Source organism: Adiantum capillus-veneris, chromosome 16 (assembly GCF_014529385.1).
Source record: "Adiantum capillus-veneris isolate H3 chromosome 16, ASM1452938v2, whole genome shotgun sequence".
Lineage (NCBI taxonomy): Eukaryota > Viridiplantae > Streptophyta > Polypodiopsida > Polypodiales > Pteridaceae > Adiantum > Adiantum capillus-veneris.
Genome location: NC_140946.1, coordinates 148,652,073 through 148,724,161, shown reverse-complemented (window position 1 = coordinate 148,724,161; position 72,089 = coordinate 148,652,073). Strand labels below are relative to the sequence as shown.

Here is a 72,089-nt window from a genome sequence, read left to right as displayed (position 1 = left end):
TTTCTCGAGCGGCAAGATTTCTTAAAGACAATGCTATGCAATGGTGGAGTTCAATCGCGACACAACCGCATGCTCCAAGGACCTGGCAAGCTTTCAAGACAGTTTTTGCGCGTAGTTACATGACTTCAATGTTTGAAGTCCGGATTTTGGCAGAGTGGGGCAACTTGAAAATGCTTGCCACCGAAACCATGGACGAATATAACCAAAGGTTTCTAGACGTGTACCTTCCTGTGTCCTTTTTTAGATATGTTCCCTTGGAGGCCCAATGCGAGCGATACACCATTGGACTACCATCACCATTGCAAGAATATTGTCTATCCAAGCAAGTCTCTACCATGCAAGAACTTATGGACCATGCTGCGGTCGGCTACAAACTGATGAAGGGAAAGCTAGAGTTTACCACAGAAGAATCTCTGGCCGCTAACCACAACTCTCGGCAACAACGAACAAATTTTCGAGAGTCTCGTGAAAGTCAACCACAAAGGCCTCGTTTGACACCTCAACAATGAGACACCTTACTACAAGAAGGCCGATGTTTTGGATGCTGTCAAACAGGACATAACTATTTTGGTTGTCCCCAACGCACTGATAGACCTGCGAAGCTGACTCCCGCGTCGACGGTCGACAGAAACCCAAGACCATCTCCAGCCAAATGAGCTAAACCGGCCATTGGATTAGTACCTGACATCTATGGCATACGCCTTGAAAGTACAAATGAATTGTGTCGAGCATATGGCAAAGTCAACGGTTTGAAAGTCCTAATTTTCTTTGACCCAGGAGCTACAGAGAACTTTATCCATCCACAATTCTTGAAGCAGATGGACTTTGATTATGATGCAGAGGGTGGAGAAATTGAAGCTGAGCTAGCCAAAGGGCAAACTCAGAAACTGGTACCACTCATTGGTGCTCTTCCAGTGACTATCCAAGATTATCATGGAAAAGCCGATTTCCACATTATGAAGTTGGGCAATTGTGAGTTCTATTAGGCATGCCTTGGCATGACAAGAATGATGCGACTCTCCAAGTTCGGAACCGAACCATCACCGTGATGCAAAAGGCCAAGCTAGTCATCCTCAAAGTTCGGTTGTCCGAACAAAACCCTAAATGAACTCTCTAGTTGTTCTATAGTTAGATACTTTTGAGCTTTGTTTGAGAAAGTATTGTTTGAAGCTTTGTTTGAAATTTGTTTGAAATGGATGGTATCTATTTTGAACCTGTCTTGGTGCCGATTTGAATTGTTTGACTCTGGTTTGATACTGGTTTCAATGATTGGTGATTTTACTCCCGGGTGGAGAAGTGAGAAATGATGTTTGAGAATGCTTGTTCATACTCATGGCCTGGACCCTTGTGGTTATTTGCGGGGGGAGTATTGAATGTTTGAAAAGTGCTTTTTTTTTTTTATTCATGGCCCGGACCCTTGTGGTTATTTACGGAGGGAGTATTGTTATTGTTACTCATGGCCCGGACCTGGATGGTTATGCGGGAGGAGTATTAAGAAGTCTGAGTAGTGGTTACTCTCAACACCTCCAAACAATGCAAGCTGCGGTCTGGGGGGCGTTTGGTTGTCAAAAGGCCTCTATATCTCATGGCCCGGACCTTGTTAGGTTATGCGGGAGGAGTGATGAGGGAGTCGTTGAACAGCTCATGGCCCGGACCTGGATGGTTATTTGCGGGGGGAGTGTTCATCGGCGGCTTTATGTTTCTATGTCTTGTAACATGCATATGTGAGCATTTGTGCTGCATTGTGATGTGCCAACCACTGAATATTCCTAATTGGATGAGATTGCCTAGGTATGTAATTTTAGTGCATCAAGACACCCGTGGAAGATCAGTACGGTCTGGGTGTGATGGCTAATTTTACTACGCCAGAATATCAAGAGTCCCAATCTGGAAAAAGGAGAAGCTAACTCCTTGATCAAAAAAGCCGAAAGGAGAAGTTAACTCCTTGATCAAAAGAGCAGAAAGGAGAAGCTAACTCCTTAATAAAAAGAGCACATTGATTGTCCCTCGGAATGACCCTCGGAAATTTTTGAGCTAACTTGAGTTGTTTTGCAGATATGTTGTAATCACGGACGATTGCTCTCTTTCAAGAAGGGGAGATGTAACAAACTGCTGACGTGTCAAAGCCTAAAGAATGGAAACCCTAACCCTAAAACCTGCAAACCCTAATTCTGAAAACCCTAACCCTAAAACTGCAAAAATCCTAACCCTAAGGGCAACGTGGCACATTTCCGAAAATTGCACTGGTATGATGACATGGCAGCCTGTACGGATTTCCGCGTTTTGCGTTGGCTGATGACGTGGCAGGCTGTACGGATTTCCGTGATTTACGATGGCAGCTTTTTAGCTTTGCTTTTGGACCAGAAGCTTTTAAGTTTAAAGGCTTTTTACTGTAACTGCTTTTCAGGCCAAGGGCCTTTAAATATGAGGCTAGGGCTCATTCTCTAGCATGCTTTAGTACGAAGGTGCAGAGCCTCGAGTACCGGCTTGTACTGTGTTGATGCAATATAAAGAAATACCGAAAGGGGCGCCAAGGTTTGGGGCCAATACTCTCTGGGGTGGAATTCCGCCACTCTCTCTCTCTCTCTCTCTCTCTCTCTCTCTCTCTCTCTCTCTCTCTCTCTCTCTCTCTCTCCCTCTCTCAGTTCTATTGTTATTGAAGTGCTAAAAGTCTGTTCAGTCTGTTCTTTTCTATTGGCACGTGGAGCCCGTGTTGTGACACTTTCAGGTACCATGTGCCCACAATTACCAGCCGTTCTGCTTTTCAGTGGTCAGTGCGACTGATCCCAAGTGTGTTGTACCAGACTGTAAATGGGAGATACCCCATATAGCAAGATGTTGGGCACTTATGATCATCAGTATTACCATCGAGATCCATCAAGGGAATTTTCCAGTGCATAAAACCTATTTTCCCTATTTTTGACATTTTTCACTTATTTATTAAGTGACTTTTGTTGGAAACTAGGTAGGGCAATTTTGCTAAGATAATATATAAGCAAACCAGAGTTAGCACTTCCTAGAAGAGGAGGCAGCAGGAGCATTGCTCAACAGGCCCACTCTCAACAAGAACAAGAACCTAGCAGCCTAGCGTTTTCCCCTTTGTAGGCCAGCGTTTTCAGCCCCTGCAATTTGCGTTTTCAGCCAGCCTAATCAGCGTTTTCCCAGCCCTGCAATAGGTGATTCTGCATCAGCAAATTACAGCCTCATCTAGCATTTTTGAACCAGCAGCTTCAGCGTTTTGAACCAGCAGAAATCAGCGACAAAACCGCATCAAAACCAGCATTTTCAGTCAACAGCATTAGCGTTTTTGCAACAGCAGCGAGTCAGCATTCAAGCACTCAAATTTCAGCATTAGCCTCGTCCTCGTCGTCCACACCGTCGACATCGACATCACAGCATTAGACTCATTGCATCAGCCCTTGTATCAAATTGTGCAATCAATAGTAGACCACTCTCGCCATCGAGAGTGGGGCCTTCGGAGGAGGGTTTACAACTTTCCGGTGTCGTATTCTCTTCTCTCTCTATCTCTCAGTCTCAGCACCTTCACGCACAGTGTCTATTCACTTTGTTTGTGATCACTTGCACTCTCTCATTAAAGCACGGAAGGCTCTCCCTTCCGTAAGAACAAGGAACCTTGAGCAGTTCGGAGCACTCATCTTGAGCAAAGTTCATCATTCATTCCGTTGCACCTTACATGGGGAGACTCTCCGAGTGAGTAAACAAAGTATGTACAATGAGGGCTAAAACACAAGATGGGAGGAGGAAAAAGCCACACTGTTGGCCGGTAGTGCCATCTCGGCACACCCTGGACCATGGTGAAGAAGGGCCCTGGGCGCCAGAGTCGCATAAAAGCCTCTCTACGTTCCCTCATGCGGTCCGAGCTGCCTTGTAGTCTCTCAAATTGACCCCTGAGAGTGTGAATCAGCTCGAGCCAAAAGTCACGAACATTCTCTACCAGTGAGACAGGGCGAGCCTCGAAGATGCGGAAGTAGTGGGCCCACCAGATGAACCAGAGTGTCAGGCCACAGACGAGCTCCCAACACACCTCTCTCTCATTGAACCACTTCTGGGGGGTAAGCTCTGTCATAAGCTCGAGCGTAGGTCGAACCCCCTGGATCACTATCATCCTCCTGGTGGAAGCCAATGGTATCCACTTTTTAAATCAATTCTGTTGAAGCAAGGGGATGTGAAGTCTGTCGAGAATATCATCGATCCTTGGGGTAGTGAACCAGTTCTTGATGGTGATTTTATTGAGAGCTCTATAATCAATGCACATTCTATGAGATCCATCTTTCTTTAGTACTAGCAAAACCGGAGAACAGTAAGGTGACGTGCTAGATTGGATGAGACCCTTTTCTAGAAGTTCTTTTACTTGGTTCATTAATTTTTCATTCTGACCTCGGCTAACTCGATAAGGTGGCCGGTTCAGTGGTGTACTTCCAAGAATCAAATCAATTGTATGGTCCTCAGGATGAGGTGGAGGTAACTCACCTAGTAGGCCTTCAGAGAAGCAATCAACCTGTGTGTGCAGAAATTTTTGTTGTTCCTTATCCAATTCAAACATATTGGTTCGTTGTTCATCATTCAGCTCTTTCAAGTAGATCGAGTAAACGAAAAGACTTCATTTCATTAATTTGGAAATGGCCAAAGCCAATACAATAGGGACGGACTTGCCCTTCAATTTTACATCAAGCACAATTTTCTTGCCCTTCTCATTCGTCAAAGTCGCTTTCTTAGCCCGATAATCAACCACGACGTTGTTCTTGTGGTGCCAAGGGAAACCTAGGAGGACGTCACACCCTTCCAAAGGCATGATGTAAAAGTCCTCGTGCCCTAAATACCCTTGACAATGCAAATGAAGTCTGCCAATGACAGGTCCCGTCCGGGTGCCGCTAGAACTGCCTCCACCCGTGGCCCCATTCTGTCGAGCGTAATTCCAAGTCGAGCCGCCAATTTAGGTGAACTGAAGTTGGCCTTGGCTCCTCCGTTGAAGAATATGAGGGCTTCCTACTCTCTTACTTTGCCCCATCCGCGGCTATCAGGTGTAGCGGAAGTGTTTAACTCGGATCTAGTACTCCGCGCACACACAAGGGACACTTTACTTCACTTGAAAAACTCAACTGACTAAAAGAAAGAGAGAGACACGATAGCGAGAGAGAAAAGAGACGACATTGAATGTCGGGTCCCAAACCCTCAAGGGCCCCCTTGCTCTGTTGCCAGAGCAAGTACTTTCTTTATTCTTGCACAATGCTCATACAATGATGCTAAATGCTGAGCTGCTGATGTTAATGGGTACTGATGTTGGGTACTGGTACTGATGCTAGTGATGTTGGGTATTGATGGGTACTGAGGTACTGAGAGGTTCTATGTCGATGACCATGATGTTGACGACAAGGTACTGATGGATCTATGTCAACGACGAGGTACTGATGGATCCGTGTCGACAACGAGGTACTGATGGATGTGTGTCGACGACGAGGTTCTGTGGGTCGACGACGACGACGTGACGACGAGGAGGTGGTATGCAACTATGACCGGCTTGGTCATGCACGTCCTTCTAGAGGCTCACATAGGTGCTAGGCGCAATCCTAAACTAATGACTCATGCTAGACTATAGCAAAAGCATGTCCACGTAGCGCAAGTGAAGTGCGCACGTGACATCCCCCCTGTTAAAGGTGAGGCACAACTGCCGAACTTCTATCTTGGGATTCTTTCTGTACTTCTAATGGTAGTTGCTTCTCATTCTTATGGATACATAACCAATGAAAACTCCTCCAAACTCGTGGGTACTGTGGACGTAAGTTTGTTGCGATGTAGACACCGACCAACAAAGTTGCTGGGTAGGCTTACTACTGTCGCAGAATACCAGCCTTGATGCTGACTCTGCCTTGCCAGCAAGTACTACCACTAAATGTCGGGTCCCAAACCCTCAAGGTCCCACTTGCTCTGTTGCCAGAGCAAGTACTTTCTTTATTCTTGCACAATGCTCATACAATGATGCTAAATGCTGCAACAGAGCAAGTACTTTCTTTATTCTTGCACAATGCTCATACAATGATGCTAAATGCTGAGCTGCTGATGTTAATGGGTACTGATGTTGGGTACTAGTACTGATGCTAGTGATGCTGGGTACTGATGGGTATTGAGGTATTGAGAGGTCTATGTCGATGACGATGATGTTGACGACAAGGTACTAATGGATCTATGTCGACGACGAGGTACTGATGGATTCATGTCGACGACGAGGTGCTGATGGATGTGTATCGACGACGATGATGTCAACGACGAGGTTCTGTTGGTCTATGTCGACAACGACGACGAGGTGGTATGCAACTATAACCGGCTTGGACATGCACGTCCTTCTAGAGGCTCACATAGGTGCCAGGCTCAATCCTAAGCTAATGACTCATGCTAGACTATAGCAAAAGCATGTCCACGTAGCGCAAGTGAAGTGCGCACACGTGACATCCCCCTGTTAAAGGTGAGGCACAACTGCCGAACTTCTATCTTGGAATTCTTTCTGTACTTCTGATGGTGGCTGCTTCTCATGCTTATGGATGTATAACCAATGAAAACTCCTCCAAACTCGTGGGTATTGTGGATGTAGGTCTCGTTGCGATGTAGACACCGACCAACCGAGTTGCTAGATAGGCTTACTATTGTCGCAGAATACCAGCCTTGATGCTGACTTTGCCTTGCAAGCAAGTACTACCACTGAATGTCGAGTCCCAAACCCTCAAGGGCCCCCTTGCTCTATTGCCAGAGCAAGTACTTTCTTTATTCTTGCACAATGCTCATACAATGATGCTTAATGCTGAGCTGATGTTAATGGGTACTGATACTGGGTACTGATACTGATGCTAGTGATGCTGGGTACTGATGGGTACTGAGGTATTGAGAGGTTCTATGTGGATGACGATAATGTTGACGACAAGGTACTGATGGATCTATGTCGACGACGAGGTACTAATAGATCCGTGTCGACGACGAGGTACTGATGGATGTGTGGCGACGACGATGATGTCGACGACGAGGTTCTGTGGGTCTATGTCGACGACGATGACGTGACGACGACGAGGTGGTGTGCAACTATGACCAACTTGGACATGCATGTCCTTCTAGAGGCTCCCATAGGTGCTAGGCTCAATCCTAAGCTAATGACTCATGCTAGACTATAGCAAAAGCATGTCCACGTAGCGCAAGTGAAGTGTGCACGTGACATCCCCCCCTGTTAAAGGTGAGGCACAACTGCCGAACTTCTATCTTGAAATTCTTTCTGTACTTCTTATGGTGGCTGCTTCTAATGCTTATGGATGCATAACCAATGAAAACTCCTCCAAACTCGTGGGTACTGTGGATGTAGGTCCCGTTGCGATGTAGACACCGACCAACCAAGTTGCTAGGTAGGCTTACTACTGTCACAGAATACCAGCCTTGATGCTGACTCTGCCTTGCGAGCAAGTACTACCACTTGAATAGTATAGTCGTGCAAACACTACATGTCACCAGCGTGTGACTACTATCTATCCTTTTTGTTGATTTCTTTCTTATTATCTATTTACTTTCACTTTTTGGAAACACCCTCGGGAAATCTAACTGCCCTGCATTGCATAGCTAGTGTGGAACTATCCAGAGGGAGTCCAGGCCTGAGGGCAAGAGAGCACTAAGGTTGGACAAGGACTATGGTTAGCCAAGTGGGGTCATTGACTAGCCAAAGTGGAATCCTTTGCTACAGAGGCTACATTTCAGTTCTGGATGTGGCCGCAGTGTACAAAGAGGGTCGGATGACCTAGAAAGATACAATGGCAGCATCTCCTAAAATTTAGGGAACTGCTATTTTGGGACCTGAAAATGTCTTCACGTCATTACGTGCAGTTTGACATGGGGATCATTTTGTTACTCTGTGGCCAAGTCAACAGAGGCTGCAGGTGAGATATTTTTAGACCCGAGGGTCTAAAGCGGGAAAATGCACAAATGAGTGACACTTGGCACTTTGAGGCCAGTTTACTACTTATAGAGAAGGCAAAAACGTGATTTATAGTGGGGAGGCTCATTTTGCAACTCTCTGTCACAGGTTAAGAGCTATGGAGTGCTTGCTTTCCCTCTTATGCACAGTGCGGTGCCAGGAGTGATGCCCTGCACGCTACGCACTGCCCTCTCTCTTCCCTTTGGCAGTATGTTATGCCCCTCTAGTGGGCTCTTCATTTGACCAATGTACAGTTGTGTGGGTTCATGCGCGATTGCCGAGGCAAGAGCCTCTTGCACAGGTATTGGATTAGCTAGCGGCTAATCCCCCCGCAGGTACAGGTGAATTCGGAGAGGTTTCACGCCAGAAATCTCGTCCGATTCAAAGGGCAAGTAGCCCTACAGGTGCGGGAGCTCGAGGACTTGCTAAGGATGCGACCGGCACGCGAAACGGAGCCCGAAACAGTAAATTACAGCCTGCTGTGTATTTTTGCAGGTTTAGGGTTTTGGCCCTAAACGGACCCTAATACCCCCAGGAGGTTCGGGGACGCAAGGGGACCGCTGTACAGGTGATCTGGCGCATTTTCAGGGCTGAAAACAGAGAATTCAGCGTGCTGCAGATTCTCGCCAAGTTTTGCAAAGTGCCCGTATGCGTCGGGAAAGTCGATCAATGCGTGGGAATATTGATTGTGAAGGGTTCTAGTACAGTTATGCTACCGAAATCGAGCTGGAACAGTGGAAATTCAGCCGAGTTTGTGCGGGGCAGCTTGTAGGAACCACAGCGTTTATACCCTCTTTTGAACAATAAAGAAATACCGAAAGGGGCGCCTAAGTTAGGGGCCAATCTGGTGTCCGTCTACTCATACAGGTTCAATCTAGCAGCCTGTATCCCTCTCCCCTTTGTTGTGTCTTGAAAGTACAGGTAAAATAGACGACTAATAATGGGTGAAAGCTAAATCAAGGTTTAAAGTAAAGTCTACCGCCCTTTTTGGATTGAACAGGCCGGTTTCATGGTTCCATCGACGGGACTAAATCACTTTTTCCCATAGAAGTGAGCCTTGGTCAGTTTTGGGCTTGAAGACACAGGGGATCATAGACCAGACACAGGGAATTGCAATTATGGCTGACAGACCAGATGATGTGACTGAAGAGGTTTCCTCTTCACAGGGTCAACAGACACATGAAGTGGGTGAGTCCTCAAGACCACCACAGACTGATGATGATATATTCAGGACCCAGTTGGCTACTGCTGTGGCTATGTTCACACAAGTAATGCAGAATCCGAGGTTTTTAGCCTTTCTGCAACCTCCGGTTCCGTCTCAGCAAGTTGGGTCACTGGATCATATTCAAAAGCCTGTTAAGGCTCGAACACAGGTGATTCATACCGCACAGTCAATGGAAACACATGTACACTTGACGGAGAACATGCAGTCTCCACAACGTATGCCTAAGGTGCAAGAACAGGTGGCTGAGATGCCAGTTTTTCAAGCTGTACCAATTCAGCCCGCCACCTTTCAACCGCCTATAGCTGGTTCTAATGGGCAGGGAAGCAACCTACAGGCTATGCAACAGGTCTTCCCACCATCTTCAGTACACCCTGGCTATTTTGGAGGTGGATCGGTATTTCAGAGCATGGCTGGTCATGCACCTGGAAATCAGTTTTATACGCCAGGAACAGTGTTTGCGGGTGCTCAAACGATGATGCCTAACCCCATGTACAGTGTCATGGGTATGCAACTAGGGTTTCAAAGCACTCAGGGACAATTTGGGATGCCACAAGCAAATTTTGGTATGGCTGGAATTACAAATCAGCAGCCAAATATGGCATTTCCAGGTCAAGTTAATAGCGGCCAAGGAACACAGATGAACCTTAATAGTGTTCCCATGTTTCAGTCACTTCCATATGACAATTTAACGCCGCTGGAGAGGCCAACTCCGTACAAAGAAGGTGGCAAAGGAGTGTCATTCACGACCTTTACAGGGTTTGATGACAGGAAGAAGGCTCTCTCATTCCTCCAGCAATTTGACAAGGCCTATGCAGGGGGAAACTTTACAGAGGCTTCAAAGGTCCGCAAGGCAGCCACTTTCTTGACAGGGAATGCGGGACAATGGTGGACGACTTTATTGCTTCAAGGGCAAGCTCCGTCCACATGGATTTACTTCAAGCAGATTTTTGCAGCAGCATGGTTATCTGATGACTTTGAAGCAGATGTCATGACAGAATGGCACCAACTTAATGCTGCCACTTGCAGAAATCTGGATGATTACAATCGGAAGTTTTGGAAAGCTCTACTTCCAGTAACTTCCTATAGGTTTGTGCCATTGACAGAACAGATTGAAAAATACTGTTGTGGCCTACCCAAAGGATTGAGAAAATACTGCACGAAGACAAAAGTCACTACTTTGACGCAGCTCATCGAGGTAGCAAACACTGGCAATGGTTTGCTCAAGGGAGAAGATTGTGAATTTAACACTGGCGTCAAGGTAGGATCAGGCAAGAAAAATTCAGCCAAGAAGCACGTTCCCAATGAGGCTCCTAAAGGGACTCAGGAGTCGGCCAACGCAGGGAAAGACAAAGCTACAACTAAATCAGAAAAAGGACCAGCAAAGAAATGGAAAAGACGTTTTCCTCGCAAGTCAGAAGAGCAAAAGAAGGTCCTGAGGACAGAGAACAAATGCTTTATATGTGAGCAGCCTGGCCACATTGCTTACAATTGTCCTACAAAGAAAAGGCCAACTGATTCTGATGACAAGGAAGACAAGAAAGGAAAGAAGCCCATGGCTGGTCTAGTGCCAGATATGGTGGGCGACAAGCCAAATTCAGATGCAAGTGAGCTTTGCAGAGCATGGGGAAAGGTCAGGGATCAAACAGTGCTTATCTTCTTTGATCCAGGTGCCAAAGCCAACTTCATTTCCCCAGAATTGGCTTCAAAGTTGGGAATCAGACCTGAAGAGATAGGGTATACAGCAGAGGCAGGTTTGGCATGTCCTGGCCATACAGAGGCTGTGACACCCATCATTGGAAAGTTGCGTCTACATATCCAGTCCTATGTAGATGCTGAAGAATTTTACATCATGCCACTGGACGGATGTGATGTGTTGTTAGGTATTCCTTGGTTATTTCGTGTACAGGGAATCATGGATGCCTACAACAAAAAGATCACTGTACAGAGCAGGGGAAAGACTCATATTCTGGATGTAAAGCTTAAAGGGGAGTCTATTCCTACTATATCAGCTTCTGCTATTACTTCTGTAATGAAAAAGCATCTTTCTGCGTACTTGGTTTTTGCACGTGAAGTGTCAGATTGTGATGAATCAAATTTATCTGTGCTAGATAAAGAAAGGTCAATGTTTTTACAACAGTATAGTGACTGTTTTTCCGATTCATTACCGTCTCAATTACCGCCAGAGAGACCCGAGGACCATGCGATAGATTTGGTGCCAGGCAGTAGCCCACCAAATAAGCCTCCGTACAGGGTTAGTGCGGCTCAGCAGAAAGAGATAATGGGCCAAGTACAGGAGTTGTTAGAAAAGGGGCTGATTCAGCCCAGTTCATCTCCATTCTGTTCTCCAGTGTTGCTGGTGCAAAAAAAGGATGGCTCATGGCGTATGTGCATCGACTACCGTGCACTGAACAAGAATACCATCAAGAATAGGTTCCCTATACCTAGAATTGATGATATTATGGACAAATTAGAAGGAGCAGCTCTGTTTAGCAGGATAGATCTAAAGAGTGGGTACCATCAGATCCGCATTAGATCAGAGGATGTGCACAAGACTGCTTTTAGAACGACGTTTGGCCTTTACGAATTTTTAGTGATGCCCTTTGGTCTCACAAATGCTCCTGCTACGTTCAATAGGATGATGGACAGAATTTTCCGTCCACACCAGCAGTTTGTTGGTACATTCTTTGATGACATGATAGTCTACTCAAAGAATGAAGAGGAGCATAGGCATCACTTGGCCATTGTGTTCAAAGAGCTACGCAGTCATAGGTTGCTCATCAATGCAAAGAAAAGTGAGTTTTTTCTGGAAGAGATTCACTTTCTGGGACACATTGTCTCAAAGGATGGTGTCAGAATGGATCCTGCAAAAGTTGAAGCGATCAAGTCATGGCCAAATTTGAAGACGGTGCATGATATCCGAAGCTTTTTGGGACTATGCTCCTATTACAGAAGGTTTATCCGAAATTTCGCTGAGATTGCTTCACCTTTACATGCTCTTCAAAAGAAGGCAGTCACCTTTAGATGGACACAGAAAGAGATTTCAGCTTTTAATCTCTTAAAGGAAAAGATGACTTCAGATCCAGTCATTGTGTTGCCAGATCTTAGGAAGTCATTTGTGGTCCAGTGTGACGCCTGCGGTAGTAGCATTGGTGCAGTGCTAATGCAAGATAGCAGGGTAGTAGCCTATGAGAGCAGAATTTTGCAAGGGCCAGAGATGACCATGCAGGTCTATGAGAAAGAGTTACTGGCTGTGATTCATGCGCTCTTAAGTTGGAAACACTACCTGCTAGGTGCAGATTTTGTTGTCCAAACGGACCATCAGACCTTGCGATACTTCTTGACACAGACAAAGTTATCTGAGAAGCATATGCTAAGTGGATGGAAGAAGGTGCACTTGCAGAGTCACCAACTGTGTTATCACTTTACCTGGAAGCCTTCGGTTTGCAACCTACCTTGACCCCTTGAGTTTCAAAGCTAAATGGATTGTCAGTGTGACAATGGCTTCTGAAACAAATGATGTACATGGTATTTAAAGTGAGCTCAAATCAAATACCTGTTACATGAATGTTAGAGCTGTACAGATTGTCAGTTTGGCAATTGCTCTTATGGAATGTCCAAAAGTTTGGTTAGTGCTATAGAAGTGAGTATTTCTTGTCAATTTGTCAAGGATACAGTGATTGCTTCTATTAAAGAGTACATGTGTAACTGCATTCTTAAACTGTCGGTTTGGGTATGCTCGAAAGTGTTACGGGATCCAACGTGTACTATAAGACAATGGCAACATGTGCAGCTACCATTTTGTCATTGGAACGTTAGTGACTCAAAGCAATGGCAGAGTGCGAAGCTACCACTATGTCATTGGGACAGGGTTCACACGCAAGCAATACATGAGTCGACGAGGTGTTGAATACACCAGGGTTGACAATGAGCATGTATGTGTCGTATATGTGTTGACAGGTGTTGAATACATCAGTGTTGACAGTAAGCATGTACGACATAGATGCAAACGAGGACGTTTGAGATTTCAAGAGGGGAGTATGTCACCAGCGTGTGACTACTATCTATCCTTTTTGTTGATTTCTTTCTTATTATCTATTTACTTTCACTTTTTGGAAACACCCTCGGGAAATCTAACTGCCCTGCATTGCATAGCTAGTGTGGAACTATCCAGAGGGAGTCCAGGCCTGAGGGCAAGAGAGCACTAAGGTTGGACAAGGACTATGGTTAGCCAAGTGGGGTCATTGACTAGCCAAAGTGGAATCCTTTGCTACAGAGGCTACATTTCAGTTCTGGATGTGGCCGCAGTGTACAAAGAGGGTCGGATGACCTAGAAAGATACAATGGCAGCATCTCCTAAAATTTAGGGAACTGCTATTTTGGGACCTGAAAATGTCTTCACGTCATTACGTGCAGTTTGACATGGGGATCATTTTGTTACTCTGTGGCCAAGTCAACAGAGGCTGCAGGTGAGATATTTTTAGACCCGAGGGTCTAAAGCGGGAAAATGCACAAATGAGTGACACTTGGCACTTTGAGGCCAGTTTACTACTTATAGAGAAGGCAAAAACGTGATTTATAGTGGGGAGGCTCATTTTGCAACTCTCTGTCACAGGTTAAGAGCTATGGAGTGCTTGCTTTCCCTCTTATGCACAGTGCGGTGCCAGGAGTGATGCCCTGCACGCTACGCACTGCCCTCTCTCTTCCCTTTGGCAGTATGTTATGCCCCTCTAGTGGGCTCTTCATTTGACCAATGTACAGTTGTGTGGGTTCATGCGCGATTGCCGAGGCAAGAGCCTCTTGCACAGGTATTGGATTAGCTAGCGGCTAATCCCCCCGCAGGTACAGGTGAATTCGGAGAGGTTTCACGCCAGAAATCTCGTCCGATTCAAAGGGCAAGTAGCCCTACAGGTGCGGGAGCTCGAGGACTTGCTAAGGATGCGACCGGCACGCGAAACGGAGCCCGAAACAGTAAATTACAGCCTGCTGTGTATTTTTGCAGGTTTAGGGTTTTGGCCCTAAACGGACCCTAATACCCCCAGGAGGTTCGGGGACGCAAGGGGACCGCTGTACAGGTGATCTGGCGCATTTTCAGGGCTGAAAACAGAGAATTCAGCGTGCTGCAGATTCTCGCCAAGTTTTGCAAAGTGCCCGTATGCGTCGGGAAAGTCGATCAATGCGTGGGAATATTGATTGTGAAGGGTTCTAGTACAGTTATGCTACCGAAATCGAGCTGGAACAGTGGAAATTCAGCCGAGTTTGTGCGGGGCAGCTTGTAGGAACCACAGCGTTTATACCCTCTTTTGAACAATAAAGAAATACCGAAAGGGGCGCCTAAGTTAGGGGCCAATCTGGTGTCCGTCTACTCATACAGGTTCAATCTAGCAGCCTGTATCCCTCTCCCCTTTGTTGTGTCTTGAAAGTACAGGTAAAATAGACGACTAATAATGGGTGAAAGCTAAATCAAGGTTTAAAGTAAAGTCTACCGCCCTTTTTGGATTGAACAGGCCGGTTTCACTACAGGTGAAGCTGAAAGGTAAGGATGCTCGAAGGTAATTCCATGGGTTTCTTGTTAACGGAAGTGGATGCACGCTACATGCGAATGTGAATGCCGAAGAGGGTTAGGGATCCCGTCTCCAACTCCTTCCATATTCGCATAAGAGGCAAGTAGATCCTGGTACTCAAGGTCTGTATTTTCGTGTATCCAATGTCGGTCTTCCTTCAAAGACATGGCAATGAAGATGGGAGCTAATAAGTCCATGATCGGGATTGAAAATTGTTTCAGGGGAAAAACCAGGAGAGGTTCTTTGGGTTCTTTGGTTCTTGAGTTCTTGAGGTTCTTGGGATACTTGGGGTTCTTGAGGTTGTTGCGCTTCTTGGTTGTTCTGGGGTTCTTCCCTTGAGTTCGTGAAGCAAAAGCACACATAGAGCTTTGATATCAATGTCACGTACAGTGGAAGGATTTATGGATTTAGCTCCGATCTAGTACTCCGCACAAACACAAGGGACACTTTACTTCACTTAAAAAACTTAACTGAAAGAAAGAGAGAGACATGAGAGAGAGAGAGAGAGAGAGAGAGAGAGAGAGAGAGAGAAAAGAGACGACACCGAATGTCGGGTCCCAAACCCTCAAGGGCCCCCTTGCTCTGTTGCTAGAGCAAGTACTTTCTTTATTCTTGCACAATGCTCATACAATGATGCTAAATGTTAAGAGTTGTTGATGCTAATGGCTATTGATGTACTAGTATTGATGTTGGGTATTGAGGTACTGAGAGGTTCTATGTCGATGACGATGATGTCAATGACAACGTACTGTTGGAGTCTATGTCGACAACGATGATGTCGACGACAAGGTACTGATGGATTCGTGTCGATGACGATGACGTCGACGACAAGGTACTGATGGATCCGTGTCGACGACGATGATGTCGACGACAAGGTACTGATGGATCTGTGTCAACGACGATGATGTCGACGATGAGGTTCTGTGGGTCTATGTCGATGACGATGACGCGACGACGAGGAGGAGGTTCTTGATGGGCATGTGGATCTGTGTCGATGACGATGATGACGATGACGGTAATAGCGACGAGGTTCTTGACAGGTCTGTGGATCCTTATGCCAAGCCAAGGCACAAGGGGTACTAGGTGCTGCGGTACTGTGTCGACGACAACGCCGAGGCTGCGGCTGAATGCCGGAATTTGCTAGTGGTGTCGATGGTAAGGGGTCTACAACCACGAAGAGGCTAGAGCTAGAATCTGCAAGTGCTTCAAAGCTGAAAACGCTGGCTGTTCATACAATCTAGTACCAGCCCTGCTTTCATCTTTCCTTTTCTGCAATGTTCTTCGGCTGCTCTGGAGCTCTCTGGCTTATCTTCTGATTGTCCTCGCTGTGCCTTTTTGGGGCACCTTGTAGAGATGTGTCCTTGTTCTTCGCAGTCAAAACACTTCCCCTCTGTGAGGTAGTCTGATCTTTATTCCTCGGTCAATCAGGGTCACGTCTCCTTTTTCTGAAACGTCCTTCTTTTTCTATTATCATTTGTCCTTGGTGTCCAAACTTGATCAGTGGGGTAAGTCAGGTTACCCAAATGCATAGCAAATGCCTGCTTACCATCTCCCATTAATTGTTGTATGGACTCGGACTTCTGCTCAAGGCAGTAATCTCGGATCTCTTTGGGAAGTCCACAGCAAAACCGCTTATTTTGCTGCTTAAAAGTGACCTTCTTAAAAGAAGAGGCCGGTAGAGAAGCATCCCAAAATCTCTCACAATAAGCATCCATTCCTACCGACCTCTTCATTTAAGGTCACTTTTGAAGAACAGATTGAGCAGTTGTTAGGTGCAGCGGAATGATTGTTTGCGCTTTGCTCAAGATGAGAGCTCCGAACTCTGCTCAAGGTTCCTTTTGTTCTTATGGCAGGGAGAGCCTTCCGTTCTTAATGAGAGAATGCTATGATCACAAACAAAGTTAATGGACACTATGCGTGCAAGTGAATGAGACTGAGAGATAGAGAGAGAAGAGAGATACGACACCAAAGACGTTGTAAAACCCTCCTCCGAAGGCCCCACTCTTGTCGGCGAGAGTGGTCTACTATTGATTGCACAATCTGGTACAATGGTGATGCATGAGACTGATGCAAGTCTAGGCTATGTCAACGATGACGACGGGGATGACGAAGTCGACCTAAGGGCTGAAATCTGCAATCTTTCTACTGTTGTCCAAAAACGCTATGGGCTGAAATCTGCTAATGTTTTATCTGCTGAATTCTGACTCTATGTTGATGACGATGTCGATGGCGACAATGCGACGACGACGCGCTGAAAACACAAATGCTGAAATCTGCGTTTTCCGGGCTGAAACTGTAAACCTTGCGGAAACTGGCCGTGCGGCGAGGAACTGCTGCGGGAAGGTGAGATCTGCGAGGTTCGGGACTTGATCTGTGGGTAATAACTGCTGAAAACTGAAAATGCTGATGATCCTTGACTTTCCGTCGTGATGATCTGCAAAAACGCTGGGGTTGTGCTGCAAATCAAAAACGCTAGGGGCTGAAATTGGTCTTTTTGTCGCCGTGGTTCTGCAAATGCAAAAACGCTAGGCTGATCTGCTGTGTAGCGATGGCGCTGGGGCTGATCTGCTGTGCACCAACACGCCAGGACTGATCTGATCCCAAAACGCTAGCTTTAGGCTTCTGCTCCAAAAACGATAGGTCTCTTGGGGGGTTCTACTGAGAAGTTTTCTTTTGAGCATGGAGCTCCTGCTGCCTCTTCTGCCATTTAGTGCTAACTTGGGTTTGCTTATATATTTTCTTAGCAAAATTGCCCTACCTACTTTTGTTGGGAAGTCACTTAAATTAATAAGTGAAAAATGTCAAAAATAGGGAAAATAGGCTAAATGCATTGGAAAATTCCCCGGATGGAATCTGATCGATTCTGCTGGGAATACTGATGATCATGTTGTGTGCAACCAGAGGATATGCATCTACACTAAGTGACTGGGCATGCACGGTCTACGAATAGACTCACAAAAGTGCCAGATCACTTCTAATCTAGACTGGCTGAACTGACTGAACCCTGGTCATGCTGTAGCTTGTCCACGGACACATAGGGTTGGATGTGTCACGTGACATCCCCTCGTTTTCAAAGTGAGGTACCCGTACCGAACTCTATGGCGTCGAGGGAGATCGCCAATAGCATCCGGAATCCTGGAAGGGACTCTTCGCCGGCCACTCTGATGTGTGGGTCGTGCGGTACTTGAACTTCATAAAGGTCTACAACGCTTGCTTCTTTGGGCCGCGCCGAAAGCGACAGAAAGTCTTCTGTGGCTCCTTCGATGCTTCAACTTCGTCTAGAGTCGTGCTTCTTTCTTCTTCAAGAATCTCCATGGCTGAAAATTCCTGAAACCATTTCCAACACAAAACCATGAACATACCCATTCTATGTAAAGTGAGTGGAAAAAATCTTGTCTTCCTCAAAGACTGTGCATGCAATGTAGATGAACAAAGAGACGGAGGGCCAAACCGTTCACCACATACACGCAAACAATGAGATCGAATCTTTCTCTTTTGATCCAGAGCAATCAACTATGGCAATTCACAATGGAAATGCCCATGCTTGATGCTCATACTTTCATGTGCTCTTTCTACAACTGTGTCATGCCAAGGAAGAGACATGGAATGTGACTTCCTTGAATGCATACTTTTCAGCTTTTCATGAAAAATCCGCATACATTCGTGCTCATTCATGAGTGAAACGTGCTCAACATACAATATGTCATGCCTAGTAAAAGGGATCACATAAAGACGCTGACTAAAATACAGGAAACGATCACGAATGAAACACTCGAACAATGCGTGCGTATCAATCATGCGAACACATTATACTTCCTGTAATGGTTCTTTGAACCTAGGCAAGAGAGCCAAGATCGGTTCTTCCTAAATGATCGAATCGTCCTATGGGGGTTCTTTGGACCTCAACTCGAAAGCCAAGATCGGTTCTTCGTGATTGATCGAATCTACAACGAGATTAGCTTCGCTAGAAAAAGCATCCACTAACACATCATCCTAATGAACAATCCCATCATCTTCATGCAAATCATCATGCTTGTGAGAAATCACATCTTGATCATCATGCTTGTCATGGTCATCCACATCATCATGCTCATCATTATCATTCAAATCATCATGCAAATCATTGTGCTTATCATTGTCGTTCAAAACATCATGCAAGTCATTGTCAATCAAATCATCATCATGCTTCACACAATCATGCAAATCCTGTGTGTCATGCTTTGGAGAAGTAGAGACTAAGAGAGTCTCCTTTTCCTGATCTTGTGAGAACTGCGCCTGCACAATAGAAAAGAGTCGCAAGAACTCTTTCATGTGTTGGTCGCTCTTTTCTTTTCGTGCTTTGATCTCGCGATCAAATTCTGCTTGTCTTGCTTTGTTCTCGCGATCTATGGCTGCCACTCTTTCTGTGTATTGACGCTCTATGGCTGCCATCTTTTCTTCGTGGTCACGCTCTATTTCTGCTTTTCGGTCTAACTTCTTGTTCATAAACAACTGCGGTAACTCCTCCATAGGAGCTAGTGCAATCTTTGATGTAGATGAGGAAGGGGGAGGGTCGGAAAAACCTCCTGGTGGGGAAAATTCTTCTTCGCCTCTCTCATGCTCATCACCTCTAAGCGAAGTATCCATTCCGCTTCGAGTGATGACCATTCTGAAGTCGTGGGTTCTTATGGGTTCTTGAGTTCTTAAGTTCACGAGGAACTTGGGTTCTTGGGGGTCTTGGGTCTTGGGTTCTTGAGGTTCTTGAGGTTTTCTTTCGCTTGCAAACTGTGTTTGAGAAGGATCTTCTCTTCACCCGAGTTCTACTCCTTTCCGCGGGCACACCCCTTGGTGGCCTTGCGCTCACACCAAGGTTGCTTTTTTCCACCTCACGTCGATTGGCCGGCCGCTAAGTGCACGGTCCGCTCTCAATGAGTGAAAAGAGACACAAGGGGAGGTTGGACAAGCCCTTCTTTCTTGGGATTCCTATCACTCTTCAAAAACACGATTAGGAATCGACACACCCAAGCGAACTTGGGTTCGTGCGACCGCAACAAGCAAAAAAAATTCTTGTGATTCTTGTGGTTCTTTCCTTGAGTGATACAGAACACTACCAAAGCTCTGATACCATTGCCAGGTGCAGCGGAATGATTGTTTACGCTTTGCTCAAGATGAGTGCTCCGAACTGTGCTCAAGGTTCCTTTTGTTCTTATGGCAGGGAGAGCCTTCCGTTCTTAATGAGAGAATGCTATGATCACAAACAAAGTTAATGGACACTATGCGTGCAAGTGAATGAGACTGAGAGATAGAGAGAGAAGAGAGATACGACACCAGAGACGTTGTAAAACCCTCCTCCAAAGGCCCCACTCTCGTCGGCGAGAGTGGTCTACTATTGATTGCACAATTTGGTACAATGGTGATGCATGAGACTGATGGAAGTCTAAGCTATGTCGACGATGACGACGGGGATGACGAAGTCGACCTAAGGGCTGAAATATGCAATCTTTCTACTGTTGTCCAAAAACGCTATGGGCTGAAATCTGCTAATCTTTTATCTGCTGAGAATTCTGACTCTATGTCGATGGCGACGATGCGACGACGACGCGCTGAAAACGCAGATGCTGAAATCTGCGTTTTCCGGGCTGAAACTGTAAACCTTGCGGAAACTGACCGTGCGACGAGGAACTGTTGCGGGAAGGTGAGATCTGCGAGGTTCGGGACTTGATCTGCGGGTACTAACTGCTGAAAACTGAAAACACTGATGGTCCTTGACTTTCCGTCGCGATGATCTGCAAAAACGCTGGGGTTGTGCTGCAAATCAAAACGCTAGGGGCTGAAATTGGTCTTTCTGTCGCCGTGGTTCTGCAAATGCAAAAACGTTAGGGTGATCTGCTGTGTAGCGATGGCGCCGGGGCTGATCTGCTGTGCACCAACACGCCAGGACTGATCTGATCCCAAAACGCTAGCTTTAGGCTTCTGCTCCAAAAACGCTAGGTCTCCTCGGGGGTTCTGCTGAGAAGTTGCCTATTGAGCGTGGAGCTCCTGCTGCCTCTTTTGCCATTTAGTGCTAACTTGGGTTTGCTTATAAATTTTCTTAGCAAAATTGCCCTACCTACTTTTGTTGGGAAGTCACTTAAATTAATAAGTGAAAAATGTCAAAAATAGGGAAAATAGGCTAAATGCACTGGAAAATTCCCCGGATGGAATCTGATCAATTCTGTTGGGAATATTGATGATCATGCTGTGTGCAACCAGAGGATATGCAGCTACACTAAGTGACTGGGCATGCACTGTCTACGAATAGTCACAAAAGTGCCAGATCACTTCTAATCTAGACTGACTGAACTGACTGAACCCTGGTCATGCTATAGCTTGTCCACGGACACATAGGGTTGGATGTGTCACGTGACATCAGTTTTGCTACGAACTCCCTGAAGAGATCCAAGACTACTGCCTTGAGCAAAAGTCCAAGTCCATACAACAACTGATGGGACATGCTAAGCGGGGATTCTCGATACATTCAGGTAACTTGACCTACCCCACTGATGAAGTTTTGATACAAAGGACTGGACAGAACTCCACAAACGACAATAGAAAGAAGAACTCTCAAAAAAAGAAAGATGCACGACCCCGATTGACAGTGGAACAGAGAGCTGACTATCTCAAAGAGGGGAAGTGTTTTGGTTGCGGGGAACAAGGACACATTTCCGCAAAGTGCCCCAAAAAGGCACAACGAGGACAAACTGAAGAAAGGCCTGAGAGTTCTTGGAACCTCTTTATCGAAGTGTATGAAAGATGTCTTAGTTTTCCTTCAATCTAAAGAAGCAGAAAATGGATTACAAAAGCCTTAATCATTTGCCATGATCTAACAAAGTCAACCATTGATCCAGTAAAACCATTTTCAGTAGCTATATCCTTACGCGAGATCTGCCAAACTCTGGCACTTGTTCACTGCCTTTCCCTCTGCGAATTCTAGACAAGAATATTCCATAATCATCTGCTTCAAAGTGTGCTTTGTGCTCTTGATGTCATTGTCCCACAAAATGCACTGCAGAAAACAAAAAAGACATGAGTATTCAACCTAGCCTTTGGAAGTTAAGACAGCAGCTTCCCTTCACAAAAATAACAGCACACATTGAGTCCAAAAAGTTTCCTTAGTCGACAGTGGTTGAGGAGATTACGGGCGGGGGGAGGGGGGGCGCGGGCAAACACCCAGGTTTCATTTGTAAACCATTTCTTATCTTTGGGCTAGATATTGACAGACTACCCCTCTTTCAATACACTTTATTCGCTCCCAATTTTTGGCTATCACATGCTAATTCCTGAGATCGTGTAAATAGCAGCAAACGCAAGGAAGACATAGGTAGACTTATCACACCTATTACCCACAAAGATGCAGCACTACCAAGACCACTTCTTGCACCTTACAGATCAGCATACTACCATACATTTCACACATGTGTTGGAGTCTATCTTAAGGTATCATATTACGGAGGGCTTACTCCGCACGGACCCCTGCACCCCTCTATCCAAATTTACTACGGAGCTTACCACCTTCCTGCAACCCTTCCCTCTCAACACCACACGCACCCGACCTTGCCAACATCTATATAGGCGCCTCTGAGAGATGGTACGATGATGACCTCTGAGAGTAGAGATTGTTGGGCCAGATATCTCACCACCAGGCTAGACAAGAAATGTGCAGTCTTACTAGACGTAAGAGGCATGCCTATGAGGAGGCACACATGGGACCTCTTCCATATGCTTGTGAATAGAGAGTCTGGCATAGCCTGACATGGACTCTGAAAGCAGCACCCCCCACCCCCAAAACACCCATAGAAAATCCTACAGAATAGCATACCTATGCAAAAGGAACACATCAGCTACCAGACCAACCTTTTTTTTTCCATTACCTGGATTACCAGAAGACAATGACAGTTGTACATTGTTATATACCTTCAGATCTCGGGTTTGTACATTGTATCATTTTCTTTTAGTTACGTGGATACTCGGGGGACACTGACAGTCTATATATATTGCTATGCCTCATTGGCCCACTTCGCCCTCCTTTGTATGTGTGTGTGTGCCAGCAGGCACACGCATGCACGCGCGCAAGTATGTGGGAGCATAAAGAAACAAGTACACAAAGTCATAGACAAGTCTACGGAATCTGAACAAGCATAAGCTATCCTTTCTTTACCTTCCTTAGATATTCTCGCTTCACATCCTCCCAATTGGATTTCCCACCTTTTTGAAAGATTGAAACATTCCAACAAGCTCCCCGTGCAGTCATTGCAGAAGCAGCACCTAAATAAATCACGAGATAAGGTCAAGAGCACACATAGTTTTGCTTACAAACAAGCTTAAGGTTCATAGAATTGTGTGAATAACACAACAAAGAAAAAATCAACCAATTTCCTTAGGCTACATGTGTGCTACAGTAAACACGTAATGCTCAGCAGCAGCATAGCGTACAGCGGATGTTTCATAAGATAAAGAATAGAAGACTTGTTATTTTAGCCTAGAGTCTAGTCTTTACGAGACAAACATGAGGGACAAGAGCTTACTAGGATAAAGGGCTGAAAATGCTAGAGCCCAAACACGGCCAAAAAGCAGCCCACAATGTTCAAAAAAGGTCATTTTGGCCGGTCAACAGAGGCCCCAACGTTGACCTGAAAACTGTCCACTGAACAAAACGCACTAGTGCATGAAACAGAACAAAGCATACAAGTTGTCCCGTATGTCGAACATGAACAACCCAGGCTCAGCTTGATGTATCATGATCCCCACCCCTCTAAACTTCGAACCTCATTCTTGGTGTGCATTTTGAAAGACCAAACTCGTGCTAGTTCCTAGGTTGCGAAATAAAACCTTTGCAAAAATGATATTGCAATGAAAACCCGGTGGCCCAGAAACCAGAAGAGTTCCCAGTGAAAGTGTGAACATCATTTGCAATTGTTCTTGTCAAAGGTTGAAGTTTATTTTTGACATTAATCTCATAAAATTCTCAGAAGTCTCTAACATTTGTATCACAGTAGACACCAACAAGGAAGTTTGAAAGATGTATTTTGCACATGCTAAATAAGGTTATGGTGATTCCTTTTCATTATTTGGAGTGACTGTCACAAACTGCTAACGTGTCAAGCCACTGAAGACCTAACAGGTTAGGACTCCCCGAGCCTAACCTTAGCCACCCTATAGATCTCGACCGAGGGGCCTAAACCCTAGCAGAAGAAGGAGTCTTTAACAACTTATAGACCCTCGCCAAGTGGCCCAAGCATTGAAATGGGGTTAAAATCCTAACCCCAGCAGACTTACGGGGACCCAATCCGACGAGGCCTAGAGTAAAGCACCCGCACACACACAAATTAACCATGCATACCCACACTCTGATGTGTGGGTCGTACGGTACTTGAACTTCATACAGGTCAGCAACGCTTGCTTCTTTGGGCCGCGCCGAAAGCGACACAAAGTCTTCTATGGCGCCTTCAATGCTTCAACTTTGTCGAGAGTCATGCTTCTTTCTTCTTCAAGAATCTCCATGGCTAAAAATTCCTAAACCCATTTCCAACACAAAACCATGAACACACCTATTCCATGTAAAGTGACTGGAAAAAATCTTGTCTTAGTCAAAGACTGTGCATGCAATGTAGACGAACAAAGAGACGGAGTGCGAACCCGTTCACCATACACACGCAAACAATGAGATCGAATCTTTGTCTTTTGATCTAAATCAATCAACTATGACAATTCACGACGGAAATGTCCATGCTTGGTGATCATACTTTCATGTGCTACTGTGTCGTGCCAAGGAAGAGACATGGAATGTGACTTCTGTGAATGCATACTTTCTACGAGGTTCGGGACTTGATCTGCGATGTCTAAGGGCTGAAAACTGAAAACGCTGATGCTTCTTGGTGTTCCGTCGCGGTAAATCTGCAAAACGTTGGGGCTGATCTGCAAATCAAAAACGCTAGGGCTGAAAATGGTTCTGCTGTCTCCGGATGTTCTGCAAATGCAAAACGCTAGGCTGATCTGCTGTGTCGTGATGACGCCGGAATTTGCAAGTGCAAAAACGCTGGCTGATCTGGTCCAAAAACGCTAGGTGGTTGCTGTGGAGCAAAAACGCTAGGCCTCTTTGGTTCTGCTGAGAAGTTGCCTGTTGAGCAAGGTGCTCCTGCTACCTCTTCTGCCAGAAAATGCTAGCGCTAGGTTTGCTTATATACAAGCTTAGTAAAATTGCCCTACCTACTTTCCAACAAAAGTCACTTATAAATAATAAGTGAAAAATGTCAAAAATAGGGAAAATAGGTTTAATGCACTGGAAAATTCCCCTAATGGATTCTAATGGGAATGCTTATGATCATGCCGTGTGCAACCGGAGGATATGCATCTAATCTAAATGACTGGTCATGCACGGTCTACGAACAGACTCACAAAAGTGCTAGATCACTTCTTATTCTAGACTGACTTGATTGAACTCCGGTCATGATGTAGCTTGTCCATGGACACATAGGGTTGGATGTGTCACGTGACACTCAGATGCCCCAAGTGATACCTCCCTCCTCCTCCGGCACCAGAAAGTACGAGAGCTTCCAATCGGCAACCTTCCCAACCATGTGTTTCCATCGCACCACCACCGCCACCAGGCTACAATGGTTGGAGCCCATATGAATACCCTTATTATCCGTACCTGGGATACGCGGATTTCAAAGATGGCGGCAGGATAGTCAAATTTTTCACATTTTCTGGGATGAAAGATTGAAAGAAAGCATTGCAGTTCCTACTACAATTCGACAACATCTATGCTTTGGGGAACTATACAGAAGAATCCAAGATCACTCAAACAGCGGGATTTCTTAAATATAATGCCATGCAAAGGTGGAGTTTAATCGCGATGCAACCGCATGCTCCAAGGACTTGGCAAGCATTCAACAAAATATTTGCATGTAGTTATATGACTTCTCTTTTTGAAGTTCGAATCTTGGTAGAATGGGGCAACTTGAAATGCTTGCCACAGCGACCAATGGACGACTATAACCAAAGGTTTCTCGATAGCATTGGACGAAGAGTCGCAACCATAGAGCGAAGGGGTGTGACCAGTCGTCGAAGGAGTGTGGCTTTTGGCGAAGAGGCACGTCTCTTGAGTGAAGGGTCGTGACCATCCAAGTGTAGGGGTTCTCCTTGGCATGGCACTTTGCATATCTGCAACTAGGAGTAGATGTACTACTGTAACATAGTCACAATCGTGACATTCACTCCCACTTGAAATGAGAGCCTCGGTTAAAGGAATGACTTCTGATGTTGATAAAACTCTGGAAAAGCATTAAATCTTCGAAAATCTTCCGTCTTTGAGTTATCTGAAACCTTTGTCTTGAACCTTTGCTTCTTGCGAAACCTTTTTAATTTGACTGCTAAATCCCATGTCTTTGCATTGTTCAAAGACTTTTTAGAGGAATCTGGCATAGTCAGGTTGAGCTACAACAAGAAATTGATCTTCAAAATCCTTCATACGATGTAAGATTTCTGGTTTAAAATCTTCGAATAACTGCAAAATATTTGGCAAAGAGGAAATCTTCTCAAGGCATTCTTCAGAGAGGGAAACTTTATCTTTACGAATCACTGGAGAGGATTTTGGATTGAGACTGTAATCGTCTTCCAATAATGAATCCCAAAATTCTTCAAAATGGTCTTCAAAAACTGTCACTTCATGACTTGCAATTGACATATCATCATCTAACAAAGAATCAAAGAAAGCATAGTCGTCTTCAGACTCGGAATCTGCAATCATATCCTTATCTTTGTCTGGTAACGAAGTATCACTTGGAAAAACTTCTTACTTGAAATCATCTTTGTCTTCATCAATTGGTTCGAGAGAAGTTAATGAATTCAAAAATTCATCAATAATAGTTTCTGCATCTGCATTGGAAATCATATCCGTTTCATAATCCACTGTATCATGTCGTTTGACTTGTACACATGAGGCTTGAATCACTCGTTCCGTATGATAAAGCCCGTGAAAATCAGTTCACGTCCATCTTTGAACAAGTTGATAGTATGTCCTCGAAAGCTAATAGCTGCATCATATTGGAATAACCAATGCTGACCAAGAACATGTCGTAGTAAGATAAAGGCATGACCTCAAAATCCACTTAATCTACATAATTTTGAATACCGAACTGCAATTGTCGAACTGTCTCATCACAAGTTAAAATTGATCCTTCTGCTATTCCACATCATATAAGTGAGATGTCTTTTGAGTTGGCAAACCAAGCTGTCGAACTATCTAAGTGTTGATGAAGTTATTAGAGCATCCGCTGTCCACCAAATCATTGATGGAACGACCACTGAGAGTTCCAAGAAGGCTTAGAACTTGCTTTAAGAGAGGCTCCAAAATTGAAGAATCACATTGAGCATGCTTCATAAGAATCCTCTGAGACACGAATTGTATTGACCACCCACAGATTTTCCTTTATCTTGAGCAGAAGCTTGTTATTCAGAATTTGATGATGCTTCCGCACTGAATTTTCTTTTCAAATTAGACAGATTTGGTCTCTTCGGACATTGATACCATCTATGGTCACCACCGCAAATTGTACATAATCCATCCTTCGTCGAAGAAGCATTTGAGAAAGAGCCTTGCTAAATATTGGAACGCCGATCTTGAGAAAAATCACGTCCTTTACAACGATCAAGTGGAGGAACATTTGAAGAAGATCTGCTTTGAGATTGTCTATCTTGAGAATAGAACCTTGAAGTTGAATAAGGCTCCATTGCTTGTTGTCTGAACTGAGATTGTTGTTGTTGACTTTGGCTATAGCTTTCTCTACGATCGCACTGTGAAAAGTGAGCGCTATTTGAAGATCTGTCACCAAGGAAAAAATTCCGTGTAGGGCGTTGATTATCGCCAAGACGCTCCACATAGGCAATTGCAGCATCCAAGGTGGTAGGGTTGTATTTGTGCACATTGTCCTTCAGGGTTTTTGGTTCAAGCCCATCAATGAAACGGTGCACTTTATCAGAGGTGTAGCAGACTTGGACACTCCAAGTCAAGATCTACTGCGACACCACAATAATTCACTTCAAAACAGTTCACAGTTCACAATTGATTCGACACTGAAACAGCGGAGTTCCGTGCCTAGAGATATTGGCCCCAAAGACTAGCGCCCCGTTCGGTATTTCTTTTTGTATTAATCTGCAACTCTGCAACTCAAAGTACAAGCGAGTAGTCGGGACTCACTCTCAGACTCTGCGTCCAGATACTCTGAGAAGTGAGAGCCCAAACTACTAATTTAAAGGTTTACAAGGGATGCTAAAAGCAGAGCCCCAAAAGCTTCAAAGTTTAAAAGCACTTTAAATATAAAGCTCTATCTCTCTCTCTTGCTTAGTGCAAATAAAGCAAGCCCCAAAAAGCTTCAACATAGGATTTTCAACCAGTATTGCGTAGCCAAAAAGAAGCCCTCAGCTTTCGTAAAAAGCTGTCGTCCGTACATGCAGCCACGTGTCATCAGTTCCGCAATTTCCGGGTTCTGCACCGCATTTTGCGGGGGCTGTCGTACAGCCATGCCACGTCAGCTTTTTACATGTCCATCGGGAGTATCCCAGGCCAAAGGGAATGTGTGTGTACTGGGCAGCCACGTCACCAATTTGTGACATACCCCCCTCTTGAAAGCATTGTAATCGCCCTCGATTACGCCTGCAAAACAGACAAAAGCCATAAATTGTCTTAGCAAACACTGACTGTTAGTACCAACGCATTAGGAACACACATCTAGCACATGTACCAATCGACAGTCACATCACAGGATATCACTTGACATCACATGGCATCACATGACAAATCACATTCAACATTCATTCGGATCTCACACCATGATTTATCGTCAATGCAATTAGCAATCGCATCTAGATTCACTCAGGACCTCATAGATGCCCGATTGACTAATCCCTATTGCAACCATGTCTATCGAGATCATTTAGACCAAAATGCTGCAGTCATTTCGTCTATCAGTTCCTGCACTTAAACAAGTCAAGAACAAATCACTTTCATATTTTCCGGAATTCCATTTCATATAGTCATACAGCAGAATATTGTCAGCTCTCAGTATCCCTGAAGCTCAAAGAGACATCAGTGACTCTAGTATCAAAAATCGAGGCATCATTTGACAAAGGAGCGGAGTAACTCCCCTCTTGTGGAAACCCACTGCACCAGATCTCCGGACAAGCTGAATTCTGGGTTCCATTTGAAGTAGACTATGCTAAACCAAAAGTTGCAAGGTAAAGTTTCACAATCCGAGGAGTATCTGCTAGGTCCTCCTCCTCCATCCACTTCACATCCAATGCAGGATCGTTCTTGCATTTAACCAAGAACCACCTTCTCACTTTACCCTTATTCTTTCTGTCCTTATGTGCCAATATTTGTTCAGGAACAAGGATCTCCTCGTTTTCTTCCACTTCGGGTTGCTCATCAGGCTCCCCATCTTCGGGCACATCACCTTTAAAAGGTTTCAAGAGACTCACATGAAATGCATTGTGAATCCTCCAAGTGTCAGGCAGTTTCAATCAGAAGGAGACATCATTGATCTTTTCAGAGATCTGGAAAGGTCCGTAGTATCGCATACTAAGCTTTAAAAAAGCCTCTCCTTTCCTTTTTTCTTTCTCAGGCATGTCTTCTCAAGACTTAAGAGCACCCAATCATTCTCCTTCAATTTCAAATCGCGACGATGGCGATCTGCTGCCTTTTTCTGTCTTCTCGCGGACCTCAGCAAAAGCCGTGTCCAAGTCACGCGTATACTCATCAGCTTCAAAAATCTTATCTTTCGTGCTTAGGAAGGGTGGAACCTTCACAGCACCTTCAACAATCTCAAATGGCGCCTTCCCCATCGAAGAGTGTATCATGTTATTGTAGGCAAATTCCACCAAAGGTAGATACTTTTCCCATTGAGTCTTTTAATCCGAGATATAAGACTTCAATAAATCTAAAACCACTGAATTGGCAATCTCAAATTGCCCGTCAGTTTGCGGGTGGAAAGATGACAAGAACTGCAACCGCGTGCCAATGTTCTCCCAAATCGCCTTCCAAAACAAACTCGTGAATCTGGGGTCCCTGTTGGAGACAATCGTCTTGGGCATGCCATGTAAACTGAAGATCTGGGCCACAAACAGTCTCACTAAATGATCCAGCTTGACTGTTTTCTTTACTGGAATGAAATGATCCTGCTTGCTAAATCTATCAATAACAGTCCAGATACCATCGTGGCCACTCTGTGTTCTCGAAAGATTAAAAATGAAATCCATTGCAATACTCCCAGGGGTGGGTGGGTATGGGCAAAGGCTGTAAGAATCCCTATGCTTTATGCCTGTCAAACTTGACCTTCTGGCATTCCAAGCAATTGCGCACAAAGTCGTCCACATCCTTCCTGAGTCTCGACCAGAAGAAGTATCTCTCTATCCCTTTCAAGGTGGTAGCAATGCCGCGGTGACCCGTAAAAGGTGGACATTGGCATTCGGTCATAACCTTTCCCCTCAACCGTTGTGTAACGCACAACATGGTTTTCCTCATCAAGTAGCCATCCCGAATGGAATATCCCGCTACTATCTTCCATCCCGTAACCATGTAAAAATATCTGCAAAATCTGTATCTGTGGCATACTGATCGACCCTATCCTCAAAGCTCCTATGATGAATCGCGGAAATAGCCAGAACCAACGGCTTCCGAGACAAAGCATCTGCCACCAAATTCTTCTGTCCCTACACATGGACAAAATCTTGAAGTGAACTGTGACAAGATGTTCGCCCATCGCATCTGCTTTTCCGATAGCTGCTTCTGTGACAAGAAGTAGCGTAAACTCTGATGGTCTGTAAAGTCAGTAAAACCCGCTCCGAGTAGGTAATGCCGCCACTGAGTAAGAGCATGGATAACCGCCAAAAGCTCTTTCTCATAAATCTGTGCTATCAATTCCGGCCCTGAGAACAATCGACTTTCTTAAGCAATGACATGGCCTTCTTGCATTAAGACCGCACCCAGACTACAACCACAAGCATCACAATATACTTCAAAATGACTTCTACAAGTCCGGCAAACTCAAAACTGGTCCCGTAGTCAATTTCTCTTTCAATGTCTGAAAGGCAGTTACCTCTGTGGGTCCCCTCGAGAAAGGAACTCCTTTCTGTGTCAAGATATGCAAAGAGGAAGCAACCTCTGCGAATTTTCTAATGAACCGCCTGTAGTACGAACACAAGCCCAAGAAGCTTCTAACTTCATGGACATTCTTCAAATCAAGCCAATCACGGATAGTCTCTATATTGGCCGGGTCCATCTGCACTCCTGTTGCTGAGACAATGTGTCCCAAAATGTGTATCTCTGGTAAGAAAAAATTCACTTTTCTTCGCATTAATCACCAACTTGTGATCTCATAATGCCTGAAAGACCTAAAGCAGATGTTCTCTATGTTCTACCTCCTCCTTGGAAAAAACAATGATGTCGTCAAAGAAAGTGCCAACAAATAGTCTGTACTATCAAAAAAACTTGTCCATCATCCGGTTAAATATCGCAGAAGCATTGATTAAGCCAAAAGGCATCACCAATGTCACGTGACACATCCCAACCCTATGTGTCCATGGACAAGCTACACCATAGCAGGGTTTCCGTCAAGTCCAGTCAAGTTAGATTAGAAGTGATCTGGCACTTTTGTGAGTCTATTCGTAGACCGTGCATGCCCAGTCACTCAGTGTACATGCATATCCTCTGGTTGCACATTGCATAAGCAAAAGCATTTCCATTAGAGTCAGTTTAAGGATTTTTCAGATGACTTTATCCCATTTTTTCCTATTTTTGACATTTTTCACTTATTTATTAAGTGACTTTTGTTGGGTACTCAGTAGGGCAAATTGGGTAAGTTAATATATAAGCAAACCCAAGTTAACACAAATTGGCAGATGAGCAAAGGCACAGCAGGCTTCCCCAAGCAACAGGTGTCTAACCCTCTCTCAGCAAGACCCTCTCCAACCCCTTGGCGAGGCCACTCCCTTCCACCAGCGTTTTCAGCCATCGCCATAAGGTTCCCTCCCTTGGCGTTTTCCAGAGCCTGCCGTCGTCATCCCATATCCCTTCTTGCCTGGCGTTTCCACTCTTCACTGGCAGCAGCACAAAGAAGTCACTAACGCTAGCATATCCTTGCAAATCAGTGGCGATTTCAGCACCAAAACACTGCAAGTATTCAGCCTTTAAACCTGCAGTAAGACCAGTGATTTGTCATCAGTTCAGCCCTTCAAAAACGCTGCAGATCCTCAGCGTTTTCAGCCGGAAACAACCCCTTCAAAAACGCAGTCTAACCCTAGAATCCAGCGTTTTCTTTCAGCCTTAAAGCATCAGCAGAAGCAGGGAATTTCAGCCACGATATCAGCCCCCAAGATCACCGATTCTCAACCCTTAAGCCATTGTGGACAGCAGATACAAGAAGATCCAGATCAGCCCTAAAGTCATCACCATCGTCGTCATCGACATAGTCCAAATTGCATCAGTCCATTGCATTCGCATTGTACACTTTTGTGCAATCAAGTAGACCACTCTCGTCGACGAGAGTGGGGCCTTCGGAGGAGGGTTTTACAACCTCTCGGGTGTCGTATCTCTTCTCTTTCCTTCTCTCAGTCTCATTCACTTGCACACACAATATCCACTCACTTTGTTCGTGATCAAAACACTCTCCATAAGACGGAAAGCTCTCTCATTCCCTAAGAACTAAAAGGAACCTTGAGCAGTAAAGATCACTAATCTTGAGAAAATACAACATTCATTCCGCTGCACCTTACAACCAAAAACTCAAATAACCCAAAAGTCGTCCGAAAGGCTATCTTGTAGACATCTCCCGGTGCGATTCGGATCTGATCATATCCACTTTTCAAGTCGATCCTGCTAAAGCACGAGGATCCCTGAAGTCGGTCAAGTATATCATCGATTCTAGGAATCGGAAATTTGTTCTTGATGGTGAGTTGTTGAGAGCTCTATAATCGATGCACATTCTCCAAGATCCGTCTTTCTTCAAAACCAACAACACTACAGAGCAGTAGGGTGAAGTACTAGGCTGAACAAGACCCTTTTCCAAGAGTTCTTTCACTTGGTTCATACTTTCTTCGTTCTGGGCTCGGCTCACAGGATAAGGTGGCCGGTTCGGTGGTGTGCTTCCAAGTATCAGATCAATGGTATGATCTTCAGGACAAGCGGGTGGAAACTCGCCTGTCTGGCAGGCCCTCTGAGAAGCAATCGGCATGAGAGTGGAGAAAATCTTGGCGTTCTTTATCAAGTTTAGACATATTTATCCTATCCTCATCATTCAATCCTTTCAAAAAAATCGAGTAACAAACACACTGGTAATTTTGAAATGGCCAAAGCCGATACAATAGGGACATACTCGCCCTTAAGTTTTACCTCGAGTACAATGGTTCTGCTCTTCTCTGTGGTCAAAGTCGCTTTCCTCGCCCGATAGTCGACCACGGCGTTGTTCTTGTGGTACCAGGGAATTCCCAAGAGAACATCACAACCTTCCAAAGGCATTATGTAAAAGTCCTCATGCCCCAAATACCCCTGACAATGCAACCGAAGTTTGCCAATGATAGGTGTAATGGCTACGTCCCTGCCGGGTGCCGCTAGAACTGCCTCTGCAAGTGGTCCCATCCGATCGGGAGTGATCTCGAGCCGCGCCGCCAATTCCGGTGAAATGAAGTTGGCCTTGGCTCCTCAATCAAAGAAGATCAGGGCTTCTTGGTCTTTCACTTTGCCCCAAGCTCGACAAAGTTCTATACTCTCGTCCATCGTGGGGAGGTCAGTATCCACACAACCTGGAACCAGTCCTGTTTTCATCTTACCTTTGATTCCACGTTCCTCAACTGCTCTCGAACTCTCAGGCCTTTCTTCGTCCTTGTCGTTCTGTTCTTTTTTTGTGCCTTTTTAGGGCACTTCGCAAAGATATGCCCAGTTTCTCCGCATCCAAAGCACTTGCCCTTCTTGATGTAGAGAGCTCTCTCTCGAGGAGTGAGTTTGGGTCGTGCATCCTTTTCTTTATTTTCTAGATTTCTCTTCCTCTTTCTACTTTCATTTGTCGAAGTCTATTCAACCCTTTGCGTCATGATTTCATCTGTTGGGTAGGTCCAACTGCCTAAGTGAATGGCAAAACCCCGTTTCGATGACTCATCAACTTTTGAATTGAAGCTAACTTTTGTTCTAAGCAATGATCTCGGATCTCTGTAGGAAGACCCAAGGTAAACCGCTCAATCTGTTCTTTGAACGAGATATTCTTAAATGAAGAGGCGGGTAGAAAAGAGCTCCAGAATCTCTCGCAATAAGCGTCCACTGTATCAATCTTGGTCATCCAAAGATGGTTCCAAGCAATTCGTATGCCACATTCATACTCTCGAGTCAGCCAAGAAGAAATAAAAAGCCTTTTGAATTTCAGCCATTTAACTGGCGCTGTCTTGTTTAATAGAAGCGTGGACCACCAAGTTCGAGCATTCCCCTTGAAGTAAGAGGCAGCTCTCCAAATCTTGGAGTGCTCTGAGTAACGCCCTCCTGAGAAAGCTATGTCAAACTGTTGTATAAAAGACAAAGCTTTCAAAGCATCTCTATAACCAGAAAACGTGTCAAATTTAATTGACTGTCTACCTTCCTTAAACTCTTGGACTTTCTTGCTTTTATCTTCGAGAAAGTCATACTGGTTGTCTTTATAGAAATTCTTCTTCTTTGTGTAAAAGCTGTTGTCGTCAGAGTCCGAACCATCAGAAGACGAGTCCTCTATAGAACTGTCAATAACTGGGCGAGATTTAGGCTTCTTTGCCTTTTTCTTGCCCTTTCCAAAGCTTCGCTTTTTGCCTTTCCTGTTTTCTTTGCTCGAGTCAGAGGAGCTAGAAGAACTCTCAGAAGAAGAGGAAGAAGAAGAACTGGGTACTCCTTCAAATCGAACACGCTTCTTCTGCTTTCTTACCGATTCAAATGTAGACTAACGATCCAAATAACCAGGGAAGTCAGCGCCTTTCTTCTACTTTTTGTCATGCTTTTTAGCTTTGTTCTGCGCGTCAAAAAGCTGAGCAATTTGTGCATCAACCACCTCTTCTAATTCTTGCTCTGTGTACATCCTTGGAGTAGGAGGTTCCTTTAGGGCCGGTTTGAGGGGTGGTTCTGTGGTCTGCCGCCACTGTGAGTGCACCTCATCGAAAGAGGTCTGGCTCATATATTTTGCAAATTTCGGGTCCTTGGCAAAATTAAGCATCATCTTTCTTGCATCGCTGATCAATTGTCAACGCTCCATCTCTTCGATATTTGTCTGAGTAGGAGGAGGCGGGCCGTACTCCTCGCGTGAATCTTCATTGTGATCTCTTCCCACATCTTCGGATGCAAAGGAAGTCGACTGATCTCTGTCTGAAGCCATAAATGCCGCGTTAAAAGGATCAAATTTCCCGTAGAAGAGAAATCGGCCGTGCTCTAATACCACTGAACAGACTTGGACACTCCAAGTCGAGAATCTACCGCGACACCACAATAATTCACTTCAAAACAACTTACAGTTCACAATTGATTCGACACTGGCCCGACGGACTTCCGTGCCTAGAGATATTGGCCCCAAAGACTGGCGTCCCTTTCGGTATTTCTTTTTGTATTAATTTGCAACTCAAAGTACAAGCGAGTAGTCGGGACTCACCCTCGAACTCTGCGTCCGGATGCTCTGAGAAGTGAGAGCCCAAACTACTAATTTAAAGGTTTACAAGGGATGCTAAAAGCAAAGCCCCAAAAGCTTCAAAGTTTAAAAGCACTTTAAATATAAAGCTCTATCTCTCTCTCTTGCTTAGTGGAAAATAAAGCAAGCCCCAAAATGCTTCAACGTAGGATTTTCAGCCAGAATTGCGTAGCCAAAAAGCATCCCTCAGCTTTCGTAAAAAGGGACCGTCCGTACATGCTGCCACGTGTCATCAGTTCCGCAATTTTCGGGTTCTACGCCGCATTTTGCGGGGGCTGTCGTACAGCCATGCCAGTCAGCTTTTTACATGTCCACCAGGACTATCCCAAGCCAAAGGGAATGTGTGTGTGTATTGGGCAGCCACGTCACCAGTTTGTGACAAGAGGAGCTGAGATTCTCTATCTCCAGAGTTAGTCTCTGAAACTCTGTGATATACGCGGCCAAGGAACCTGTTTGGCTCAGGCCGCGAAGAGAGGACCGGGCATGAAAATCCGCATTGGCAGGTTCGAACGCCTTGCGAATAGCACACCAGAATTTATCCCAAGAAGGTGTGTGTTTACCATCAGCAACCTGTCATTGCCACCAAAGAAATGCTATGTCCTTGAGCAGAGAACTAGCAAGTGCAACGTTTTTACTCTCTACTATGTCCGTGTTGGACAAGTAGACTTCCATTTTGAATAGCCACTGGTCCAGCACACGCTTGTCGCGGCGACCATTCTAGGGCTCGGGCAGTTTAACATCCTGTTTCTTCTTCCATGCAGCATTAAAAATTTTATTAAGTAATTGAAGTTCGCGATTGTCTACCTCATCAATTGGATGGGGTCCGTTTGGTTCGTCCACTGAAGCTTCAAAAGAAGGTGGTGGAGCAGCTGCATTAGTAGTCCGAGAAGCAGAAGGACAACTCCGAGAAGTGTTTTGTGTCTACATCTGATCCAAGCAAGTGTGAAGTGATGCGAGGCTTGTAGAAAGTGTGGCCATTTGCTCCTTGATGAGAGTAAGGGCGTCTTCAGATTGACCTTCTCCATCGTGTGATGTCCGCATGGTTGTTTCTCAAAGAGAACAACGAAGGAAATAGGAACTTGAACAAGTTCTGAAACGGGTACGGCAAGAGCAGGAACAGCTTCGAGAGCGGGTTCCTGCTCGGAAGAACATTGTGCGGTATCTCCTCTATGTATAAATGATAAGGGATAGGCACTTTAAATTCCATGTCTGTCACGGGTGCGGTGCCAATGGTACACGGAGGAGAGGACCAATGCGAGAGGAGGAGTAAGTGGGGGCAGCGTGGTAAACTCTCGCTGGCTTTCTTTTTTCTCTCGCTGGCTTTCTTTATATATATATATATATATATATATATATATATATATATATATATATATATATATATATATGTTGATGAAATAAGAGTGTTCACATTAGATTAAAATATAAGGGGTTGGCCGGCCACTTAATTCATTCGAAGTGGTTTAATTGATTTCTGTAGCGCTGGTGGTTTCAATACATTGTGCGCTGCTGAGGTTTGACGTAAATAAAGGCCAGCGAAAAGGTGTCGCAAACCAGCATGCCAGTAGCAAGGAGCGCCAACGCTTGAGATTTTCTCTGCGCAAAAGATGCAAAACGCCTGGAAGGGGTGCGATAACGATCAAGGGCTGCCGGGTTAGTGCCTTTTCACCGGAAGGGGTGCCACCAGATGAACGGGTGCATGTGACTCTTCGGGTACACCGCACACTGACATCTGTGTTTTGTCTTTATTAAAAGAACTGGAAAAATAATATCAAGTTACCTCATAGGCTCAGTGTGTGTGCGCCACAGTTCTTCGGATTCCATACAACTCCAGGACAGGGTTAGGGTGTAGCGGCGAAGGTGAGAGGCTCACAACCTTCGGGTCCCAAGAAAATTTGCTACGATACCACTGTGAGGATTAGTGGTGCTAATCCTATAATTAAGACTTAAAACTTCATACTTAAGATCAAACTGAGACTCAAGAGATTGAATGTGTGTTTGATTGATTGAATGATTGCTTTAAACAGAGTACAATAGGCTCCTTATAAAGGAGACGAAGAGACACTAATGAAAAGACATGTTTCATGGTGAAGAGACACGACTTTAGACATAGACACATGCTTTCGGCGAAGAGCTGCAACCATTGGACGAAGAGTCACAACCGTAGAGCGAAGGGGTGTGACCAGTCGTCGAAGGAGTGTGGCTTTTGGCAAAGAGGCACGTCTCTTGAGTGAAGGGTCGAGACCATCCAAGCGTAGGGGTTCTCCTTGGCATGGCACTTTGCGTATCTGCAACTAGGAGTAGATGTGCTACTGTAACAGTCACAATCGTGACATACACCATTGGACTACCATCACTATTGCAGGAATATTGCCAATCCAAGCATGTCTCAACTATGCAAGAGCTTATGGACCATGTCGCGGCCGGCTACAAGTTGATGAAAGGCAAGCTGAAATTTACTACAGAAGTAACTCAGGCCAATAACGAGAACTCTTGGCAACCACGAACAAATTCTCGAGATTCTCGTGAAAGTCAACCGCAAAGGCCTCGTTTGATGCATCAACAACGAGACACCTTATTACAAGAAGGCCGATGGTTTGGATACTTTCAAACAAGGCATAACTATTTTGATTGTCCCCAACGCATTGACAGACCAACGGAACCGACGCCTACGTCGACGGTTGACAGAACCCCAAGACCATCTCCAACCGAACGAGCTAAAGCATCCATTGGACTTGTATCTGATCTCTATGGCATACACCTTGAGAGTACAAATGAACTCTGTCGAGCATATAGCAAAGTCAACGGCTTCAAAGCCCTAATTTTCTTTGACCCAAGAGCTATCGAAAACTTCATCCATCCAGAATTCATGAAGCGGATGGACTTTGATCATGATCCACAGGGTGGTGAAATCGAAGCCGAGTAGCAACCAATCATACCCAAAAGGTGGTTCCTCTCATTGATGCTCTTCCAGTGACCATCCAAGGATATCACGAAAAAGCCGATTTTCACCTTATGAAGTTGGGCAATTGGGACGTTCTCTTGGGCATGCCTTGGCATGACAAGAATGACACAACACTCCAGATCTGAAACCATAAATTACCGTGATGCAGAAGGACAAGTCATCCTCAAAGTTTGGCTGTCTGGACAAAAACTTAAATGAATTATCTAGTTCTTTTAATATTTTTTAACTCTGTTTGAGGAAGTACTGTTTGAAATTTGTTTGAAATAAATGGTATTTGTTTTACACCCGTCTTGGTGCCAATTTGAATTGTTTGACTTTGGTTCTAATGCCGGTTCAATGATTGGTAATTTTACTCTCGGGTGGAGTAGTGAGTATTGAATGTTTGAAAAGTGTTGTTTTTACTCATGGCCCGGACCTGGATGGTTATTTACGAGGGGAGTATTAAGAATTCTCAGCAGTGGTTACTCTCAGCACCTCCAATCGACGCAGGCCGCACGGTCTGGGGGGGGCGTTTGGTTGTAAAAGGCCTCTATATCTCATGGCCCGGACCTCTTTAGGTTATTTGCAGGAGGAGTGATGAGGGAGTCGTTGAACAGTTCATGGCCGAGACCAAGATGGTTATTTGCGGGGGGAGTGTTCATCGGCAACTTTATGTTTCTATGTCTTGTAACATGCATATGTGAGCATTTGCATTGCATTGTGATGTGCCAACCACTAAATATTCCTTATTGGATGAGATTTTTTTGGGAAACCAACGACCCAGGATATCAAGAACTCCAATCTACAATGAGACTCCTTATTGGATGAGATTCTTCTAGGAAGCCAACGACCCAGGAAATCAAGAGTTCCAATTTGGAATAAGAAAATTGATTGTCCCTCCGAAATTTTTGAGCTAACTTGAGTTGTTTTGCAGTTATGCTCTAATCGCAAACAATTTCTTTCTTTCAAGCAAGGGGGGATGTCACAAATTGCTAACGTGTCAAGCCATTGAAGAACGAAGCCAACCTGCAGTTCCCGACTAAGAGACCTAAACCCTAAAGAGAAGCGGCAGAAGAAGTTTTACCAACTTGCCGGACCCCGTCCGATGGGGCCCAAGTGACCTAAAGGCAATAAAATAAAGAGGGATCACACGCGCACACAATCTCTTGCGTAGAATTTGATGATGTGGCAGCTGTACGGAACCCCCACAATTTGCGTTGACATGTCAGCTGCCGTGGCAAACAATACGGAATTCCGCATTTTACGCCGCAGGTGCTGACGTCGCGGATGTACAGATTTTTGCAATTGGCGCTGGCTGCTTTTGGACACCTGTTTTTTGGACCAGAAGCTTTTCAGTTTGACTGCTTTTCATGTAAACTGTTTTTAGAGGCCAGGCAGGGGTTTTTAAATATGACCCATGGACTCTCACTCTGGCAGTCTACCCGCGAGGGATGCATCATGCACAGCAGAGCCATGGGAGTTGTACTCAGTTGAAGCAATACAAAGAAATACCAAAAAGGACGCCAAGGTTTGGGGCCAATGCTCTCTTGGGGTGGAGCTCCGCCACTCCCCGTCTAGTGTGTTGTGTGTCGTGTATCTCTCTCAGCTCAATTGTTATTTGAAGTGCTTAAAATTGTTCAGTCTGTTCTTTTCCTTGGCACGTGTTGCCCGTCCCTGTTACACGTACGCACACTTTTTTTAAAAAAATCAATTTACAAGTGGGAAACCTCGAGGCGAGGAAAACCCACAAAAAGGATCATATACAAAAGCATGAACATAGAAGTGTTCATATGTGAAAGAGGACTAAAAGCATTCATAGGAAAGTTGATGGTGATATCACCAACTTCCCAGGCAAAATGTAAATATTGCCTAAGGGAAAGCTTGAAAAACTGAAAGGGTCTGCATCACATCGAAGGAACATGTAGCCGTTACGTTGCTGCCATAAGGTCCACTAAGCCCAAAATCTGACCCACATAAAGAAGACCACATATCTGTAAGAAAGGCGGGAAAATGCCAAAAGCCCAAAACCTTTTGTGGAAGGCCAAAGAGGGGAAACGGAGGCACATACATGCTGTTATGCGACGGAGAAAACCTCTAGTAATGTAGTATCCCAGAGCAGATGACTAACAGTCTCTTTCGCAATTGAGCAACGAACACAACAAGAAGAGCATACATGAGGTGCATTGAGAAAAGAGCCCACCGGGAGAACTTCAAGCAAACATCTCCAGAGAAACAATCGCTCTTTCAAAGGCAAGCGGTTCTTCCAGAGGGCAGAGAGTGGCTTCTTCCACTAGGTATCAGACTTGTGCATTGACCATAGGGCATTACAGTGGTCAGCAATCAAGGGCTATGGTAGAAGAAGAGCATAAACCTTACTAGTAGACATAGCCTCAAAGGGCGTGTCCCTGAAAAATCAATCCGACGTGCGAGCACCATCAACCAAAGACGGAACAGGCAAAAAGTCAACTAGCATGCGTTGAAGCTCTCTCCAGAGCTGACGGTAATGCATGCCCAAACCAAAGCGTCTAGTGGCAAGGGAAAACAGAAAAGCGTAACCTGCCTCATCAACCACATCACCAACCACTCGACGGCCACGACAAGAGAGAGTATTCCTGGCGAGACGAACGGTTGACCAAAGTAAGAGAGAATGCCCGACTCCAATGAAGGCTCTCCAGTCGACGCAAATTCCTTCCCGTTGCTGTCGACCATGCCATGATAAATGAATTGTAACATCTTTCCAAGCAAAAATCAAACTGGAAGTAACAGGACATCTACGAATGTGTCCTTCCATCTTGCCAAACACGACCTTCCAAAGAGATGATTGCCAACGACCAAAGGAGGAAGTAACAACATGCCGACACGAGCCGTCAAGCATAAGAGCCCAAGGCTGAGTTTGTTGCACAAGAGTAAGCAACAACATAGCTTTACTAGCAAGAACATGCCGGTGCACTCCAAGATATTGAGGCTGCCAAAACTCTTGGGAGTGCAAAGTTTCCCCATCGACATCAAACACAGGCCTTTTTTGTGAGCATTAGTTCACCACAAATGAGACAAAATCGATGACATAAGAGAAGCGAGACAATGGCGAGGCCAATGCAACAATGGCAATGGCAAATAGAACTGAAAATAAGCCATCGAGATACTTTGAACTATTCGCAAGCGAACTTGTAAAGGCCATGTGGATAGTTTCCAGCGACGTAATTTAGCATTCAAGTGCTGCATAACCCAATCCACGCACGCACACACACATGCACGCACGCACGCATGCACAATCTTCCATTCAAGTGACGTAATTTAGCATTCAAGTGCTGCATAACCCAATCCACGCACGCACACACACATGCACGCACGCACGCATGCACAATCCACTTTTTCATGCACGCACGTGCACACACACGCACACACAAACTTCCATTTTCTGCCAACAGGGGGTCAAAACAAAAGCGCCAGAACTTGAAGTTTGTTGCACACCTGTTGCTGCTAGTATACGATGGAAGTCCGAATACTCAAACACATCACCATTTGCAATCACAGGAATGGACAAAGCTGATACAACATTTGCAATTCCATCCCACTGTGCAGGGTCCCTGGGTCTGTCCGCAACCTTTCTGTTAGTTAATCAAGACATCAGATATTTTACAGTCAAAAAACAGTAATCTGTCATTTTATTATATTTTGCACTGCTAAATTTTTCACCTTAGACTCCTGACCTGCCGTGGACTGCAATGGCAGAAATGCCAGTTTTCTCCAACCTTTTTGCCAGCTCAACGGTAGCTTCAGTTGTCTTAAGAAGACGAATTTTGCAGGTCACAGGAATCTCAAGATTTCTCCTTAACGTGGTGAGAATCTAAAATAATTGTGTAAATATGAAAGCTTATCCAAGAGAGAGATGGTACAGAAACAAAAAGCAAAAAATTAAATATATTACGTCATGTGCAGTTTCTGGGTGAGAAAGAAGGGCTGCACCCATGCCTCCACTAATGGAAAATGACTTTGGACACCCCATATTCAAGTCTATGGCAGCCACATCACGGCACCTGAAAGATGGAGGGTACATACATAATTGCAATCTCAAAATATACATTTCAAAACCTTCTGAAATATTTTCAGAAGTTTCAGACTGTGCAAAGACCTAGAACATGTCAGATTTTCCCTATATTGATGGTCTTCTGGGGGAATTTCACAGGTTTTCCCACCTGATAATGGATGCACATAACACATTACAGATACGAGAAATTTGGTGACAAAAACCCACAGCTCGATGTCTCTTTTTTTTTCAGCCTTCATTACTGGTAAGAACTCCCCCTCCCAAATAAAACATTAAGAGGAAACATGTTTCAAAAACTGAAACACTTCTAAAAAGGTTTTAAAGTTTCCAGATTCCCTGGAATGTGAGTGCAACTACGGCCACCCACCTGGCTTAGTACACCTAGCCTTCCCATGTGAAATAGTGTTCCCTTGCATACAGTGCAGTACTCAGACGTCGCGCACATTTAATCCGTGGGGGCAGGAATTTGAATGCAACACATTTTCTACAAAAGACTTCATCAAAAATTCTCAATGTGCAAAACTCAAATTTCCAGTGAGATTTGGTGTACTTACACCCATCTCATAAATAAAGAACAGGAGAACTTACAATAGTTGAGAGGCCATCAAGGCTCTGGTTGCATCTGCTGTTCCAAATTGGCAAACAACGCGCTGCTTTTCTGCCTCACAAGTTCTGAAGACAACCTCTCTTGTTTTCTTGTCAATGATATCAATTGTTCCAAGTTTCTCTGAAAGAAAAGAAATTTTCATAAGTAACACTTGATCATTATGCTAGACTCACACAGAATTCTTCATATAAACTATGTACAATACACAGGGATGCCTCAACAAAACTCCTCACATTGATGTGCCTTTGTCATACCAAATTTGAAAACGAATTAAAAAAAAAAGCACTTTACCATTTACTTCACGAATGCATTTGATTACTTTATGGTCCACGAGCTCTTCACCGTAAGTGATATCAGCGCCATACTCAGCGGCCAACAGTCGGAAAGGAAGAGTCCCCTGAAATCAGGCAAGTCAAGTTTTCAATAAGCCTAACAAAGGTACTTTAAAAATAGCTAAAGCACCTTGTATGATGTGCCTTCATAATTGTTATACAAACCTAAACCTTAAACAAACCACCATAATTTTAAAATGGGTTTGGTATTAGACCCTTAAAAAACCTAATCAATCATATAAATGTACAGAAGAATCTGTAAAGTAGGTTCACCTCAAGGTGCCTTTTCACTGCACAACCAGTTGGCATTTGATGTTCTCAAAGCATATGTTCATGATAAACAATCTAAGTGGGAACAATATAAGCATCCTAAACGATTCTCTAGTGCGATTCATCGTACTCCATATGAGGCAACATTTGGTCGACCTTTTCAATCTTTGTTGACTAGGTCTATTTCCAAATTAATGATGCTAATTGTGTTAGTCAAAACCTATGCGAAGGTACTCGAGAGTGTTAAGCTTCAGTATGCAAGGCTCAAGAGTCCTATTCTAGGCATGCTAATAAGCATCGACAACATGTCTCATTCAAGGAGGATGATTTTAAGGATCATAAGGCAACCTCTCAAGCAAGTTGGTAAGAGATGTCCTAAACTCTTATTTCGTATGTATGGTCCGTTTCCAATTGTCAAAAAGGTAAATGATGTTTCCATGCAAGTACGTTTGCCACCTTCTTGGACAATGCATAATGCTTTCCATGTTTCTTGGCTTAAATTGTTTCACGTTGAACCTCCAAGGAGCGTTCCTGACGAGAAGCAACCGGAAATATTCATGAAGCCGAAGTTATGTAGCCAGAACAGATCCTTTTGCATCGATTCAAGTATGGAACAAAGAAGCAAGCAAGGCAATACTTCCTAAAGTTCAAGGATCTAGGGACACATGAAGTAGCTAGGGCGGACGAGGAATTTTTCATCGACTATCCCGAATTGCTAGCCTCATACAAGGAGGCCATGCAGCTTGGTACCCGTACCTCACCTTAAGCAAAAGGGGATGTCACGTGCACATGGCTCTGTGTGCCACGTGGACATGCTTCATCAACTTCTGAAGCCAGTTTTCCACCTATCCCTAGATAGGAGTGTCTGGAATCCTAGGAGGATTAGCACCACCAATTTGGCGAGCCTATTCGCATATCCGGAAGAGTCCATCAGATTAGTATCACGGAACTGGCACCATGTGCCAACAGAAAAGAACAGACTGAATAGACTTTTAGCACTTCCATAACAATTGAACTGAAAGAGATGCACGAGAGAGCACTGGCCCCAAACATTGGCGCTCCTTTCGGTATTTCTTTATATTACTTGAACGCACTACAATGTCGATACTCGCGCTTTGCACCTTCACTCGGAAGAGTTCCAAAGACTAAGCCCTCTGCACATATTAAAAGGACCTTGGCCTTGAAAAGCAGTTACATGAAAAGCAATCACACTCAAAAGCATATGGCCTCAAAAGCTGGCACTGAAAACTGCCCAACGTAAATCACGAAAATTCATACAGGTTGTGTCAGGTGCAGCGGAAGTGAATGTCGAACTTTGCTGAAGATGAGTGCTCCAAACTGTGCTCAAGGGTTCCTTTTACTTACCGAAGGGAGAGCCTTCTGTTCCTTTAGTGAGAGAGTGCACGTAATCACAAACAAAGTGGATAAACACTGTGAATGAAGGTACTAAGATTGAGAGATAGAGAGAGAAGAATACGACACCAAAAAAGTTGTCAAACCCTCCTCCGAAGGCCCCACTCTCTATGGCCAGAGCGGTCTACTATTGATTGCACAAATCTCTACAATGGCCTAAATGCGATGGTCTTGCCGACGATGTCGACGATGATGATGACGACGGCGACGACGACGATGCGATGACGACGCACTGAAAACGCAGATGCTGAAATCTGCGTTCTCCGTCTGAATCTGCAAACGCTGGTTGATTTGACCGTGCGGCGAGGATCTGCTGCAGGAAGGTGAGATCTGCGAGGTTCGGAGGTTATTTTGCGGTGTCTATATGCTGAAAACTGAAAACGCTGATGCAAAGGCTGAATCTGTCGCCAAGGAACTAGGTGATCTGCTGATCCAAAAACGCTAGGGCTGATCTGGTCTCTTGCTGCAAAAACGCTAGGGAATCTACCGAGTCCTACTATCACCAGGCTGATCTGCAAATGCAAAACGCTGGGGCTGATTTGCAATGCTGAAAAACGCTGGTTCTTGGTGGCTGAAAACGCTAGGTTTGCTACCGGGGGAATCTTGCTGAGAAGGTGCTCTGTTGGACACTTGGTCCCTGCTGCCACTTCTGCCAGAAAGTGCTAGCGCTAGCTTTTCTTATATACTGCATGAGTCAAATTGCCCTACCCAGTTTCCCAACAAAGTCACTTATTAATAAGAAGTGAAAAAAGGCTAAAATAGGGAAAATAGGCCTGTGCACTGTAAAAATGCTCTTGATGGGTTCTAATGGTAATCTGATGATCATGTTGTGTGCAACCAGAGGATATGCATCTACTCTAAGTGTCTGGACATGCACGGTCTGCGAACAGACTCACAAAAGTGCCAGAACACTTCCTAAGCTAAGCTGACTGAACTGAACTGAACCCTTGTCATGAGGTAGCTTGTCCACATGCACATAGAGTTAGATGTGCACGTGACATCCCCTCATTTTTAAAGTGAGGTACTGGTACTGAACTGTATGGCGTCGAGGGAGATCGCCAATAGCGTCTGGATGAATCCTGAAAAGAACTCTTCGCCGGCCCACTCTGATGCGTAGGTCATGCGATACTTGAACTTCATAAATATTTGCAATGCTTGCTTCTTTGGGCCGTGCCGAAAGCGACACAAAGTCATCTGTGGCTCCTTCAATGCTTCAACTTCGTCAATAGTCATGCATCTACCTTCTTCAAGAATCTCCGAGAATGAAAATTCATGAAACCACTTCCAACACAAAACATGAACATACCCATTCCATGTAAAGTGACTGGAAAAATTCTAGTCTTCTTTAAAGACTGTGCATGCAATGTAGATGAAGATATAGACGGAGTGCCAAACCATTCATCAAACACACGCAAACAATGGAATCAAAACTTGTCTTTTTGATCTAAATCTATCAACTGCAGCAAATCACAATGGAAATGCCGATGCTTGATGCTCAATCCTTCTTGTGCTCTTTCGGATATTGTGTCATGCCAAGGAAGAGACATGGAATGTGAATTCCTTGGGTGCAAACATTTCATCTTTTCACGAGTAATCCGCATACATCCGTGCTCATTCATGAGTGAATCGTGTTCATCGTACAATATGGCATGCCTATGAAAAGGGATCACATAAAGACGGTGACTAAAATACAGGAAACCATCACGAATGAAACACTCGAACAATGCGTGTTGACTAATCATGCGCACACATAATATTTCCTGTGGGGGTTCTTAAGACCTCGACTCGAGAGCCAAGATCGGTTCTTCGTGATTGATCGAATCTGCAATGAGGTTAGCTTCACTAGACAAAGTATCAACTAAACCATCATCCTTGTGAACAATCACATCTTTATCATGCAAATCATCATGTTTGTGAATAATCACATCTATATCATGCAAATCATGTGTCGTGCTTTTGAGAAGACAAACCATTTTGCTTGAGACTACGCCAATCGTCCTTCAATCGTGCTAGGTACTGGGGTGGCATAAACCGCGCCTTGAGCTTGTCTTGGAATTCGGCCCAATTGAAGGAAAGAGGCGCGTCTTCGTCGGCTGCTTCTAGGTGCGCGGCCAACTGTGCCTCTTGCCATTCGTGGTACCAATTAATGGTATCACCAGCAAGGTACATAGCTGCCGTCAAAAGCTTGCTATTTCCTATCTTCTTAGTTGTCGCAAAGTAAGCATTAAATTGATGCAACCAACAATGAATAATAATAGCATCCATCTTACCGTCATACTTATTGAATGTCAACTTCTCTGTGACTCGGTTGCTGGAATCCGAATCTCTGCTTGTGCTACTTGATGAACTACCAACTCGGACTTCGAGGTGAGTACCTGTAGAACCAACTCTTGCATGCGTTGGTCTCTCTGTGCCTCACGCTCTAACTCCAAGGCCGCTCATCTTTCTTCGGCCACCAAGCGCGCTTGCTCACTCACGCTCACGCTCCAAGGCTACCCTTTTGTCTTCGACCGCCAAGCGCGCTTGCTCACGCTCACGCTCCAAGGCTACCCTTTTGTCGTCAGCTGCCAAGCGCGCTTGCTCGTGCTCACGCTCCAAGGCTAACCGCTCACGATCAAAGGTGGCGCATTGCGCCTCTTGTTGTATCATCATGTCCATCATCAACTTGACCAAAGTCTCCATCGGATTTGGTGCAAACCATGGCGTAGATGGGGAAGGGGAAGGGTCCGAAAAACCACCTAGTGGGGAAAATTCTTCTTTACCACCCTCATGCTCATCACCTTCATACAAAGTATCCATTCCGCTTCAAGTGACGACCATACACTAATGTCTTGGGTTCGTAAGTTCACGAGGAACTTGGGGTCTTGAGGTTCTTGGGTTCTTGAATTCTTGAGTCCTTGAGGTTCTTAAGGTTCTTTCTTTAGCTTGCAATCTGTGTTAGAGAAGGATCTTCTCTTACCCGAGTTCTACTCTTCCCTACGGGCGCACCCCTTGGCGGCCTTGCGCTCACACCAAGGTTGCTTTTTCCCACTTCACGTCGATTGGCCGGCCGCTAAGTGCACTGTCCGAGGGGTGCGGCCTTGCCCTCACACCAAGGTTGCTTTTTCCCACCTCACGTCGATTGGCCGGCCGCTAAGTGCACGGTCCGCTCTCAATGAGTGAAAAGAGGCACAAGGGGAGGCTGGACAAGCCCTTCTTTCTTGGAATTCCTGTCACTCTTCAAAAAATCGATTAGGAATCGACACGCCCAAGAGAACTTGGGTTACGTGCGACCGCAACAAGCAAAAAAATTCTTGTGGTTCTTTCCTTGAGTGATACAAAACACTGCAAAAGCTATGTTACCAATGTCAGGTGCAACGGAAGTGAATGTTGAACTTTGCTCAAGATGAGTGCTACGAACTGTGCTCAAGGGTTCCTTTTACTTCCGGAAGGGAGAGCCTTCCATTCCTTTAGTGAGAGAGTGCAAGTGATCACAAACAAAGTGGATAAACACGATGAATGAAGGTACTGAGACTGAGAGATAGAGAGAGAAGAATACGACACCAGAAAAGTTGTCAAACCCTCCTCCGAAGGCCCCACTCTCTATGGCGAGAGCGGTCTACTATTGATTGCACAAATCTCTACCATGGTCTGAATGCAATGGTCTTGCCGACGATGTCGACGACGATGATGACGGGCTGAAAATTGAAAACGCTAAGGGCTGAAATCTACAAATCTTGTATCTACTGAATTTTGACTCTATGTCCGTGACGTCGGTGATGACGATGATGCAACGACGACACACTGAAAACGCAGATGCTGAAATCTGCGTTTTCTGTCTGAATCTGCAAAACGCTGGCTGATCTCACCGTGTGGCGAGGATTTGCTGCGGGAAAGTGAGATTTGCAAGGTTTGGGGGCTATTCTGCGGTGTCTATGTGCTGAAAACTGAAAACGCTGATGCAAAGGCTGAATCTGTCACCAAGGAACTACAAAACGCTAGGTGATCTGCCGATCCAAAAACGCTAGGGCTGATCTGGTGTCTTGCTGCAAAAACACTAGGGCTGATCTGCTGAGTCTTGCTACTATCACCAGGCTGATCTGCAAATGCAAAACGCTGGGGCTGATTTGCAATGCTGAAAAAACGCTAGGTTTGCTATCAGGGGAATCTTGCTGAGAAGGTGCTCTGTTGGACACTTGGTCCCTGTTGCCACTTCTGCCAGAAAGTGCTAGCGCTAGCTTTTCTTATATACTGCCTGAGTCAAATTGCCCTACCCAGTTTCCCAACAAAGTCACTTATTAATAAGAAGTGAAAAAAGGCTAAAATAGGGAAAATAGGCCTGTGCACTGTAAAAATGCTCCTGATGGGTTCTGATGATCATGTTGTGTGCAACCAGAGGATATGCATCTACTCTAAGTGTCTGGACATGCACGGTCTGCGAATAGACTCACAAAAGTGCCAGAACACTTCCTAAGCTAGGCTGACTGAACTGAACTGAACCCTTGTCATGAAGTAGCTTGTCCACATGCACATAGGGTTAGATGTGCACGTGACAGGTTGCCACGTCAACAAGCCAGCGTGAAACACGAAATTCCATACACGCTGCCACGTCAACAGGTCAACGCAAAGTGCGGACGTTCGTACATTTGCCACGTCATTAGGTCTCTGCTTGTGTGTGGGATTGCTTTATTTTAATGCCTTTATGCCACTTGGGCCCCATCAGACGCGGTCCCATGCATAAATAGTTTGTACACAGTTAGAGGAATCCAGCGAGCCATTCCTAAAGTCAATCGGATTCCCAGGTGGGCAGATGTGCAACAATTTCACCCAAAAACTTAAACCCAATCAAACTAATTAATAAATAATCTTAATGAGTTAATTTTAGGAATTTGATAAAGGTTTTGCCCTACCTAGGCCTTGAGGAGTTCATAGCCAGTAAAACTCACCTATAAAGGGAAACAATCACCTAGCATTTCGTCAGATTGCAGCTATCGCCCAAATCAGCCCTAGCGTTTTGCAGAGGAGCAGCCAACATCTTCAGCAACCTGTTACCATATACATGTGGTAGTGATGTGTGTGAGCACACTTAAGACCGCAAAAGCATTTTATCCCTCACTAGGATGTTTTTTCCCCCGTGCATTGTATAAACGCCCATATACGCCCATCACTCTAGGGCAATCTATCTTTCCATTGCACACTAAGTAATACACTCTCTGTTGTGTGCCTTGAGCTTCCTTCGTCTTCTCCAAGCTGTGTGTGTTTTCCTGTAGCCCTAATTCCAACAATTGGTATCGGAGCAGGATTGCGTCCTCTCGGGCTTAGTCGCCAATAGCTACAGCACACGCTTGCTCACTTTCTCCGATTTCTGTGAGCTTTGGCGAGCGTCAACAGATCGACTCTTAGGTGCAGCAGAATGAATGTTGTATTTTCTCAAGATTAGTGATCTTTATTGCTCAAGGTTCCTTTTAGTTCTTAGGGAAAGAGAGAGCTTTCCGTCTTATGGAGAGTGCTATGATCACGAACAAAGTGAGTGGATATTGTGCGTGCAAGTGAATGAGACTGAGAGAAGGAGAAAGAAGAGATACGACACCGAGAGGTTGTAAAACCCTCCTCTGAAGGCCCCACTCTCGTCGGCGAGAGTGGTCTACTTTGATTGCACAAAGGTGTACAATGCGAATGCAATGGACTGATGCAATGGGACTATGCCGATGACGACGACGGCTTGATGGCTGAAATCTGAGATCTTCTAATCCCTGAATTCGGGGACTGTTTCGGTGGCTGAAAATGACTGTTTTGGCTGCGTTTTTATGGCTGAAAATGGGGGAACATCTGCAACCAACTTGGGGGCTGATCTGCTACTGTGTATCTGCTGAAAACTGTGTGTATCTAACTGCTGAATTCTGCATTTTGCTGCTGCTGAGTTGCGTTTTTACCAGGCTGAAAAAACGCTGGTTGTTGTAGGTCTATTCCATGCTGAAAATGGCTAATCTGATGCAGATGCCTAGCGTTAGTAAAAACACTGCATAGGCCAGGCTGTTGGTGAGCAAAATCGCTACAAGGCTGATGGGGTTGGCGAAGATGCAACAATCTGCTAACGCTAGGGTACTGAGGTTGATGGTGATGATTGCAAGAGAGGAAACGCCAATGATGAGGTTTTACTGCTGGGAACAGAAAACGCTAGGGGTCCTTGAGGGGTACTACCGTACTGCTGAGAAGTTGCCTGTTGAGCGGGAAGCTCATGCTGCCTCTTCTGCCAGAAAGTGCTAACTTGGGTTTGCTTATATATTAACTTAGCAAAATTGCCCTACCTACTTTTGTTGGAAAGTCACTTAAAAATAATAAGTGAAAATAACCAAAATTAGGAAAATAGGCTAAATGCACTGGAAAATTCCCCTAACTGATGCTAATGGATTCTGCTGGGAATTCCGATGATCATGCTGTGTGCAACCAGAGGATATGCATCTATGCTAAGTGACTCGGCATGCACGGTCTACGAATACTCACAAAAGTGCCAGATCACTGCTAATCTAAACTGACTGAACCCTGCTGTGGTGTAGCTTGTCCCTGCTGTGGTGTAGCTTGTCCACGGACACATAGGGTTGGGATGTGTCATGTGACATCGACATATACTTTGGGTAAACTCTTCCAGCTAGGTCTGCTCAGAATTTTCATTTGAGCTGATTTCGGCCTCCATTTCCACTACAGGCAGTACTGCACAGGCTATTTCCTCATTTAGTCCAAAATCTCTCTCATTGTCATTTTCTGCATAACATGTCCCTTAGAGTCTTATACGGTTTAAGTTATATAGCACGTGTTGTTCCCGCTTTGTTTCTCCTCTTTTCGGCAGTTTTAACTTTTCACATCAGGTGCAGCATTTGCCATGGCTGACAACAACAGAGATGTGTTCAAGATGTTTGTTGCTGAGGATAGATTGGATAGGGACAATTACCCAATGGGGCTTATATGATGCAACATGTTCTTGTGTCGAAGGGCGTTTGGAATATTGTGCAGGGCATTGGTGTACGTCCTGGTTCTAAGGATATGGGCGATGTTGAGGATGTTGCAGGTTTTGGTGGCAGGATTGCTACTGTCAAAGTTGTTTTGCCTACAATTGCACTTGCACTCTCTCTAAGAACGGAAGGCTCTCCCTTGCGTAAGTAAAAGGAACTCTTGAGCACAGTTCGGTGCACTCATCCTCAGCACTATCAACATTCACTTCCGCTGCACCTTACAACAGTAGCAAAGCTCTTTGGCAGTGTTCTGTATCACTCAAGAAAAGAACCACAGGAAAAAAAATTGCTTGTTGCGGTCGCACGTAACCCAAGTCTATTTGGGCGTGTCAATTCCTAATCGTGTGTTTGAAGAGTGGCAGGTAACCCAAGAAAGAAGGGCTTGTCCAACCTCCCCTTGTTTCTCTTTTCACTCATTGAGAGCGGCGTGTTTTTGAAGAGTGGCAGGTAACCCAAGAAAGAAGGGCTTGTCTAGCCTACACTTGTTCCTCTTTTCACTCATTGAGAGCGGACCATGCAATTAGCGGCTGGCCAATCGACGTGAGGTGGGAAAAAGCAACTTTGGTGTGAGCGCAAGGCCGCCAAGGGGGTGCCCCCACAGGGAAGAGTCGATCTCGAGTAAGAGAAAAGCCTTCTCAAACACCGATTGCAAGCTAAGAACTCAAGAACCTCAAGAACCCAAGTACCCAAGACCTCAGTGTATGGTCATCACCCGAAGCGGAACGGATACTTTGCGTGAAGGTGATGAGAATGGAGTTGGAGAAGCAGAAGTTTCTACACCAAGAGGATTGTTCCCCAATCCTCATTATTCCCCTTCTACGCCACAAATTGCACCAAATCCTATGGAGGCTTTTGTCAAGATGATGATGGACATGATGCTACAACAAGAGACGCAACGCAAGAAAGAAAGGCAGCCTTGGAGTGTGAGCGTGAGCAAGCGCGCTTGGCAGCCGAAGAAAGAAAGGCAGCCTTGGAGCGTGAGCGTGAGCAAGAGCGCTTGGCGGCCGAGCAAGCATGCGAAGCTCTACGCATAGCAGCCAAAGAGAAGCGAGTGGCTATGGTATTAAAGCGTGAGGCGCAAAGAGACCAACGCATGTAAGAGTTGGCCCTACAGGTAGTCACCTCGAAATCCGAGGCACTCAAGGAAGTGGGCAATTCATCAGGTAGCACAAGTAGACATGCAGATTCCAACAACCCAGTCACTGAGAAGTTGACGTTCAGTAAGTATGACGGTAAGATGGATGCTAACATTATTCATTTTTGGTTGCATCAATTTAGTGCTTACTTTGCGACAACTAAGAAAACAGGGAATAGTAAAGTTTTGACGGTAGCCATGTATCTTGCCGGTGATGCCATTAATTGGTATCAAGCATGGCAAGAGACACAGTTGGCCGCGCACCTAGAGGAAGCTGAGGAAGGCGTACCCCTTTCTTTCAATTGGGCCGACTTCCAAGACAAGCTCAAGGCGCGGTTTATGCCGCCACAGTACCTAGCCCGATTAAAAGAAGATTGGCGTAACCTCAAGCACCCCATCATGTCTTTTTCTAACCGTGTTTTGCAGCTCAACACCCAATTATGCAAATCGAATGCAAAACGTAAAGAGGCTTTTATTTTCGGGTTGGACGAGTATATCACGTTCGATGTCGAAGTCCTCGACCCCATCGATCTCAACAACGCGGTAGCGATTGCTCTCGCACAGAAGATGAAGCACAACAAAGGTAAGCCTAAGGAGAACAAGTCTTCTCATAGTACCTCTCAGAATTCTCAGAACCCGCAGAATGGTAAGAACGGTAAGAACAACAATAATTCTCCTAATCAATCTTCCTCTATTTCTCAAGCACAGGATCCTCACAATGAACCTAAGGGAAAAGGAAAAGCTAAAAGTCAAGAAAACCCTAAGTTAACGCTTGATGAAAAATCTGCTCAAGGAATTTTAGGAGGTTGGCTAACTCTTGAAGAACGAGCCAAATATGCACGAGACAAAAGATGTTTTGAATGTCACACTAAAGGTCATATGAAAAGAGATTGTCCTAAGAAAGGATCCAACCAACCTAAAGAACCCGCAGAACCCACATCCTCTCTTAATGCCATAAATGAGAACACTAGTGTGTCCCAAGTTTCTAATGATCATATAGCAGATAAGTCTCTCATGAAGTGTTATGGTCATGTGAATGGTCAACGCATGGTGATCTTGTTTGATTCAGGCAATATGCATGATGTGATTGGTGACTCTCTTGTCGAAAGAGCCCGCTTGGAGGTTAGCCAGACAACTCCTCTCGAGGTGTCGGGCTTCGCTCCCGGTATGGACTCTCTCATTACACAAGAGTGCCTTGATGTGTTATTCACTGTTCAGCAAGCTTCCTTCCGTAGAAGATTTGTTGTGTCTCCTCTCTCAGAATGTGATGATTTTGGACATTCGATGGTTTCATGAACATAACCCTCTCATTGATCGGACAGACAATACACTCACTCTAAATGCCAAAAGTCACTCTCCCATTATCATTCGTGGTGAGGAGGGTCTTCCTCATTTCTCATGTGCAAGCGAAGCTTGAGAAGAAACATAAGAAGGAGACTCTCTGTTAGGTGCAGCGGAATGAATGTTTGCGCTTTGCTCAAGATGAGTGCTCCAAACTGTGCTCAAGGTTCCTTTTGTTCTTATGGAAGGGAGAGCCTTCCGTTCTTAATGAGAGAATGCTATGATCACAAACAAAGTGAATGGACATTGTGCGTGCAAGTGTATGAGACTAAGAGATAGAGAGAGGAGAGATACGACACCAGAGACGTTGTAAAACCCTACTCCGAAGGCCCCACTCTCGTCGGCGAGAGTGGTCTACTTATGATTGCACAATCTGGTACAAATGGTATGCATGAGACTGATGCAAGTCTAGGCTATGTCGGTGATGACGAAACCGACCTAAGGGCTGAAATCTGCAATCTTGTATCTGCTGTCCAAAAATGCTATGGGCTGAAATCTGCGGCTAGTCCAAAAACGCTGATTTTGGGGCTGTTTCTGTGAGTCCTTTGACGCTGAAAATCTGCAGGTTTAGGGCTGAAAACTGAGGTTTCTTTAGGCTGAAAACTGATGGTCTTTCCGGGCTGAATCTGCTACTTCTTTGGGCTGATCTTGATGGTCTTCTAATGCTGAAAATCGCTAGGCTGAAGACTGCAAAGGCCGCAATCTGCAAACACTGGATCTTCAGAAAATGCTAGGGTTGAAGTTTCCAAAAACGCTAGCTTGCTGTCTTGTCAAAAACGCTAGGAGTTGTGCTTTGATGGCAATGATGTTGATGCAAAAACGCTATGCTTGGGACTTGCTTGCGGCGAGGATCTACTGATGCAAAAACACTAAGGCAAGGTGCTTGATGGAAAAATGCTAGCATGGGGGTTCTGTTGCTTGGAGGGAATCCACCAAGGCTTGGTCTTGCTGAGAAGTTGCCTGCTGAGCTTGGCTCCTGTTGCCTCTTCTGCCATTTAGTGCTAGCTTTGGTTTGCTTATATATTTTCTTACCCAAATTGCCCTACCTACTTTTGTTGGAAAGTCACTTAAATTAATAAGTGAAAATGCCAAAAATAGGTAGAATAGGCTAAATGCACTAGAAAATTCCCCTAATGGAATCTGATGGATTCTGATGGGAATACTGATGATCATGCTGTGTGCAACCAGAGGATATGCATCTACACTAAGTGACTGGGCATGCACGGTCTACGAATAGACTCACAAAAGTACCAAATCACTTCTAATCTAGACTGACTGGACTGACTGAACCCTTGTCGTCGTGGACTGACTGAACCCTTGTCGTGTTGTAGCTTGTCCACGGACACATAGGGTTGGATGTGTCACTTGACATCCCCTCCTTTTCAAAGTGAGGTACTAGTACCGAACTGTATGGCGTTGAGGGAGATCGCCAGTAGCATCCGGAATCCTGGAAGGGACTCTTTGCCGGCCCACTCTGATGTGTAGGTCGTGCGGTACTTGAACTTCATAAAGGTCTGCAACGCTCGCTTCTTTGGGCCGCGCCGAAAGCGACACAAAGTTTTCTGTGGCTCCTTCAATGCTTCTACTTCGTCGAGAGTCATGCTTCTTTCTTCTTCAAGAATCTCCATGGCTGAAAATTCCTGAAACCACTTCCAACACAAAACCATGAACATACCTATTCCATGTAAAGTGAGTGGAAAAAATCTTGTCTTCCTCAAAGACTATGCATGCAATGTAGATGAACAAAGAGACGGAGTGCTAACCCGTTCACCACACACACCCAAACAATGAGATCGAATCTTGTCGTGCTGATCTAAATCAATCAACTGTGGCAAAACACAATGGAAATGCCCATGCTTGGTGCTCATACTTTCATGTGCTCTTTCTACAACTGTGTCATGCCAAGGAAGAGACATGGAATGTGACTTCCTTGAATGCATACTTTTCAGCTTTTCATGAAAAATCCGCATACATCCGTGCTCATCCATGAGTGAAACGTACTCAACGTATAATATGTCATACCTAGGAAAAGGGATCGCATAAAGATGCTGACTAAAATACAGGAAACGATCACGAATGCAACACTCGTACAATGCATGCGTATCAATCATGCGAACACATAATACTTCCTATGAGGGTTCTTGAGACCTAGACTCGAGAGCCAAGATCGGTTCTTCTTGAATGATCGAATCGTCCTGTGGGGGTTCTTTGGACCTCGACTCGAAAGCCAAGATCGGTTCTTCGTGATTGATCGAATCTGCAACGAGGTTAGCTTCGCTAGAAAAAGCATCCACTAACACATCATCTTTGTGTATCAACCACGTCAACGTGTGTGTGTCCGAGCACTGCCACGTCATCAATTTGTGACACATTCCCTCTCTTCAGGGAAAGTAAAAGGAACCATCGTTCAAGTTAAAAGTAATCAGTAACGCAGGGAAAGAAGTAAGGATTTGTGGAAGTGTAAAACCTAGATCTTCACCATTTTAATTCCGCTACATTTGACAGCACCCTCTACATGATTTGGACTCCATGTGTCAATGTTCAAGTTATCAATGTTTGAACTCATGAGTCGGAGTTCAAAGCGCATACATCTGGCAAGGAACGAATGTGACGTATACAAAATACTATGGATGTGTGCACAATCCATTATTGTTGGCCGGATTATGAACGACACGCACCGACTCCGCCGAGCCCAAGTTCATTATCTTAAGAAATTTTGAACGTAATGTGTTCGCAGTTCATGAATGGGGATTCATGGACGTACTGTGGTCTACAGTTCAATTGTCTATGAGGCAACTAGTGCTCAAGATAGCATTGGTGAGAGGGTGGTGGTAGCAAATCCGAGGTGTATCCAATAGTCAGTTGTTGTTGGGGTGTCCATGGTAGCTTCTTTATCGACTTCGTCCTCCTACGTCCCTATGATCTACACAAAGGGTGTTTAAGTTCAAGCATCTCAAGTGAATGGCCCAATGTGAATGTGTTCCCACTTAGTTTTTTGTCTTTAGGTATTTATTTTACTTATTGCCATGATTCTGGGTAGGGCAATTTGTTGTGGGGGGGCATTTAAGGCACCCAAGTTAATATATTAGTCCACCCTGAGTCCCCCATTGTACACACATTAATTCATTTCCCAATTGGTTAGTTCAGCAACTCTCTTTCTGTTTCTCTCGCCTGCCTTCTCTCTTAGCTTTACGCTTCTGCATCGTCGACTTTCACAGCATTTTCTTGCTAGCTACATTGCCACATTTGTGGGAATTTTAACAATGTAGACTCTAAGGATGGATAGCACGCGTTGTTGCAACCCCTCACCTACATCCCAACAATGCGAGGATTGGACTAGATTTTTGTTTGCACTTTATGATTGACTATGAAACTCCGATCTGTAGGGAAAGCATCTTAAACCTCTCTTTGATCTCTCTGAGTACACAAAACACACGTCAAGGCTGGCCAAGCACGCAATTTGCCCAGCAGTCATGAGTCCTCGCTCCCAACATATAAAATCTAGTGATGCAAATACTTGGGAGTGTTTTGAGAGGTTTTTTTTCCCATGTTTTCTTGTTAGGAAGAAATTATGAACATCAAACAAATAGATGCAGCTGAAAACAGGCAGGTGGAAAACAATACTACGAAATTCTATTTCCTCTATATACATCTATCATGATGTCCTCTTGCAACTAGTGAACCACGATGAACTTGACCTTCTTCTATCTCCCTAACATGATTTCGTTGCACACAATGCAAGAATAAGATCCACTGTACTCATCCATAATTCGAGTTACCTCTCTCTCTCTCTCTCTCTCTCTCTCTCTCTCTCTCTCTCCTCACCACTCTGACCATCGGAGCCAAAATGTGCTTGCCTTCCCAATCCAAGTCCATGGTGCGTAGGCGTCGAAGCGAACTGAGTGTCACGATCGCACAAGCGTTCACTCAAAATAAAAGGAAGAACAAATTTGTCGAGCAGGATTCGTAACAAGGTGAGGACGATTTACGGTGGCATTCTTAAAAGGAGAAATTACCAAAATACCCCTCTAATTTGAGGAAATTCCCAAAATACCCCTCTAATTTGAGGAAATTCCCAGAATGCCCCTGATACTTTGTCATAAATTCCCAAAATGCCCTTCAAATTTTCCAAAATTCCCAAAATACCCCTGGTTGTGAGACTAAATTTCTCGAAAAATAAATTTTTCTGTAGGTCTTCACAAGAAGAGTGATTGTCTATCGTACAAGATGCTAAAACTACAATTTGAGTTGGTTACGTAGGCTTTGGAGATGAATTGCTTCATTATTTTTAGACATAATTGCCTTTTTTGCGATGGTAACTGGTGACAAATTACATGCTGAGCACTCAAAAACGGATCTCAATTGTCAAAAACGAATGAAGATTAGAAAATCTTGAACATTCCAACCAAAATAGATACAAGGGTATTTTGGGAATTTCCTCAAATTAGAGGGGTATTTTGGTAATTTTCCCTTCTTAAAATTAAACGAAAATCATGTCACGTACCTTGTCAGGGAAGGCAGCTGTGAAATGAAAGACCAGTGGCCACTTATCAAGCCAGCCGCCACACTAATATCACATGAAATTTGAAAAGTAGGTAAGGTCCAATTAGAGTAAGAAATAATATAAGGTCCCTAAGGGTTCCCGAAGGTCGCAGGCTCGTAGCAGGGAGGTTTGGAGTGGATCTGCTCGTGGGGATGTCTACGCACTTCAGTGTATCGCCGTGAGGGGATGGGCGTGGTCGGACACGAGTGGAATCTTCTGGCAGCACCAATTTTAAGTGTCAGGGTGGGTGGCGATTTTCTTTTTTTCCATTGTGGTGCACACATAAGGCTTTGTTTGAAAAAACCAAAAAGAAGAAGAGCAACAAAGCTATTGAGGTTTCTTTTTTGGTTAGTTAAAAGCTTCTACATGCGACGTTATATTTTTGGCATTCTAAATCAGAAAAGAGCTCCCAAAGGCATATTGAGAAGAAGAAAAAATTCAACCACACACAACAAGCGATCAATTAAAAACGTGGGTTTTGGGAAAGGCTAATTGTGTGCTTCTCTCTCTATATATATATGCCCCCATCCCCCCCCCCCCCTGCCATGTTGTAGTGGACGTCCCAAGCTTGATCTTCTTTACCTCTTTGTGTGTGAGATTGGGTGCCTAGGGCAGTCAGACTGATGCCATGTTGATTGTCTCCCATGCTCACTCATGGGTTTCATTTGAAATTACCCCTCCTCTTCCTTTTGGTTTGTGCTTTCTGTATGTATCTGAGTCATCGTGAGGGGTATCTATCAACTCTCTACTTGATTCTCTGCATGTTAGGAGCTAATTTTTTACTTCTCCTTCTATCATGGAATGTGAGCTCTCTGAAGAGTTCTAGAAACTTGAAGAAGAATCTAGAAGACTGTAGAAACATCTAGAAGCTTCTCGAACATTTTAGAAGTAATTAGAATCTAGAAAATTTTAGAAACACCTAGAAGAATCGAGAAGGATCCAAAATGTTCTAGAAGCACCTAGAAGGATCTGGTTCTAGAAGTGTGTAGAAGAATCTAGAAGGTCCAAGAAGCATCTTCAAGAGTCTAGAAGAACTAGAAGAATTGGAAGGTTCTAGAAGTCATAACCTAGAGATTCCTTAACCTCCTTAGACTCTAGTATAAATAGAGGCCTTGGGCTACAATCCCCTCAGTCTTGCCAACACTAGTTGTGAGGCTCCTATGAAGGTAAGTCCTCTTTTATTTCTTAGCCTTGTTATCTAGCCATGTTCTTGTAATGAAGCTTTGTCTTGTAAGTAATAAAGTTGTTAACCAAGCACTAAGTCTTCTAATCAAGATTAAGTATATAATCAAGTCTCAAGTTCTTGTTGATTGTTAGCGCCTTCTCTCACTCTCTTCTAGCTCGAGACTCGCTCATAACACCTTCTATGTTTAGCGCTTATGTTGCATGCAAGTTTGAAGGGCATCGATCGTGTTTCTTTTCAACCTCTCTATTATGTGGCCATGACCTCATCCGCTTTCAAGGTTGTGTGTGGGTTTTCCCTTTCTTGATCAAAGAGCTTGGGATATAATATCTATCAAGAAAGCTCAATATAGGGGTTAGATCTAGATTGTGTTGTTGCTCATATTTTTCTAAGTTGGCATTGTATAGTATGTGTTTAATGGGTTTCATCTCATGCTAACATGTGTGTTCAATAGGAACATGCTACTCCAAACCTATAGCTACGGTGAATAATCGAGGGCCTCATTACTCTCAGATGAAGAGCCATCTACAAGTTCCACTTGCTACGCTTGAAGCTCAATTTTTGCCCAAATAAAGTTTTTTGTGACAAATTTATAGGGGCATCTTTACCTTATTTAAACTTTTTGTGATTTCTTGGATATGGATGATTGAAAATTATGAATTGAGCAAAAGACATAGTTTCTATGCAGTGTACACCTGATAGCAATCGCTTGCATCCCAATTAATTCAACAGTTCCTCATACATTCGTTTATAAAATGAGGGCGTACACACTTTTTGACCTGGACCATGATACTCTAAGGGAGTTTTGGTGAAAGTTGGAAGATGAGAGCTCCACGTCAACCACCCAGTTTTATCATAAACAATAGTGCAAAAAAGTATGGATATGTTTTTAATAATTATTGAAATGCTCATGTACATAAATAAGGAACCAGGGTGGTTTATTCAGGATCATGTAGCCTCGCAAAAGTGAAATCCAACAGGGAAGACAAAATGAGCATGGGCGTTGCATGCTGACAACTTTCTAATCGATGAAGAGAGTAGTCTAAATTGTGTGTTGAATCTTGATGCCTTCCCATATAGAAATCTGTAAGGTTTGAGCTTTGTCCTAGAGTCACAAGAGTATCAGTCAAGGAGAAAAGATGGAATTATCCCACATGTAGTGGTGCTAGGCTGTAGAGCTACTTAAAACTCATTTCATGAATAAACAAATCCATTCCAGGTTTGCATTACATCTCTCTTGTTTATGGTGAGCTTGTTATGGGTTATCAAACTACTCAAGATTGTGTTTATGATTCCAAGTTAATCTATCTTGGAACCTAATTCGCTTGAGTGATAATCTAGCCTACACACACTCACTTGTGTGCACGATGTTTGTCTTTCATCCACCCTAGCTAGTATAATCCCATTCCCATCAAGTGGTATCAGAGCTCTAGGTTATGCTAGCTAGACTTGTTGTTACGCTTTTGTGTGTTAGTGATTAACATCTTCATTAGAGTAATTAACATTTCTTAATTATCATTACGATCCATTGGCATTCTCCATAACTAGTTGTATTTCTCACTAATTAAGCCCTAGTCTAGCTATGTGTGGACAAGGCACACCCAAAAGGCCACTACCCTCCATGGCTAGGTAGGCTTGATTAGGGAGAGGATTAATATCCATTTTTGCATTTGCATTTAGTGTTTTTGTGTCAGTTTTTAGTGGCTTTCACATTCAATTAGTCTTTCCCTTTTTTCATCCATCAAGCATTGATCATCTCATCTTGAAACTCTCCTCGCAAGCTCTCCATAGAGCCCTCAAGTGCCCCATTTCGACCGGATTCCAACACCATATGCCCATTCAGTTGTATTTCCATATTCAGGTGTGTGTGAGTTTGTGTGCGTGTATGAGCTTTGAGCCTTGCTTTGTACTTCATTTTTGAGATTCTCATAGCCCTAAATCTTTGCTACTGATGTGTGTGTGTCCAACCCCTCAAGCATAGATCTCAAATGAGCCAACCCATGCTCATTTCGGGGCACATTTGATCAAATTTGCTCTCGATTGAACTGTTGCAGCAGCAAGCTCAAACTTTACAAAATGTGCCTCCCTTGACAAGGAGCCGGCTTTGGCAGCATGGTCTAAAGTGAATGTGCTATATTTGGGGGCCTTGCGAGGTTGAGGGGCCGATTGTGTTTTCATCTACGTGGGCGGACGTCAAACCTTGAATGCATTTGACTTGAGAGCTTTGGAGTGTGTCCGCAAGCGGTGTTTCCTGCGCAAAGCTTTTTTGCCTACGATCGGACGCGATGCCTCCTCAGTAGGGCATATTGGATTTTGTTTTTGGGTCCACATGGGCACACGCCCGCAAGATCCCGCAAGACCCTTGTCCTCATGCCCCAGTGCCTTGGTCTCACGGACCCGATAGCCCTCATCAAAAGCGGCTCATACCCCTTTGAGGTACGCCTACCGGTCGTTCCCACTGCATGGCCAGCTTTCCCAAGCACACGATAATTCAGTTCATTTATGCTCAGCACCCTCTCAAGTCTGCCTAAGTGGTCCTCAAGCTTACGATGAGATCTTCGTTTTCCAAAGACCCTCTCAAGAAGAGGTTCTCACGTAGCACACTTTGTGAACTATCAATGATCTTGGAGTCGCTTTCCATGCAACGGAAGCTCGAGTCACTTTAACTCCCTCAAGCCCAAGACCAATGCCTCAAGACAAGTCCTAAGATCATCAACCAAAAATGTGTGTGAAGAGTGACTTCACCTCGAGTGACGAGGTACTTCACATTGAAGGGAAATTATAAAGTATGCATTTAAATCAAAATCTTACAACCAAGCACAACAATTTTGCAACGTATGATTTTATATCTATCATCAAGGATATGAGCATGTACAAAGTTCCAGACACTGGTCTTGGAGAGTCTCCAAGTGCAAAGACCGCTCCAAGGCACCATGGAGAAATTCCAAAATTCACTTCAAAGGGAGGGAAAATCGGCAACAACAAATAGCATTCACATTCATGTTAGTTTTTGCATCGGTGGTTTTTTGCATTGCACTTGTTTTTTCAATAAAGCTCAAGAAAAATCTATGGCGACATCAACATCATTGGCACCAACAAGGTGTAGCTAGAAGACAAAGACCATGAAGCAATTGAAGATAAAACATTGAAGAAGATGAAGGTGCTCTTGGATTAGAGCAAAGCATACATTTTTCAAGATTTTGCTCTTGGATTAGAGTGTTGTTTTTGCTCTTGGATTGGAGTGTAGGTCCTAAATTGGAGTGTTATGTTGTTTGTCTCGTGGATTGGGGATATATGTTGTTTGTGCTCTTGGAATGGAGTGTTGTCTTTCTTCATCAAGTTGTAGCCCAAATCCCAAGGGGAGATCATCTGTCATCCTTAGTGGATATGTACTGACATCCTGTGTGGATACTATGTGTCATCCTTAGTGGATATGTACTGACATCCTGTGTGGATACTATGTGTCATCCTTAGTGGATAAAGAATCTTCAATGTATTGTCCTAGTCCAAACCTCAAGGGGAGGATTGTAAAGTATGAGCTTTGTCCTAGAGTCACTAGAGTATGAATCAAGGAGAGAAAATGTGGAATTATCCCACATGTAGTGGTGCAAGGCTCTAGAGCTACTTAAAGCTCATTTCATGAATAAACAAAGCCATTCCATGTTTGCATTACATCTCTCTTGTTTATGGTGAACTTGTGATGGGTTAGCAAACTACTCTAGATCGTGTTTATAAGTCCAAGTTAATCTATCTTGGAACCTAATTCGCTTGAGTGATAATCTAGCATGCACACACTCACTTGTGTACCTGATGTTCGTCTTTTATCTAGCCTAGCTAGCACGATCCCATTCCCATCAAAATCTGGAGGGTACAAAGATCCCTCTTGGATACTGATATAGAGATTCCTCTTGTGACAAATATGCTCTTCCATGCAGTTGCTCTAATGGAGAGTAATCCTTTTGATGAACTTTCTTCAAGGAGAGATCTTTGTTGTACTGCTTCCAAGCGGCATCATCATGTATACAGTGATTTTCTACTCCATCCCTAACTTGCATGCCGTAATGGAGAGTGGAGGTGAGGAAGAACGGGGTCAAAAGTCAGGGCGAGGTGGACGAGGACCCTGTGGGAGCGTCCCCTTGCACACACAAATGTGTGTGGGGGGACTAAAAATTAAAAAGAAATTCAAATTGTTTGCTTCTATCGAAATCTGCAAGCTGCAGTTGTGACGAGCCAGAGCATGGGCAGCAAGGGTGTGTGTGGGTCATGTGTGTCCTTGCTTCAGCCCTGCATGTGTTTGCTCCTTACTGCATCACCCACTGCCGAGATGCTCCCCTTGCGAAGCTCGTCCTGTTGCACCCAATTTCTCATGATGCCAAGGTCCCAATTGCTTGGGTTTGCTGCCTGCTGCTCTCATTGCCCGGCTGCTTGCTCTGTCTGCTACGCGGTGCAAGCCTTCAATTCTCCCGAATTCCCATGCTCTGTACTCGGATTTCCTCTCATCTGCCCGAGTACATCTTGCCTATAGACCTTTCAAAAGGTCTTTTGTTTTCTTTGTTCCTACTCGGCTTGCCTTCCTGAGGTTGGACTCGATTTCCTCTAAATTGCACCACATTGCTCGATTCCCTTTGCTTCTAGCTCAAATCTACTGCACTCGTCGATGCTCATTCGATTCCCTGGCTTGGTTGCCTCCCCCTTTCTCTGATGACCTACTTGGCTCGAGATTTTCTCTAACTCCAAGCTTCAAGATCTCTTGTTGCTCAACTCTGTGTTCCTGTAGATCTCATCTTTTCTGCCAAGATTCTCTTCCAAGCTTCTCAGGATTCCCACTGTCCGAGAGGGGCTGCGTATGCCGAGTAACCGGGAACCGTCGACCTCGCCCGATCTCTTTGATCCGTGTCGGATACGCCCCAAATCAGCCCGATTCGGTGCCGTGAAGCGCTGAGCTCCGATCGAGATCCACCGTCGTCGAGAGATCATCGCCGCCGCCTAGCCGTAGCTCTGACACCAATTGATGAGTGCACATGTGCATGGATGCGTGCGTGGTGAGGTGCGTGCGGGAAAGGGGAGAAGCACAAGCCGGTGTGGGTGGAGCAGCTTCACAAGACTAAAGATGAGGAGATCCTTATTCTCATACGTTATGAAGAATAAGGGTATGTACACACGTGGGCGGGCGGACATTGGATGTCCGGGCGCGAAAAGGTGTAGCACCTTTATCCCAACAGTTACAGAAATAGATTAACGTTCACAATGGGAAAAGTACTTACCTCTTATAGAGTATGCGCACAATAATATTGTCCATACTTCTACGGGAAAAGCACCTTTCGAAATCATTGAGGGAAGACCTAAAAGTCCCTCGCTACTTAAGGTACATGGGAAGATCTTCGTTGCTGATGAGTATAGCCACGATCTTTTCAAAAGATTAAGGAAGCTATATCCATCTCTCAACAAAGGCAAAAAGTTGATGCTAACAAGCACAGAAGGGCCTTAACGTTTAAAGAAAATGATTGGGTCTTACTTAATTTTCCAAGGCTCCGATTGAGGCAAAAAACGGGCAAAAATCCTATGGGCCATCAAAAGTATTATGCTGAATTAGCAAAAAGATACTATGGTCCTTTTCAAATCTTGAAGCCAATCAATGAGATGGCTTATCAACTTAAGTTGCCCAACCATTGGTTCATACCAATGTTTTTCATGTGAGACTAATCAAGCCCTACAAAGGAGAGCCACCAAGTGAACCAATTATCGAACCTGAAATCAAAGACCAAGAAGAGATGCTACAACCCGAAGCTATCCTTCAACATGAAGACAAGGTACTACAAAATGGCAAGATTATCCGACGGTGTCTTATTAAGTTGTGGCTTGTTTAATAGCAAGATTTTGGAATTTTATTAATATTTACACACTGCTTGTTTACTAGCAAGATTTTGAATTTTTTTACTCTCGAATCTATTTTAATTAAATGCTTTAGACATGTTTTTGGATCAAATCTGTTGCTAGAAGATGTGATGTTTTGATAGAAATACTTGTCGTCTATCAAAATTTTTATTTATTCGATGATTTCCTCCACAATGAAGAGGTTCTTGTCTGTGTTTGTCACCTCTTTCCTAAGTTTTGTAAGACTTTTACTAACTTTGGCTTACATGTTTGTACTTCTAACTTAGAAATCATATCTGATACACCTGTGAGGAGCCTCTTGAGTAAAGGCTTGAATCATATTCCTTCTTTTCCATTAAATCCTCAGCTTGCCTTCTTGGCTCTACTAGAATGCCTGGCCGACTTGGCCTTAAAACTCCAAGTGGAGGTTGATGTTCACTTTCTACTTACCTCTACACTTAAAGTTTTTTCTGGAAAAAGATCAGTCTTATGTTGTAGGTGTGGCTAAGTACTAAGACTACTTGGCTGACTTCTAAAATTAAGACTTCCATCTCTGATATTAAGGAGATATGGTTCATTATAGGCCTTGATAAAGCTTCTAACATTGCTTCCTCTATCTGTAAAAACTAGCTTTTGATTCTGCCTGTTCCAAACTCAATGGTGTTGATTTTTTTAAACTTGATACCTCTCCTCTTAGAACTTCTACACTTCTAAATGATGAATTATTAGGACTTGGTTATTGTCCTAACTCTCTGAAAATACCTGTACTCTTCCCAACTTATAAAAATCATAAACATGAATTTAGATGGATTTCTCACGCATCTAATAGTGTGTTTTTCTGTATTACTAATGACAACACCTTTTGCTTAAATTTTATTCTACTAGAGATAGAAGCAATTTGCACCATCAAGCGTAATGATCTAAGAGGATTTGGAAATTTAGATTGCTGCCCGTTTTGGATTGTAAAGAATGCGTCAGAGGTTTCTATTAACCTCCCAGAAAACATTTTCTCTATCTTTACAACAAACATAACACAATCTTATGAGATTATTTCACTAAGGATCTTTTGGTCTTTTTAATACATTATCTAATCTTATAAAGATAGCTTTTTCCGACAGAGTGACACTTGGATATACATGTATCTCAACAAAAAATAATACAGGTTGGGTAAAAAAGCATAAAAATTCTACACCAGTCGTCTTTAGAGAAGATGATCTATATAGATATATCTTTTGGCTCCTTAATAATTGTTGTCTCCAAATAGGAATTACTTGCTACAAACAAATTTTAGGGATTCCAATGGGATTTTCTTGCTCTCCTGTTATGTGTAATCTCTATCTTTGTCACTTCAAATACCAATGGCTCTTAAAAATGTTAAGTGACCCTGCCAGGGCTTCATTACGCACACACTTTGTTCATTCGTTTAGGTTTATGGATGACTTGAGTAACCTTAACAATCCCATGTTCGAAGATACACTTAGAGATATATATCCTCCCTGTCTTAATATTGAACCTACGTTCTCTGATAGAATAATGTGGCTTGATAAATGGGTCATCTCTAGGACTCACTTCCTTAATATCGAGATTACTTTAACTCCCCCTTTCTTGGGTAGTTTTTAAACTCGTTTCTTCTGGAAAAGAGATAATCTCAAACTCGTATCTTCTAAATTTACAAACAGAAAAGCAATAGACCCTTTAAAAATTCTTTACACAGCTATCTAGGAATGCTTTTTCTTACAATGTATGCTCGTCGGACAGTTTTTCAGCATATGAAGAAATCAATACTCTTATTACCAAGTTCATTAATAATGGGTTTCTTAGAAAAAACCTAGTTGCTTGTATCTGCAATTCCTTAAAAATGTATAATTGGTCCGGCCTTAATTTTGACCTGCAGAATTTGATTAGTCTCATTTAACCAGAATAAGATACACTGGAGAAATGAATTTCTCACTTTCTGAAGGAAACCTCCTATTTTCCTTCCAAAAAATTTATAAATGAATGAAATTTTTTTGAGGTAGTAGGCCCATATTCTATGGGTCTACTACCTCTTAGAATATGGTGCCTGGGAATGGCTGGACGCGCACACACACACGCACACACACATACACAAATACACTTAGAATATGGTGCCTGGGAATGGCTGGACGCGCACACACACACGCACACACACATACACACACACATACACACAAAATTACATGTCCCCTTTTTTTTCTTCACCTTTACATCTCTATTAAACCATCCATTACATGATCACACAAATAGCTGTCACAATAATAACACATGTTTGGACGCTTAGCCAAAGGTAAGATACGGTTGGCTAAAATTACACTAAACTCCTTGGTGTGGGGTGTATGGTTAAAATATCCTCTGAGGGGTAGACCAAAATTGTGATACAAAAATATCTTATGATGTGGTAGAAACTGCACTAGCAAATATAACCGCTCGGAAAGTCCACGCTTCATTAAATGTTCCACATAATAATATTGAGGCCCTAAGCTCAGGGCTTCCTTTACCATCGCCAGACGGATATTGTTCCTGAAGTGTTCTCGACCCCAAAGGGTCACACGTGTCACTCTATTTTGATATGTCTACCATTTCATCTGCGTAACTGACGTTCCTAATAGAAGGAATAGAAGACACTCATAACGGAGTATGGTGGTTCTCCTGATAGACTCACTCGACTGCTGTAAATGAGCAATGGTTATTTCTAATACCTGATCTTGATTATAAGTCATAGTTGATAAAGTTTATGACACAGCTTAAGACAAGTTACTGAAGGAACTTGTACACAATTGGCTGTAAACTCTTAAAAATTTACTCAAGTCTGTTACATTGCACTCTAAAGTTTAATACCGGGCGTCTTATATAGACCCACATAGCTACCTGTACCCAATGACTATCTGTACAAATAGCCCACGCTACTTGCCATCTCTTATTGGGTCCCGTAATACATTAACTCACCTCTATGTTCTTGACATATGTTTCTCCTATAAACTTACCCAACTGGCCATCCTATCTATAATAGTCTCTTTTGAAATATCGGTATTATGAGTAATTTTTTGTCTGTGACCATCCAGAGTTAGAGGCTGTACCTCATTAGAAATTTTAGTGCGCGCATCGACTTAGCAAAAATAGTGTGGAAATTTCAAACTAGCTACTGCTACAAAGTTATTGGTGCTCATAAGCGAGATTCTTGGTAGCCGCTTCTTTTAAATGATTCAAGCTTGTCTTTTATTTTTAGCCTTTAAAACCATAAAAATGCCTTACCTCTTGAACACCTGTATTGTGTGTCTGCTTAGTAACCTTCTGCAAAACTGCTCATTCATCGGCTTTATCGCGCGCTACCCTTTGCATGTAAATAGTGTGTTCATAGATGCGCGGATGCAGTGCTTACGACTCGACACATGCTTTTCTCTACCGGATCTTGTGCTAAAGAAATCCCAGGAAACATGGTCTTTAAGAGCTACCTTGATTTCGAGAATGCCTGGAAAATTCCAGGTCCTTTCTGCTATGGTGGGGCATTACCCTCTATAAAACCTTCACTGATTTCATCAGGCAAGTACTATACTCACTTAGCATCGTTGTTCTGTGATTTCAGCTTGTACTTTCAAAACTTGTAAGCGGTTGTGACTACAACATGCCTAAAAGTATGGAGAAAAATATGGTGGAGTCGTCATCCTCTCTGAGTGTACAGGTTATTTATCTGTTCTAGTGGTGTCCGGCACTCATGCAACTTTTACAATTGGGTTGGACTGGTTTGGCTAAAATGACTGTGCTAAAATTGAGTAAATAGTAATCTTGGTATGTTTAAACTCTGGCTAATTGGACAGATTTATGATCAAATGTGATGCTCTGATTTGGGGAGTTTTTTTTCGCTGAAATCGCTAAAAAATTTGAGAAGATTCACTGTCATATAACTTTTGGTTACTGAGGTGCTGCCAGTTCTTGAAAAGATTCGTAGAGGATAAGAAGCATCACATACCCTAATGATGTTCTATTTTTTTTGTTTAAGCTTGAATACATTTACCTTCATACATCACTTACCCGTAAAATATTTGGCCTTTTTATTGCTCACCACTTGCATTTTGAATATATTGCTGACATGGTAGCTGGATACATCTTGCCTAGTTATGGTTTGGGTCCCCGGCTTTAAAATAATCTAAGCCTTGCTCGTTTAAAATTGCCCTTATTTTCTCTCATTGTATATCATATCAGTGTATAGGAAGATGATTGCATACCCGCATGATGTTGTGACAAAGAGTATAATAATTATTTCTAGCTAGTGTGTAGATATCTATCAAGGGTTGATGGTATATTTGGTACTCTCTAGTATGAGAGATGGTCTTTGACTACGCTTTGGTTGGTCTCTGGATTTTTTAACTATTCTCCGGCCTTTACTGTTCTGGTTTAATTTGGCTGAATGCTTTTTCCTAGGGCTTAGACCTGCCTGGCTGGTCTAGTTGTGATACTATCAAAACATACTTTTTCTTCTTTTTTCGACTTACATATCGAGAAGAATAAATCTGTTGCTTCCTTTTAATTTATGGTAACAAGGGATGGAATTGGTAAAATCTTTTTCGCACGGAATAAGCTGGAATATGTAACTAGCTTTGAGAAAAATATGTCTGATTTGGCATAAGAAGAGAAACAACTGTATTTGATGATGTCAGTTTAGATGTTTGTATCAGTTAGTAAATCATGAAGGGAAAATTGCAAAATCTAGACATAAGGGTTAGGACTCCTCTGGTCGTTTTGCTGGTTTTCGGAGACCTGAACCTTACGGTGTTGTTTTTTCTTTAAAGACATCACCTTAGAAATTTGGAGATTTTTTATGACTTTGCTTTATCTATAATACTACAGTAGCCGTTTAGGCTCTGTTAGTGAAATAAAATCTGGGTTTGACATGGCTCATGTGTAACTGGCTTTCCTCTAGCACTTCATGAGATATTTTGAAGTAGATTAGCTGTTAAAAACTAATGCCTACTATGGGGTATATGTCTCGAGCTAACTTGTGCTTGCCCATATGGGGTAAAAATCTCCGAAAGCTATTTTAAGATTGATTTAGAAACTGTTAAACATAAGTTGATTGAGAGAACCTCCTTAAAACACTTTAAACTCAAGATAGGCAACATAATGTTTTTTTTTTTAAAAAAAGGGGAAATTCTTTGATAAATGGTAACATTTACTATGGGAATCTCACTCTAGGAAAGATTTGCTAAAAACCAAGGATTTTTGGATAGTAAGAACTTGCCTTAAAAAACTCTTATTCTTTTTTTCAAAATACAAATACATTTTGGGAACTGGTGTTTTTTTCATTGGGACATGGATAACAACTGGGATGCCCATGCATCACCTGTACACAGTAACAATTGCTAATCGAGCATTTTCTTGTTTACTATGGGTGCATGTGAGGGCTACCTTCTTTGATAAAAGCATACTATTATATGTGGTTGAGGACATGAGGCCTATCTCTTACCCTGAAGCACCATCACCCCAGACTTTGGGATTACTTTCTCCCATGTTGTACTTTGTTTTCTTCAAAACCGTGTATAAAATTTATTCTCAACAACAAATAAATTATTGTACAAATCCATTGTATTTGCCAAGAATTATTGGTTTATGAATAGGTAGTGTTCGTTTGCACGTATGTATCTATTTAGAACTGCTACACACACACACACACACACACACACACACACACACACACACACACACACTGGTACTATAGTTACTTTGGCTACTTTTCCCCCCCTCCCTCTATCTTCCTCCCCCCCCCCCCCCCCCCCCCCCCCCCACCCCCCTCTCGAACACTCATTAATCTTGTCCGACATTTGATGGGATACTGCTTACAATAAGCCATGAATAGGCTATGGGACTTTGCCCTTGCATAATAATAAAAAAGTATATTTCCCCTGGAGTAACGAGCGTGAGTAAAACGCCTTGTTCTCATTAC

The 72,089-nt window shown here is 43.9% G+C and overlaps 1 protein-coding gene across 1 annotated transcript; it reads right to left on the bottom strand.

Annotated features, from left to right (window-relative positions):
* Nucleotides 1-21,629: 21,629 nt before the first annotated feature.
* Nucleotides 21,630-58,516, bottom strand: LOC147440044 (Aldolase-type TIM barrel family protein). The gene is made up of 8 exons (XM_086484451.1): nt 58,359-58,516; nt 43,345-43,450; nt 43,035-43,173; nt 42,327-42,435; nt 42,109-42,245; nt 41,870-42,006; nt 22,929-23,035; nt 21,630-21,776 (listed from the first exon to the last, which is right to left on the bottom strand). Exons 1-8 carry the CDS (start codon nt 58,407-58,409, stop codon nt 21,645-21,647), a joined length of 918 nt encoding a protein of 305 aa, XP_086340577.1. The 5' UTR covers nt 58,410-58,516; the 3' UTR covers nt 21,630-21,644.
* Between the last annotated feature and the right edge of the window lie 13,573 nt (nt 58,517-72,089).

Bases quoted from the DNA above. Each gene is read 5' to 3' on its own strand.
- LOC147440044 (XM_086484451.1), bottom strand. From the start codon at position 58,409: ATGGACTTGGATTGGGAAGGCAAGCACATTTTGGCTCCGATGGTCAGA. The intron at 43,174-43,344 runs GTAAAGTGCTTT...CTTTTCTTTCAG, and splicing joins ATGCATTCGTGAAGTAAATG to AGAAACTTGGAACAATTGAT. The intron at 42,436-43,034 runs GTAAGTTCTCCT...TCCATCTTTCAG, and splicing joins TTGATGGCCTCTCAACTATT to GTGCCGTGATGTGGCTGCCA.